Source organism: Spinacia oleracea, chromosome 4, assembly GCF_020520425.1.
Source record: "Spinacia oleracea cultivar Varoflay chromosome 4, BTI_SOV_V1, whole genome shotgun sequence".
Taxonomy (NCBI): Eukaryota; Viridiplantae; Streptophyta; class Magnoliopsida; order Caryophyllales; family Amaranthaceae; genus Spinacia; species Spinacia oleracea.
In genome coordinates this window covers 136248762-136320850 of record NC_079490.1, presented here as the reverse complement: position 1 = coordinate 136320850, position 72089 = coordinate 136248762, and the positions used below count along the sequence as shown (strand labels likewise).

Here is a 72089-nt window from a genome sequence, read left to right as displayed (position 1 = left end):
ACTCAAGATTCCGGCAACGACTTTGACACGTGGCAACCGGAGAGTGCCACTTGTCCATTTAATGATTAAAAAATTAAAAAAAATTGCCCAAAAAAAGTAAAAAAATATTTTGCCTAAAAAAAAAAATTTATCGATTTTTTTTTTTGCCCCAAATCGAATTTCTTTTTTTATGCCCCAATTTTGCGAAGAACCCTAATTTTTTCGACGCAAAATTAGAACAATTGAGGAGGAATTTGAGGGGGAAAAATAGCAAACCTCATTCATGTGGCTATAAATAACAATTCGTGGCAGACAATTTCAGTGACGAACTTTAAGGCAATTGAGATTTTGGAGGGAGAATTGGAGCAAAAAAAAAAATCGATTGGGGCAAAAAAAAAATCGATTTGGGGCACAAAAAAAAATTATCGATTTGGGGCAAAAAAAAAAAAAACCGATTTGGGGCAAAAAAAAATCGATTTTTTTTTTTTATTGGGGGATTTTTTTTTTTTTTAATCATTAAATGGACACGTGGCCTTCTCCGGTTGCCACGTGTCAAAGTTGTTGCCGGAATCTGTCAACTCCAAGAAACCGGTAAAAGGTCCCAATCAACAAAAAATTTTATGTTTTAGGTCCCATTTCACCAATTTCGTCATAAAAGGTCCTTTCTCGCAAAAAAACGTTTATAAAAGGTCCTTTTTTGCAAAAAAACCTTAAATTTATTAACCATATACGAAGTACTTACATTTCACTTATTAGCTGACTTGAAATAAGTGAAAAATAAGGTAATTATGATTTTTTTTTTACAGGAGGTAATTATGACTTAAGAAAACTATCACTCAAAAACAGTTAAAAGGAATCGCACGTACATAATTAGTACTCCGTAATTAGTTAATTAATCACACTTCTTCTATAAGATACATTGATCAAAGATAGGTAAGTACCAAATAGAGATAGCGAAAACTAATACTTCGTATATAATATTGTAGTTATGATAATCATGGCAGCCATGTAGGCTCGCTCGAGCTTTCAACCTTTGAAGTGGTTGAACATAATACTTCCTCCGTTCTTTTTTAAATTATATAATTATTTAGGCATGTTTGTCAATGTATAATTTCAAACATTAATATTTTTAATTATGGATAAGAAAAAATTATAAAAAGTTGATATTTAAAAAGTATTTATTGAGACGAATCTAATAAGACTCCACACGAATATGTTTTCTTATGTATAAAGCACAAAATAAAGTCAATGGAGTTTGTGTGAATAGTGTCAAAAACTCAATTGTGTCATATAAATAAGAACGGAGAAAGTATCATGGTAGAGTACATACATATAGTACTAAATACTTCCTCCGTTCCAGAAATATCGCACCATTTATTTTTTTACACTATTCACACTACGACTTTGACAATTTTTTGTGATACGTCCGTAAGGAAATTTTAGTCATGAAAGGTCATGTTAGATTCACATCGATATATTTTTTCTAAATATTAATTTTTATAATTTTTACTTGCACACAATTTAAGATCTTAAGAGTCAAAGTAATGGTTAGAGAAGTAAAAGTCAATCATGGTGCGATATTTCCGAAACGGAGGAAGTATATATATATTTGCCGTAAAATGACCTCTAAATTAAATCGTCCCCAAAAAGTCAGACAGACCCATGAGCAATTGACCCCTCTATATTTTGTCCATCCTTAAACGGCTCTCTCCTCTTGGAAACATTACTTGTGTATCTATTAGGTTAATTGACCTATCTATTATAGGGATGTTTTCGGCAAGCCTTTTGTGTTAGTTGATACTCCCTCCGTTTCTAAATAAGTGTCACATTTCTATTTTTGGCGTTCCCTTATAAGTGTCATATTTCTATTTTTGAACATGTACTTTTCCCACTTTTTCATACACTTTTCACACTTTTTCATACACTTTTCCCACTTTTCTATAAATCATAATAACTTATTAACTTAAACTTACACATTTTACATTTTCCACTTTTCAATACTCACATACACTTTTATTTGTACTTTATTCAATTAAACAATTATCTATTTTATCCTTTTCCCAAAAAAAACATTCTCAATCATTAACTCTTACACACTTTACAATTTTATTAATTACCGTGCCCGAACCCAAATGTGACACTTATTTAGGAACGAAGGGAGTATTATCTCATGGGTATTTGGATATCATCCTTGTAAATTAGGTTGTTTTTTATTCACTTGATTTACATTTACTTTCATTAGACCTGTTAAACGGGTCGGTCGGGTCGGGTTGTAAAGAAATTATTTTCGGGTTCGGGTTCGGGTTGGATCGGGTCGGTCACTTTCGTGTTCGGGTTTACAAATGCTTGTTCAAGACCCAGAACTTTCGGGTTCGGGTCGACCCAACGGGTTGAGAGATTTTAAAACGCGCATTATATTTTCATTAATTTAGGTGATTAATATACAAAATATGGGCGCAAATTAACAAATTTTCCTAAACAAGTTTTTATTTAGTCAAATTCAACCATAAAATTGTTAGGTTATGATACATATGACAATTCATAAATCATGCGGAAAAACCATAAAGCCAGGAAAACATATTATTTACACATAATCATTTAGCATAGTTTAGATGCATACTCTTTGTTGCGTGCCCTCCCTAGCTGCGCCCGAACCGAACAAGAACAAGTCTTTAGGACTCCAAGTGTCGTCCCTCCGTAGATAGTCCACAGCACGTCCGGATCCGCCTTAAGATTGACCAACTAGAATCGCCCTTAAGGTACTTAGAATTTTCGGCACTTTATAGGCAATTGTATGACTGAATTTTGCTCTCAAAAACTCACTTTGAATACTTGAATGCTCTATGTAAATATGTGACCCTAGGCACCTATTTATAGAGTTATGGAAAAGGATTTGGAATCCTATTAGGATACTAATTTATTTAATTATAATCCTACTAGGACTCTAATTAAATAAACTAAATCTTTTAGGATTAGATTTAATCATATGACAAATCCCGGTAGCTTTAGGATTCGAGTAGCACACAAACACACACGCACGCACAGCAGCCCACGAGGGGCGCCATGCGCGCGCGCGCAGCCCGCGAGCTCGCAGCCCACTGCCGCAAGCCCACACGCTGCCGTAGCCTTGGCGAGCGCTGGGTCTGCCTTGCGGTGGGCCTGGCGCAGCCTTGGCTGGTGCGTTTGTGGCGCGCTGGTTTGCTGGGCGATGGCCCGGCTTCGTGCTGGGCCTTCGTCTGGCAGGCCTCGTCCGATGCTAATTCGTACGATACGCTTCCGATTAATTTCCCGATTCCGGAATTCATTTCCGATACGAACAATATTCAATATTTCCGATTCCGGAATCAATTTCCGTTTCGAACAAATATTTAATATTTCCGTTTCCGGAATTATTTTCCGATTCCGATAATATTTCCGATTCTGACAATATTTCCGTTTCCGGCAATATTTCCGATTCCGGCAATATTTCCATTTCCGATAATATTTTCCGATACGTACCATGTTTCCGTTTCCGGCAACATCTACGACTTGGATAATATTTATATTTCCGATACGATCCATATTTCCGTTTCCGGCAATATCATCGTTTCCGGAGTATTCATTTCTTGCCTGTGACGATCTCAGCTCCCACCGAAACCAAGATCCGTCGATTCCGAATATCCATAGATGGAGTATTTAATGCCATTAAATACTTGATCCGTTTATGTACTATTTGTGTGACCCTACGGGTTCAGTCAAGAGTAAGCTGTGGATTAATATCATTAATTCCACTTGAACTGAAGCGGCCTCTAGCTAGGCATTCAGCTCACTTGATCTCACTGAATTATTAACTTGTTAATTAATACTGAACCGCATTTATTAGACTTAACATTGAATGCATACTTGGACCAAGGGCATTATTTCCTTCAGTCTCCCACTTGTCCTTAGGGACAAGTGTGCATTTCCTAATTCCTTTGTCGCTCGATGCTTGCTCTTGAACATAAGGTAAGAGTTGTCATCCTTATTATGTCCAGAGGTGTTTCTCGATTTCAGAGTTCAACTGATCAAATAAACAGATAATCATAGCCTATGATTCATCCGAGCACGGCCATGCATTTCACAGTTTCTAGCTCTCCGAGTGGCCTTGTACAACTTTTAAGCATCTCATCCCGATTTATGGGAGGACAATCCCAATCTTGCGATCTTGAGATTAGAATTCGTTTGATAGGTGATTACCTGAGCGTTGCCTTTATAGCCTCCTTTTACGGTGCGACGGTTGGTCAACGTCAAAGCAACCAGTTCTCAAACAAGTAATCTCAAATCACTCAGGTATTGAGGATTTAGTGTCTAATAATTTTAATGAAATTTACTTATGACAGATTTTCATCTCTTACAGTAAAGTTTCATAGGTCTTGTCCGATACTAGTCTTCCCAAAGTAAGTATCTATGCAAATGATTATGACATTGCCATGTCCACATAGTTCAAGAAACAGAACTACTAGTCATCTTGCATTCTAATCGTCTAACGTTTTCTATGCGTCCAATTTTATAGAAAACTCCGACTAGGGACCATTTTCAACCTTTGACATTCAAGTTCACTTGATAGACATTTCTTAGTCACAGGACTGGTCCTGACAGTGTATCTTGAATATATCGTCAAATTGAAGGGACTCATCATTTAATACTAAACCAAGATTAAATGGAATATGAAAATACATTTCATATATGATAAATGTTCAACCCCATTGTTTTACAACCATGGGCCTCAAACCCATCTTTAAAACAGTTTATGGAATTCAAAGCTATGCTTGATTTCCAGTGCTACAACGTGAGTGTTGCTTCTCACTTGTTGCATAGGTTTGGTTATCACGCTTTGCCAATCTTAACATCCTTTTCATCGAATGTTCTTCGAGATATGATGATAAGAACTTTTGAGTATGTTTATTTTGTGATCTAGTCTTTCTTGCTACATTAGTGGTTCTACGCATTTTGCAATGAAGGACCATCAAGTTAGCAGACGTTTTTCTTGCTTCAAGAGTGGTTCTGCGCATTTTTCAATGAAGAACCATCAAGTTAGCAGATAGGTGATCTACCCAAGTTCAGTGAAGAACTTTAAACAACTCTGTTTTATTGCTTTTTAGGCAATAATTACTTTTACTTCAACTGTATAGGTTGCTAATGATGCTTTGTTTGGATTTACCTATCCAAGCAGTTCATAGATATGTGGAAGACTCTCCAACTATATCTTAGAACATAGAAATTTTTATTTTAATTTCCCACGCAACAACTCATGGTCTTCAATCCATGTTGCCATTTCAAAACACGATGATCTATAGCTCGTCCTTATCAATGGTTAACTCCAAAGGGTCTTGCTTGATCCTTTGCCAGTGTTTATGCGTGTAGCATCAATATTTAGCATATCTTTATTTCCTTGAATCAAGAACTATTCCTATGTACCTTTTCAAGTACCATAAGTATTCTTGATCTCAATCTAGTTGATCTTCACTTAGATCAATAGAGATTGGTATATGTTCGTCATGCCTAAAGTCATACGATACATTTTTGGCGATCCTCATATTATATCATACATGATAAATTCTTTTGCAGAATAATTCCCAATTGAATTCTATTCATGTAACTTTAGCTTATCTAGTTTCAGTAGATACTAAATTCAGCTAAATTCTTTGACATATAATATAGGTTTAAGAATCTCATTTAGACTCTTTGATGTTTAACTTAGTAAATGCTTATACATAGTTCAAACATCCTTTACTTAGATTTATTCACATGGGTCGAATATCTCCAATGGAGACTTTCGTGTTTGATTTAGTAAATGCCATTTACTTAATCCAAAACAATATCATAAGATCTTTGTAAATAGATCTTAATACCCAGTATGTACTAAGTTTCGCCATGGTCCATCATTGATGAATAATCTCAAATCTAAGTCATTAGCATTTGAATGTTATTTTACAATAGAGAGATATGTGTGTGATACACATAGGACCAATTAAGTTTTACGTACTCCCACTAAACTTCTTATATATCTATAAGAATCATGTATATTTTATGAAACTAAAATGCTTATTAGCTTCACTAAAATACAGTTCCAATTCCCAATTGCTTGCTTAAATCTGTACTTAGATTTCATAAGTTAGCATTCCTTTTCAAGCATTTATTTGGATCCACAAATCCTATGACATGCCATGTACATAGTTTTCTTCCAACATTTGATTGAGGAATACGTTCTGTCATCCAATTGTCATATGTACCAATATGCAATCATTGCTTGAGTTATAGACTTGAGCATTACGATTATGCATGAGGTTTCAACACAATCCATGCCATGAATTTTCTTGTAACCTTTAGCAACTAATCTAGCTTTGTGTGTGAACACAATTCCATGTTTGATGGTTTTTATCCTTAAAACAAACTTGCAACCAATAGGTGTGAAACTATTCTTGCAAATCAACAAAATTTCAATTTTGTCATCAAAACATTGGTTATGTTTTATGGCCTTTAACCATCTAAAACATTTGAGTCTATATATGGCCTCTAACCATTTTAGGGAATCTATATTTCGTCATAGCTTTCTTACAAGTCACAAACTCATTAATTTATATGATAATAGTTTGACTGCAAGTTGTAGGTTTCTTCACTATTTAATAGAAGAATCTCATAGTTTCATTGACCTGATCTCTATGTTTCTTCACTATCTAATAGAAGAATCTCATAGTTTCAGTGACTTGAATTCTATGCCTACTTGGGTATAGAACATCAAACAATAGAATATCAATAGCCACTTGAAAGTCCTTTGAATATTCTGTTCTCCTTGAAGCACTTGTAAAGTCTTCTAAGAGATGTCTATTTTTTAAAGCCACTTGTAAAGTCCTTACAGAATAAGTTCGGATTTTCTGAAGCACTTCGAAAAGCCTCCGGAATGTCCGTTTATGTTTGTTGTTCGCCTCGAAGACTTTCGAGGTCTATTTTCTCCCACTTGTCATTTTGGAAACGAATCTCCAAAAGGACATTATTTCGAGCAAAGAAACATTATGTTCTCAAAAATTCATGGTAGAAACAATACCCTTGTGTCTCATTTGAATAAATCATAATGAAACATATATCTATACTTGGGCCTTAGTTTGTCGAATGACAAACACTAAGCTCCCACTGAGTTTTGCAACTCTCTAGATATATTTTATGAAAGGTTATTTTGAAATTACTTTTCAATAGCTTTGACGAATTTGGTTTAGTTTGGTGGTAGTTGAGCATTTTGTTTTAGAAATTATAGGAAAAGTCTTTATGATTCATCATTGATCGAATCAAGTACTAATTGACTTCGATCATTCCAACGTAGATATGCCATATCTTATGGAGCTAGATTGTGAAATTACAACACACAATTATTGATGATCATATTTGGTCTCAAGTAATCATCAACATGATCTAACCTAGATCTTTATGATTTCTTGCCAAGTGGATTTTATACTTCTGAATCTTTGAACTAGTCAAACATATTCAACTTATATCACATTTGAGAAAATAAACCTATATTCACTGAAATCCATGTGAAATAATAAAGTCATAAAATCTTTCTTTAGCTTTGAAGTCTATTGTCTAGGCGTTCTAACAATAGTTCATATCTTTTGTTACTTTCAACAAGTAAGACTAGTCGTCTTAAATTGATCTAGAAATCAATGAACTTTCAAAAGTCCATCAAAATAGAGCTTTTGAATGTTAACTTGTTGATATGGTCTAAGCAACAATGCCAAAGATTAGTGGAACTCAAATCAAGGGGTTGATTTGAGCCTAGTAAAGTTCTTTAAAGAGTTGTTTGTTTTAATCAAGCATATTGACTCAACCTGTAATTGACCATTTCATTCAAATAAACAAACAAACATTGTTTTTGTTTTTTCTTGAATGTGAGTCTTTCTGTGTTTGAAAACAGAAATTTAGGTATGTTGATTATGGAACAAAATAACCATTAAGTTCCAGCCTTTGAAAGGACTTAAAACAAACTAGATGACCCTACAACTAATGTAGCATTGCCATGCTTCATTTCCCACTTGTAGGTCATTAGTGTATCCTAGCTTCCATTGTTTGAGTTATTACCGAAGTAAGAACCTCAAGCGGTATATGATACCAAGGAAGTTTGATTGCTAGGTCACTTCTCTTTAAACATAAACTTATAGGTAGAAACGGAATCGTAAATTCCTTTCATTTGTTCCTCGTTTTCCTATTCGAATGTCTAGGGACTAGACTCATTCGAGAATTAAATGGACAAAGATATTAGGTTGTTAACCATTGGTAAAGCTGAGTGTATTAAACTCAATGCTTTATGATCTCAAAACTAAAGTGTATTTTGAATTCACAAGCACCAATTGGTTTGCCATTCGACTTTGATGTTCGAAAACAACCATAAAAGTCGCTATAAGAAACGTACATTTTAAATTTCTCACTTTCTCTCATTTCCGTGAATCGTTCTTGGATTCACTACCAATCGAGGAAATTTACTGTTACCTTTCTAAAAGGATTTACTGCAGTGCAAGATATTTAATTATAAACAATAATTAAAACATACATTGAAGCATGCAAAGTCTAAACATTTATCATGAGTAATAACTTGAAAATTAAAGCAATCATGCAATTTCAACAAGTTATTAGCATTTTATTCGAATTTATTGTTCCGGCAGGTGTGAATAAAATGATTCCAAGATCCTAAAATCATTGAAGAACTAAGCACAGTTTGTCGACTTAATCCTAAAACATCTTAGGTAAGCAAAAGCCTTTTGCAAATAGTCTAGAAACTATTCTTGGTTGATAGGTACGTCTAAGAACTTATTAGGTAAACCTATCGATTTTGCCACGACATAAAAGGACTCCTTACTTATATCGTTGAGTTTCACCAAAACTAACATGTACTCACAATTATTTGTGTACCTTGCCCCTTTAGGACCAATAAGTAACACCTCGCTGAGCGAAAACTATTACTAGATTGATGTAAAGGATATCCAAGCAAGTGTATATTTTGGCATGGCACCTTTTAACTCAATTTTTAAGTTTGGAACTTAAGGCTCTTACTATGTTGGTTAGATTTTAAGTGAACTAAAATCCTTAATCATGCAACATAATCAAGCCACAATCTCATGCATAATTAAGACATATTTAAAGCAATAAATAACTTAAAGCATGCATAAGATAAATGTGATCTAGTATGGCCCGACTTCATCTTGAAGCTTTAAGTTCAAAGTCCGTCTTGAAAATCTCCGTGGGAGGCACCATTTTCTTCAAATAGGATAAGCTATAATTAAAACTAATTACAACTATTTGATGGTACGCAGACCATATTTGAATTGAAAAACAACTTTGGTACTTTAGACCAATTACATTCAAATTAATGGTACGCAGACCATATTTTCTATCCTATTTGGGTCATGCTAGTCACTTCATAACCTGCAAAATAGTACATATACAATATATACCATTCACCCATTCATTATCATGAATGGCCCACATAGCTGGTTAGTAAAACACATTATGCATCACATAAACATTTGCAGCAATTAATCAAGGGCACCAATAATCTACAAATTATTCAGTCCTTATTAATTTTAATCAAGTTGTTTTAACCTTAAGGATTTGTAGACCTAATCAAGAGTTTATGACTAAAAAGGGCTCCCACTTAAACCAATAAATTCATATGCTTTACTAATTTTAAACATAAAAATGTATTTCTAGTATAACCGGAAACATACAAATTTAATTAAAATTTAAAGCTCATACAAATTTATAATTGAATCCAAAAGTTTAATTTAATTTCAGTCGTATTTAAATTAATTCATGATTTTAATTTTAGTAAAATAATTAGAATAAATAAAATTTATTATAATTACAATATTCAAAATTAAAATCCAAGAAAATAATTTAAATTATTAATTTTAAAATTAATTAAAATTACGTAAACTGAAAATTTCAAATTAAAATTTCAAAACGATCTAATCGTAACGCAACAACCCCACGCAACGCACGCCCATGGGTCACACGCACACAGCCATCGCTGGCCATGTGCGCGCAGCCCATGTGCTGTTTGCATTGCTGTTGCTCACCATCGCAAGGCATCACGCGAGCTGGTGCTCCCTGCGCGCGCCAGCGCTCGACGCACGAGCATGCTGCCGCAGCCCATCGCTGGGCGCAGCGCTCGTCGCACGTCGCAACAAGCACTCGCACGCCATCGCTGGGCGCAGCCCTCGTCGCACGCACAACAAGCACTCGCACACCATCGCTGGGCGCAGCGCTCGTCGCACGCACAACAAGCACTCGCACGCCATCGCTGGGCGCAGCGCTCGTCGCACGCACAACAAGCACTCGCACGCCATCGCTGGGCGCAGCGCTCGTCGCACGCACAATAGCGCTCGCTGCGCGCGAGCGATCGATGCTTGGCGCAGCACTCGTGGCACGCGAGCTTACGCTCGCTGCGCGCGAGGCTCCGCACGCTTGCGCGAGGCAGTGCGCGCTGTGGCGCAGCTCGCTTGCTTCCCACACGCGACTGCTCGTGCCTTGCTCTCGCCCTCGCCCATTCGCCCATGCACACAGCCCACGACACAAGGCAGGGCTGCTGCCTTGTGCTCGTGCACCATGGCCTTGCTCATTGCATTCGTACCGCGTGGGCGACGAGCTCCCTTGCTCGTCGTCACATGCCCGCACTATACAACACCCCTTAAGGGTAACACGTAGCGTCCATTGCTTTGTGCGTGCAAGTTATATGAGCGAATCGCATAAAAAATTTAAAATTTATATTCAAAATTAATGACAAATTAATAAATAATATTATTTTAATATTTTTGGGCGAAAAATCGAAAATTTATTATTCAATTGATTTCCGATTAACATGGATTCAAGTCTAGGTCATAAAAATTTAAAATTTAACATAAATTTACAATTTTTATGGTGGTTTTTAATCATAGGTATCTAATTAAATTATAATTAATTATGAAAATCAAATTAATTCTAAATTATTCTAATTTTCAACAAATTAATCATAATTACAAATTAGATTGCATAATTAACAAGGCTAGGCATTCAAACTTGTTAAACATATACAGTAGGTCAATCAAAAATTCAAGATTTATGAACAAGAATCGCAAATATTTAATTTAACATCTTAAATTTACGAAATTTTGCATTCGAAAAACTAAAACCTCCGAAAAGTCATAGTTAGGCTTCGAATTTGAGAATTCTGGGTTCGGCAGAAAAATACTTATTTTTGTCAAAATTTTAGAATGCCTTTTACATGCGGAATTGACACAAAAATCACTCGATTTGGATGAGTAACGAAGAAACTGCCGAAAAATTGCGTACGTATAATTAAATAAACGCAATTTGCAATTAATTAACAATTACGAAAATTAATCACCCCTTTTAATTCTTGCAAATTTGTAATATTTAACCATGTTCATGCAATTTTAGATTATGAAAATAATAAGAGGCTCGTGATACCACTGTTAGGTTATGATACATATGACAATTCATAAATCATGCGGAAAAACCATAAAGCCAGGAAAACATATTATTTACACATAATCATTTAGCATAGTTTAGATGCATACTCTTTGTTGCGTGCCCTCCCTAGCTGCGCCCGAACCGAACAAGAACAAGTCTTTAGGACTCCAAGTGTCGTCCCTCCGTAGATAGTCCACAGCACGTCCGGATCCGCCTTAAGATTGACCAACTAGAATCGCCCTTAAGGTACTTAGAATTTTCGGCACTTTATAGGCAATTGTATGACTGAATTTTGCTCTCAAAAACTCACTTTGAATACTTGAATGCTCTATGTAAATATGTGACCCTAGGCACCTATTTATAGAGTTATGGAAAAAGATTTGGAATCCTATTAGGATACTAATTTATTTAATTATAATCCTACTAGGACTCTAATTAAATAAACTAAATCTTTTAGGATTAGATTTAATCATATGACAAATCCCGGTAGCTTTAGGATTCGAGTAGCACACAAACAAACACGCACGCACAGCAGCCCACGAGGGGCGCCATGCGCGCGCGCGCAGCCCGCGAGCTCGCAGCCCACTGCCGCAAGCCCACACGCTGCCGTAGCCTTGGCGCGCGCTGGGCCTGCCTTGCGGTGGGCCTGGCGCAGCCTTGGCTGGTGCGTTTGTGGCGCGCTGGCTTGCTGGGCGATGGCCCGGCTTCGTGCTGGGCCTTCGTCTGGCAGGCCTCGTCCGATGCTAATTCGTACGATACGCTTCCGATTAATTTCCCGATTTCGGAATTCATTTCCGATACGAACAATATTCAATATTTCCGATTCCGGAATCAATTTCCGTTTCGAACAAATATTTAATATTTCCGTTTCCGGAATTATTTTCCGATTCCGATAATATTTCCGATTCTGACAATATTTCCGTTTCCGGCAATATTTCCGATTCCGGCAATATTTCCATTTCCGATAATATTTTCCGATACGTACCATGTTTCCGTTTCCGGCAACATCTACGACTTGGATAATATTTATATTTCCGATACGATCCATATTTCCGTTTCCGGCAATATCATCGTTTCCGGAGTATTCATTTCTTGCCTGTGACGATCTCAGCTCCCACTGAAACCAAGATCCGTCGATTCCGAATATCCATAGATGGAGTATTTAATGCCATTAAATACTTGATCCGTTTACGTACTATTTGTGTGACCCTACGGGTTCAGTCAAGAGTAAGCTGTGGATTAATATCATTAATTCCACTTGAACTGAAGCGGCCTCTAGCTAGGCATTCAGCTCACTTGATCTCACTGAATTATTAACTTGTTAATTAATACTGAACCGCATTTATTAGACTTAACATTGAATGCATACTTGGACTAAGGGCATTATTTCCTTCAAAAATGACGTATAATTCAAATTAAAATCATATTATACACAACAATAGTAAAAAGAACGTGTTTATTATGCTTAAATTTTCTCGTTATCTCATTTATTACTATAAATACAATGATTTCCAATCGGTCGGGTCCAAAACGGGTTCGGTCGAATTTTGACCCATTACTTTTCGGGTAGCTCGGGTTCTGATAAAAACGGGTTACGGGTTACAAAATCTTGTTCAGGACCCAGTATTTTCGGGTCGGGTTCGGGTAGATTTCGGGTCGGGTCGATTTTCATTTTCTAAATAAGTGGAAATAAGATGAGAAAAGGATGACCTTTATGTTATCTAAAATCAATTAAGTTAAAATTAGTGTTCTTCTCTTGAAATAAGATGCTCTAATTTGAATATTATAAATTATTATCTTGTTGGTGTACTAGTCTAATATAGTATGATTTGATCTTATAATTTGACTAAAAATTCAACCGTATTCGTACACTAATTTATACGATAAAGCATTATCAAGAGGTATCTTGATAAATTTGTTTTGATGTGTACTTTCAAAATATATAATTTACACAATTTTTCCAATTATTTTATAAAATGCCCTCGAGATTAAATAAAACGCACGAAATATCCTCCATTTTTCACAAAATACACCAAATATCCTTGAGGTTTGTTAAAAGAATCAAATGTCTTTATTAACTAACGAACGTTAACTCCATTAACCTATTTACTAATTAACTCCCCATCAACCTTAACCCTCAGTTCCTCCTTACTGATCCCCTCCTTCACCAAATTTCTCTATTCTCTATGACATCTCCACCATCTCCACATCCCAATTTTTTTCGTACTCTTCCTCAGCATCATCTTCCTCAACTTTCTCTATCATCAATTTAATTTTCCACAATTTTTTGTCTTAAATTAGTTTTCCTCAAATTTCTCTATCTTCAATTTCATTTTTGTGCAATTTAATATGCAATTACCCCGTTCATTCGAATATCCTCTAAAGCACGGGTACTGTAGTTTCTACAGGTATCCGTACCGCCGTACCGGGTACCTTTTAGGTACGAGTACCTCTAGGAAACGTATCGGATTCATATCCGAAAATCGGGTACGGTCAACTAATATGGGTATGGTCAACGGTTGAGGCGGGTACGTTTTGGCCAAAAATATAAGTACCCATTACAAAAAAGAGGGAAATAAATAGGTCAAGCTCCTTCTCTCTTCTCTCCCTGCCGCCTACCTCGCACACTACTCTACTCCAACAATGTCCAATTTAGCAGTGGAGTTTGCTTGTTGAAGCAGATTTGGAATCAAATTGCTAGCTTGTTGAGGATCAATTAATGCCTTGTTTATTTGCTGCTATATGTTGTTGTTTCTTGTTGTTGAATGATGCTACTGTCTTTGTTGTGGTTTGAATTATTTGTGCAAACATTTTGATAGAGTTATCGTAGCTTATTTTATTTTTATTTTTTGGATATTTTTGTTGTATCCTTTATCGTACCCGTTTCTTTAAATTTTGATTTTGCCGTTTCCCGTCCCCGAAGCCGTCCAGTTATTTGACCTTGTACCCGTTTCCGTGCTACCTAGCTAATATCTATAAGGAAAATGACACAAAAATTCAAATACAGGGGAAAGAGAATAAGGCCCCTCAACATCTCCTCTCTTCCATCACGTACACAATCCACATCTCCTCCAACAAAAACAATATCAAACAAACAACCGATCAAATCCAGAAAATCAGAGAAATAGGGAAATAATTAAACTCATGTCGAGTAAGCTCAATGAAAGAAGAATCTACTATATCGACACAAACAACGATGGAAAAATTACACCTCCCCAACTCAAAATTCTCATGTGTTCTTTAGATAGAAACCCAACTCGATTTCTTCCATCATCCATCGTGGGTTTAGAATTCTCATTTTTTTGGAATTATGATCTATTTTCTTCTTTTTTTCCTCGGTCGCTCCCCCCCCTACCAGTGCCCTCTTCGACATTATCGCCAACGCCATGTCATATTTGTCTCCCAAATTAGACCAAAAGAACACAACAATTGGAATAGAGGATGATTCACCTTAAACCTTAAATCAGATGCAAGCCTCATTCCAATTACTCAACCTCCTTCCAATAGTTCAAATTGCTCAACAAGTTAAGAGAACCAACAAATTATTCAAATAAGAGAACCCGCAAATTAATCAAGATCCAAGGAGCAATTACTCAAGAAGCCATTTGAATACTCGAGTTTTACTCGCCAAATTTGGGCGTTTGGGGGGGGGGGGGTTGAAGAGAGAATATGAATATTTGTGTTACAGAAACGTAGAAGTGGAAATAAAAAAAAACGGTAACTTTGTGTAAGACCGACTTATCAGAAATACCACTTTGATGTCATCCCTGTTGGCGCGCGTGCTGGCGTCAACATTTTTATTTTGATGGCAGCCTTGTTTGGCCGCGTTCTTACGCCAGCATTTTTATTTTGTTTAGCATTTTTTTGTACTAACTAAACTACTGTAAAACATAACTAAAAGTAATAAAATCATAACTAATTGAATAATAAAAGTTATTAACTAAAACTTAGAAAATCATAACTAAAACTCATAAAATTTTAACTAATTGGTACCAATGCTTAACTAATTGGTTCCATTGCTTGACTAATTAGTTCCAGTGATTAACTAATTAATTATAGTGCATAACTAATTGGTTCAAGTGATTCACTAATTGGTTCCAGTGTTTATCTAATTGGTTCCAGTGCTTAACTAATTGGTCACATTGCTTAACTAATTGGTTCCATTGCTTAACTAATTGGTTCTAGTAAAAAACTAATTAATTATATTGCTTAATTAATTGGTTCCGTTGCTTAACTAATTAGTTCCGGTGCTTAAATAATTTGTTTCATTGCTTAACTAATTGGTTCCAGTGCTTAATTAATTGGTTTTATTGTTAACTAATTGAATTTCAAGCTTGACTAATTTAATTTCAGGCTTAACAAATACTTTATTCATATCTGTATACTTATTGATTCCATTGCTTAACTAATTAGTTCCAATGCTTAACTAATAGGTTCCATTGCTTAACTAATTAGTTTCAGTGCTTAACTAATTGATTTATTTGTTTAACTAATTAGTTCCAGTGCTTAACTAATTGGTTTCATTGCTTAACTAATTGGTTCCATTGCTTAACTAATTGGTTTCATTGGTTAACTAATTGAATTTCAGGCTTAACAAATACTTTCTTTCTATTTGTAAAATTATTGGTTTTATTGTTTAACTAATTGATTCTATTTCTTAACTACTTGGTTCCAATGTTTAATAACTAATTTATCACAAAATATTGCTTAAATAATTGGTCTCATTTCTTAACTAATTGGTTTTAGTATTTAACTAATTAATTCAAGTGCTTAACTAATAGAATTTCAAGCTTAACAAATACTTTATTTATATCTGTAAATTAGTTTCAGTACTTAACTAATTAATTTCAGAGCTTAACTAATTGGTTCTATTGCTTAACTGTAACGCCCCGACCTCTAATTCAATAATTTAAAGCATAATTAGCAGCGGAATTAACCTAATTGGTCGGGACATTACCTGCCGTAACTTCCTTTTCGGAAATTACAAGGCAACCATCAATCATAAGCCTTTAAATACTCCAAAACAATATATATAATCTTTTATATGACCAAGATGAAAGTACATAACTTACTAAAGTCTTTAATTAAAACTTATTAAACTATTAGAACCGTAAACATAAACTAGGTGGATAATATTAAAGTGAAACTCCTCGCCACTACTCGTGCCCATCATTCCCCGCAGTACCTAAAACGGAAAACAAAACGGTGAGCCGAAGACTCAGTAACGAACTATTCTAGCAGCGTAAATTCATTTCAATTCATTTTATTTAATAACACAGGGAGAATAGAATAAGTAAAACATTTAATAAAACATCATATTCACTTCATTCATAAACTTTGCAATTTAACATGCTAGTTGTCGGCAAGTACGAACCGTGAAGGAATTCTCCACTGGGCCTGGGCCCATAAGAGCCTGGGCTCATCGTAACATGGGGCCTGGGCCTTGAGCCTGGGCTCATAAACCATGGGAGCCTGGGCTCGTGATCCATGGGTGGACAGGTGTCCGTGGTGCATGCATGACCGGTAGATAGGAAGATGGTAGTTTATATACCGCCAGACAAACCAGGTCTTTCACTTTCATTTATCATGTTTTGTATAATTTTACCAAGCCTTGGCTTGTATTTCAGTTCGAAATAACATAACTCATTTAGCTCATAAAACATCATTTTGATCCTGGGATCAATAAACATATTATTTCTTTCAAAGCATTGCATAAACATAATTTTATGAGAAAACTCAATCAAATCATATTATAATAAACAATTCAAACAAATCATATTTCATCCCACAATCCATAAAACACATCAAAACATTTAATTCATAAATTCAATCATAACGTCATAATTTCATAAATCATATTTATAAGGGGATTGCGGGTACTAGCAATAGCCGTTACCTCACTTCCACGATTTTGCTAAGGATTTTCGTTGGTTCGTTCGTCCTGAGCTCCGAGTCCAATTTCTTTAAAAATAGTAAATAATTGAATTAGTACTAGATCGATAAATAATTATAAAATTTAATATTTTATAAATCATAAATTTTATAAGTAATGAAATAAATAACGAATTTTAATAAAATATAATTTCGACATTTAAAGAAAATATTAATATTAATCGAATTTTGAATTGAATTACATATATATTTTATAAATAAATTTTCATGTAAATAATGTTTAAATTCCATTTTGATAAATAAAACTAGAATCTTTATTCTCATAAAGTTGATAATAAAATCTGAAAAATAATAAACAGTTTTTATTAGTAAATATTTTGTAAAAATTATTAAACCATAAGTATTGACAAATTAAAAATCTGAAAATTCAGATTTAGTCTTACCCAAGGCCCAAATGAAATGTGGCCCAATTTGGAGTTAGGTTTGAAAAACAAATCAAGGCTCCAAAATTTAGAGATTGGCTTTCTCTCTCTCTCCTCTTTTTTTTTTGTTGCTTTCGGTTTCCTGGGTCAAGAACAGGGGGAGGGGGGGCCGAAACAGGGAAGCAACGAAGGGGATGAAGAGCCGCGAGCAGAAGGAGCGACGGACGGCCGGGCGGCGCAACAAGGTCACGCCGGTGCAGGTGGGTGGTGTTTCGCGGCGGTGGTGCAGCGTGAGAGAGGAGGAGGGAGTGCGAAAACGAAGGGGAAGCAGGGGAGTTTTGGAGAAGGGTGTTTCGATTGGTGGTCGTGTAGCTCGCCGGGAAGTGTGGGGGAAATGAGTTGACCAGGCGAGGGGAGTGGGCTGGTGTGGTGGCTACGACGCTGGTGGCGTGCCGAAGGAGGGGAAAGAGGAAGCAGGGGAGAGGGCAGGGGTGCGTGTGGTGGAAGGGAGAGGGTGAGGGAGGTGTGGTGGTCGAAGGTGGTTGCTGTGTTGGTGGTGGTCGAAGGTGGTTATCGATGGTGGTCACGGTGGTGGTAGGCAGACGGTGGTCGTTGGTGGTGGTGGTTTAAATTACAGAAAAGCAGGAAGTGAAATTGAATTGTGTTTAGTTTTGTTGGAATTCAATGAGGTTGAAACTGATTGTTACTCACGATTTTGAGTTTGATTCTTCTCATTTTCTGCCTATTTTGAGAGCTATTTCTAGTGTGAATTGGTGTTCATTGACTCAGTTAAGATTGGTTGGAATGACAAATGTGAAGAAAAACCTGCAATTCTGGTGACTAAGGGAGTTAGGCAAGGATACGTGGATCAATTGTAAGAATGTGTGAGACAAGTGTAAAAGGGAAGTTTGACTTCCATGGCAAAAGCTGCGTGAAGCAGAAGAAGAAAAAAGGAAGGAGACAAACTAACTTTGGCTTATTTAGGAGAATAAGGATATCTTGAAAATTGTGAATTGCTAGAGAAATTTCAGAATTTTTACTCCCTAATTAAGCTTTAAAAGATAATTCGGAAATAATTATAATTTAAAAAAAAAAAACTAATTGAATTATAAAAATCGAAGTATTTTTACGACTGAAATATTAAAATTTCCGAGTTAAGTAAGATTATAAAAAAAAAATAGCGTCTGGAATTAAGATTTAAAACGATTAATAATAGACATTAAATTAAATAGAATTATTAAGCATAGTAAACCGTATTTTAAAAATTCAGGGTATTACATCCTCACCCCCTTAGAAAAAGTTTCGTCCTCGAAACTGGAGCTCAGTTGAACTTGCCATTCTTAGAAATTATACATGTCATACTTAATCATCCTATTTGCTATATAAACTTGGCGGGAATAACATCATAATATTTTAGAATTCATACATCTTATCGTTTCTAAACGAATAATTGGGGATATTTCGATCTCATTTGCACTTCGACTTCCCATGTAGCTTCAGATGTCAAGTGATTGGCCCACAAGACTTTAACCATTGGAATTACTTTGCTTCTAAGTCGTTTCTCTCTTCGTTCTAGGATTTCAATTGGTTTCTCCTCGTAAGTCAAATCATTTCGCAATAACAAGGGTTCATGCGTAATCACATGGCTAGGACCAGAAACATATTTTCTTAACATCGACACGTGGAACACATTATGCACTTTTTCCAAGTCGGTTGGTAAAGCTAGTCGATATGCTACTGTACCTACTCTTTCTAATATCTCATATGGCCCGATGTATCTTGGGCTCAACTTTCCTGTTTGACCAAATCTCATTATTCCTTTTGTTGGCGAAATTTTCAAGAATACGTGATCTCCAACCTCAAACTCTAGTGGTCTTCTTCGTTGGTCGGCATAACTCTTTTGCCTACTTTGTGCTGCCATCATTCTTGATTGGATTAAACGAATCTTGTCAGTAGTTTCTTGAATCAATTCTGGTCCTATAACACGTGCTTCATCGATATCACTCCAACATAATGGTGTACGACATTTCCTTCCATAAAGTGCTTCGTAAGGTGCCATACCAATAGTGGCCTGATAACTGTTGTTGTACGAAAATTCAACCATAGGTAGAAACTTCTCCCAGGTTCCTTGAAAATCCAAAATACATGCTCTCAACATATCCTCGACAATTTGATTGGTACGCTCTGTTTGTCCATCAGTCGTTGGGTGAAATGCGGTACTGAAGTTAAGTTTCGTCCCAAGAGCTTTCTGCAATTCTTTCCAATAGGTTGATTGATACCTCGTATCACGATCAGAAACGATAGAACTAGGCACTCCATGAAATCGCACAATAGTGTTCACATATAGTTCAGCAAGTTGATCCAAACTCGAATTGTTCTTCATGGCTAAGAAATGCGCTGACTTTGTTAATCGATCAACAATGACCCAAATAGCATTCATTCCCTTGGTTGATCTTGGTAATCCTATGATAAAATCCATTGAAACTGAATCCCATTTCCATTCTGGCACATCCAGAGGTTGCAACAAACCTGCTGGTCTTTGATGCTCGATCTTGATTCTCTGACATGTCAAACATTTAGCCACATACTCTGCCACTTCTTGCTTCATGTTGCTCCACCAATACATTTGCCTTAAATCCTTATACATCTTATTTCCTCCAGGGTGAATCGAGTATGGTGAACTATGAGCTTCTTCTAAGATTCTCTTTTTCAACTTCTCATCATTAGGCACACATAATCTTCCCTGAAACCTTAACGTGCCATCCTCTTGAATGACAAAACCAGGTGACTTCCCATTTTCCACTTCACTCCTTATTCTTTCTAATTGCAAGTCCTTACATTGCACTTCCTTAATTTCATCAATCAAAGTTGGCTTCATTACCAACACATTCAAGCAAGCATTTCCTTTGATAAACTCAATTTCCATCTTTTGTAGATCATCTCGGTTGACTCGGGAAAAAGTTAGGATAGAATTTAGGTGAGACTTCCGACTTAATGCATCTGCAACAACGTTAGCCTTTCCGGGATGATATTGAATATCAAGGTCATAATCTTTAAGAAGTTCTAACCACCTACGTTGCCTCATATTGAGTTCTTTTTGGGTGAAAATATACTTAAGACTCTTATGGTCGGTGAAAATTTGACACGAAACTCCATACAAATAATGTCTCCAAATCTTAAGGGCGAAAACAACAGCTGCAAGTTCAAGGTCATGGGTAGGGTAGTTTTGTTCATGGACTTTGAGTTGGCGTGAAGCATAAGCTATGACTTTTCCATTTTGCATTAAGACACATCCTAACCCATTCTTAGAGGCATCACTATAGATTACAAATCCGTCAGTTCCAGATGGAAGGGTAAGAATAGGGGCAGTGGTGAGACGTTTCTTAAGTTCTTGAAATGCACATTCACAATCATCATTCCACACAAATTTGGTATTCTTTCTAACTAATCGGGTTATGGGTAAGGCAATCTTAGAAAAATCTTGAACGAATCTTCGATAGTATCCAGCTAAACCCATAAAACTCCGTACTTCGGGTACATTAGTTGGTCTAGGCCATTCCACAATTGCTTTTATTTTCTCAGGATCAACAGATACACCTTTCTCAGAGATAATATGTCCTAAAAATGATATTTCCTTAAGCCAGAATTCACATTTTGACAACTTAGCATATAACTGGTTTTCGATCAACATATCTAACACTTTTCTCAGATGCTCCTCGTGTTCCTCATTACTCTTAGAATATATCAAAATATCATCAATGAAAACAACTATAAACTTATCAAGGTATGGTTTAAAAATACGGTTCATCAAATCCATAAATACAGCTGGCGCATTGGTTAATCCAAAAGGCATCACAACAAACTCATAGTGACCATATCTGGTTCTAAAGGCTGTCTTTGGAATATCCTCGTGTTTAATTCGAAGTTGATGGTAACCTGACCTCAAATCAATCTTAGAAAACACTTTTGCACCTCGAAGTTGGTCAAACAAATCATCAATACGGGGTAAGGGATACTTATTCTTAATGGTAATCTTGTTTAACTCTCGATAATCTATGCATAGCCTCATAGTTCCGTCCTTTTTCTTCACAAACAAGACAGGGGCTCCCCAAGGTGAAACACTAGGTCGAATATATCCTTTTTCAAGTAACTCATCTAATTGTTTCTTTAATTCTTGTAACTCAGCTGGTGCCATTCTATATGGTGCCTTAGAAATAGGGGTGGATCCCGGAATTAATTCGATGCTGAAATCTAATTCTCTTGGTGGGGGCATACTAGGTATTTCTTCTGGAAAAACATGTGGGTACTCACAAACAACAGGTATGTCGGTAATGGAAGGTCCAGAGGTATTTAAGTCAATAACACTACACAGATAACCAGATAAACCACTCTCAATCATTTTATGTGCTCTCAAAGCATGGACAATTTGAATCGTTGGTTTTCTTACTAGCTTATGGAATGAAACTCTATCTCCATCTGGCGTTATAAGGGTCACACTTTGCCTCGAACAATTAAGGTTAGCTTCATACTTAGTCAACCAATTCATTCCCAAGATTACATCAAATTCAGATAGATCAAAAGCTATTAAGTCTGCTCGAAACTCAACTTTCTTTATTATAATAGGGCAATCCTTATACATGGTTCTACATTTCACAATTTCTCCACTAGGAAGGGAAACACTCATAGCATGAAAGTCACAACATGGTTTCAAATTTAAATACTTTGCAAACAATGGAGAAATAAAGGAATGTGAAGCTCCAGAATCAAAAAGAACATGGGCTACTAAAGAATGGATAGAGAAAGTACCGGTGATAACATTATCATTCTCATCTGCCTCATCCTGTCTCATCACAAAAACTCTTTCAGCTGGCGGTGGTCGGGGTGGGTTGCGGTTTGAACCTCCTGTGTTGTTGTTGTTCCGACCACGATCGTTGTTAGTTGAAACTGGTCCTCTCGTGGTTGGGGTTACCTGCTTCGGACAATCTCTGATGTAATGATCATGGCTCCCACATCGAAAACAAGTGTTCGATCCTACACGACATTCACTCTCAATGTGGCCTCTTCTCCCACATTTGGCACATTCTTGCGCCCTATTATTCTGGTTTCCACGATAACCTTGTCCTTTGTTTCCAACATCGTTCCTCCTTTGGTTTCCCTGATAGCCTTGGTTAGGCTTCTTTGCTCCTCCTTGACTCTGGTTTTCATTTCTCCTTTTATACCCAACATTCTTCGCTTCTCGAAGCAGTACCACTCTCTCTACATTAGCTGCAATATCAACCATATCCTGGTATGAAGTAAACCTCTGAGTGGACAACCTATCCTGGTACTTAAGGTGCAGGCCTCGCTCGAAACGGTTCATCCTGGACTGCTCTGTCGACACCAGGTCTGGTGCAAACCTTGACAACTCCATGAACTTATTTGCGTATTCCAACACGCTCATTGTTCCTTGTTGCAAGTGTAGAAATTCATCTTCTTTTTGTTTCCTCAGGGATGGTGGATAAAACTTGTCTCTCATTAACTTTTGTAGCTCGTTCCAACCAAATCCAGACCCATTCTTTCGTTCCTTGTTAACTTTCCACCATAATCCTGCTTGACCCGTCAAGTAGAACACTGCGAAATCAACTCTCCATTTCTCAGGGCATTGCAGGGTTTCAAACAACTGATCAATGCGACTTATCCAATCCTCGAACTCAACTGGATCAGGCTTGCCATCATAGGATGGTGGGTTAAGCGACGAAAAGTTCTTGAACATCGTTGGGCTCTCGTTCCCACTAACATCTTTCTTTTTCCGAGAATCATGGACTAATTCGGCCAACATTGCACTCACATTTTCCAATCGTTCCATCCTTTCCTCATGGCCATTAACATGGACATACTCCTCGTGAGTAATGTCGTTATCATCGTGAACATGATGCTCGTTGCGAGCTCCGTTGGTAACATCGTTGATAGCATCAATGGTCGACATTCTGCATAACATATCTTATCAGATTGAAGCGAAATAATAATATAAAATAATCCCTTTGATCTCGTTCCTACACTCACACTCATATTCATTTTAACTTAGCAAGATTTTAGAACATTCTTTTTAACTCATTCCTTAAAATTCTTCACTTAAAGCCTAATGAATTCTATTCGTGCCAAAACCCGTAAGGTTTAGCACTTATGGTCCAGAACCTTTGCTCTTGATACCAAACTATAACGCCCCGACCTCTAATTCAATAATTTAAAGCATAATTAGCAGCGGAATTAACCTAATTGGTCGGGACATTACCTGCCGTAACTTCCTTTTCGGAAATTACAAGGCAAACATCAATCATAAGCCTTTAAATACTCCAAAACAATATATATAATCTTTTATATGACCAAGATGAAAGTACATAACTTACTAAAGTCTTTAATTAAAACTTATTAAACTATTAGAACCGTAAACATAAACTAGGTGGATAATATTAAAGTGAAACTCCTCGCCACTACTCGTGCCCATCATTCCCCGCAGTACCTAAAACGGAAAACAAAACGGTGAGCCGAAGACTCAGTAACGAACTATTCTAGCAGCGTAAATTCATTTCAATTCATTTTATTTAATAACACAGGGAGAATAGAATAAGTAAAACATTTAATAAAACATCATATTCACTTAATTCATAAACTTTGCAATTTAACATGCTAGTTGTCGGCAAGTACGAACCGTGAAGGAATTCTCCACTGGGCCTGGGCCCATAAGAGCCTGGGCTCATCGTAACATGGGGCCTGGGCCCTGAGCCTGGGCTCATAAACCATGGGAGCCTGGGCTCGTGATCCATGGGTGGACAGGTGTCCGTGGTGCATGCATGACCGGTAGATAGGAAGATGGTAGTTTATATACCGCCAGACAAACCAGGTCTTTCACTTTCATTTATCATGTTTTGTATAATTTTACCAAGCCTTGGCTTGTATTTCAGTTCGAAATAACATAACTCATTTAGCTCATAAAACATCATTTTGATCCTGGGATCAATAAACATATTATTTCTTTCAAAGCATTGCATAAACATAATTTTATGAGAAAACTCAATCAAATCATATTATAATAAACAATTCAAACAAATCATATTTCATCCCACAATCCATAAAACACATCAAAACATTTAATTCATAAATTCAATCATAACGTCATAATTTCATAAATCATATTTATAAGGGGATTGCGGGTACTAGCAATAGCCGTTACCTCACTTCCACGATTTTGCTAAGGATTTTCGTTGGTTCGTTCGTCCTGAGCTCCGAGTCCAATTTCTTTAAAAATAGTAAATAATTGAATTAGTACTAGATCGATAAATAATTATAAAATTTAATATTTTATAAATCATAAATTTTATAAGTAATGAAATAAATAACGAATTTTAATAAAATATAATTTCGACATTTAAAGAAAATATTATTATTAATCGAATTTTGAATTGAATTACATATATATTTTATAAATAAATTTTCATGTAAATAATGTTTAAATTCCATTTTGATAAATAAAACTAGAATCTTTATTCTCATAAAGTTGATAATAAAATCTGAAAAATAATAAACAGTTTTTATTAGTAAATATTTTGTAAAAATTATTAAACCATAAGTATTGACAAATTAAAAATCTGAAAATTCAGATTTAGTCTTACCCAAGGCCCAAATGAAATGTGGCCCAATTTGGAGTTAGGTTTGAAAAACAAATCAAGGCTCCAAAATTTAGAGATTGGCTTTCTCTCTCTCTCCTCTTTTTTTTTTTGTTGCTTTCGGTTTCCTGGGTCAAGAACAGGGGGAGGGGGGGGCCGAAACAGGGAAGCAACGAAGGGGATGAAGAGCCGCGAGGAGAAGGAGCGACGGACGGCCGGGCGGCGCAACAAGGTCACGCCGGTGCAGGTGGGTGGTGTTTCGCGGCGGTGGTGCAGCGTGAGAGAGGAGGAGGGAGTGCGAAAACGAAGGGGAAGCAGGGGAGTTTTGGAGAAGGGTGTTTCGATTGGTGGTCGTGTAGCTCGCCGAGAAGTGTGGGGGAAATGAGTTGACCAGGCGAGGGGAGTGGGCTGGTGTGGTGGCTGCGACGCTGGTGGCGCGCCGAAGGAGGGGAAAGAGGAAGCAGGGGAGAGGGCAGGGGTGCGTGTGGTGGAAGGGAGAGGGTGAGGGAGGTGTGGTGGTCGAAGGTGGTTGCTGTGTTGGTGGTGGTCGAAGGTGGTTATCGATGGTGGTCACGGTGGTGGTAGGCAGACGGTGGTCGTTGGTGGTGGTGGTTTAAATTACAGAAAAGCAGGAAGTGAAATTGAATTGTGTTTAGTTTTGTTGGAATTCAATGAGGTTGAAACTGATTGTTACTCACGATTTTGAGTTTGATTCTTCTCATTTTCTGCCTATTTTGAGAGCTATTTCTAGTGTGAATTGGTGTTCATTGACTCAGTTAAGATTGGTTGGAATGACAAATGTGAAGAAAAACCTGCAATTCTGGTGACTAAGGGAGTTAGGCAAGGATACGTGGATCAATTGTAAGAATGTGTGAGACAAGTGTAAAAGGGAAGTTTGACTTCCATGGCAAAAGCTGCGTGAAGCAGAAGAAGAAAGAAGGAAGGAGACAAACTAACTTTGGCTTATTTAGGAGAATAAGGATATCTTGAAAATTGTGAATTGCTAGAGAAATTTCAGAATTTTTACTCCCTAATTAAGCTTTAAAAGATAATTCGGAAATAATTATAATTTTTTAAAAAAAAACTAATTGAATTATAAAAATCGAAGTATTTTTACGACTGAAATATTAAAATTTCCGAGTTAAGTAAGATTATAAAAAAAAAATAGCGTCTGGAATTAAGATTTAAAACGATTAATAATAGACATTAAATTAAATAGAATTATTAAGCATAGTAAACCGTATTTTAAAAATTCAGGGTATTACATTAACTAATTGGTTTCATTGCTTAAAATTTTGTATCTTAACTAAAACCCTGAGATTTTTTGTCTAAAACTCAGAAATACGTAACTAAAACTCAATAAATCTTAAATAAAACTTAAAAAAATATTAACTTAAACTAAGAAAATCTTAAATAAAATCCAGATATTCTTAGTTTGAAACTCAGAAATGCGTAATTAAAACTCAAAGCAATCTTAACTAAAACCAAGAAATCTTAAGTAAAACTAAGAAAATATTTACTAAACTAAAAAACCTAGAAAATAATGTTTAACTAAAACAAAATTATTCTCTACTAAAATAAATTTAACCTTAACTAAAACGAAACTATTCTTAAATAAAACAATATTATTCTTAACTAAAACTTCTGAAATTACAAGTAAAACTCAGAAAATAAAAAGTGTAAATAAAATCGTTTCATCTCATCACTAAATATAACAAAAGTATAATTAAAATGAAATTATTCTTAACCATGAAGTAAAACCAATTTAATCATTACTAATGGTAAATAAAATAAAATTATATTGTAGTATCTCAATCGCCATTTAATTCATCGATTTTGCATTACTATTATTGATAGCATGTCGAAGTCCTGTCAAACAATCCATCTGTAGGGTAGACATTAGCTGATGGGGGAGTCTAAAGTTTCCCCAACATGATGCAGACTTCCTGTGTATGTGACTGGTCGTTCAGACAAATCTAATGTAGGATCACTATAACAAAGTGCAGCTCCCTTCCAAGTTCCAACGTTCATGCAGAAGCTGAGAAGCTTCACTTCTACAACAACCATTTAAGGTTGTCAATCGTGGACATAAACTCTAGTACACAGATTGGATGATCCCTGTAACAGAATGATCTACACTGAACACACTTTGCAAACCAATGCCCAAATTCTTATCCCCATCAACCGAGTGGATACTGCTAGTTCTTTCAGATCGATCTCCAGATTTGCAATTGCTGAGACCTCGACTCCTCTGATTGGGAGGTCAATTTTGTTCAATACTCTGTACCATTTCCCAGAAACATCTTGTTGCACATAAATATATCAGGTTATGCATCTAATTGTACTGATTTATAAAGCACAAACTAACGTAAAATATAAATTAGAACGTCAGCAAAGAACTCGACATAGTCAACACAAACCAACATCAAGATCAATAGCCTGGTGTCCATCTAAAGTTGCACAAAATTTTTGTAGTTGTCAAATGACCAACTCAACCAAAAGGTTAAGCTAATGGTTGAAGCCCCAAACATAGTTTTATACTCTATGACGCCCCCACACATGAAAGACCTTTGGGCTTGAAGTGTGGATGCAACATAGACCTCCTCATACCCAACGCGAAATATTCCACTTTGAAATGAGGGGTGGATGAGATTTGAACATGTGACTTTTGCGTCATGTTGGCTCTGATACCATGTCAAAGGACCAACTCAACCAAATGCTTAAGCTAATGGTTGAAGCCCCAAGATTAGTTTTATACTCTATAAGTAGCAACACATCCTTAACCAAGCCAGATCCTCTACAAAGCCTAATTCAGACTTCAGGTATCTTAGTACTAACTTAAACAAGTTTAGTCTTAACTAAAATGAATTTATTCTTAACTAAAAAAAATCATTCTTAACTAAAATGTAATTATTCTTAACTAAAATAATTTAATCTTAACTAAAAATAAAATAATTCTTAACTAAAGAAATATTAATTGTAACTAAATGTCTAAAACAAATTAAATATGTTCTGCAAATTTTGGATCACATATATCCAACTAGAAATTGCAAAATCGAGGAGAAAAATGTAGTAGAAACCCCTAGGAAACACAATTGAGATAAAATTCAAGCTCAACAGACCCACAATCAAATAACAAAGCACAACATCAACCCCAAACATTAAGAAACTTCCGATATTGGCAGAAAATCCAGAAGAAGAAACATAGTTCACGAAGAACAAGCAAAATCACAAGCATAAATAGAAATTTATAAAAAAAGGAACCTCAATCGACATAGCTAGAAACAATATGCGAAATCAAATCGAAACAAAATAACCATTGTAGCCACCTTAATCTCCGTATCCGCCACCACTTTCTCGCGGCCGAAATCAAGAGGGCTTCAACAAGTACACCGGTAAAATTAATCAAAAACCTTAATTGTAAAATAATTAATAATAACCTGAAAAATAAAAAACCTAAAATCAAAATCCAAATTAAAAAACTCCAGCATAAACCTAAGAAATAATGAATTCTGAAAATCAAAACTTGTTCTACGGTGGCAAGGAGGCGACGCCGACGGCTTCGGCTTCAACGATGCTTCCACTGCCGACATCCTCTACCTCTTCTATGACTCCGATTCTCCCCGTGAATGAATCTCCTTCCTTCGCAGCTCAATATTTTGTTTCTGCTGCAGTTGTGGCTGGCCACCGGTTTCCGCCTCGCCTCCATCATCGACGGAATAACCGCCTTCTATTTGTTTCTCAAATAGATCGGCGACAAGGCCGAGAACTTCCTCATACGTTTCTCTCACCTTTAATTTTCTTTCCCTGTCCCAACATGCGCCGCCATCATTCAGGCCCACCGCTCTATTTATTACGTCGATGAAAACCATGAGTGAGCAACAAAACCAGGTTATTTCGCCTCCCTGAGTGTGCTTTAAACCCTAACCACCATCAAATTTATCTCTCCTACAGAAACCGCCGTCGCCACCTCGTCTTCCGTTATAAAAGAATCAACAATTAGGGTTTTGGAAATAAAAATGGAGGGAAATGAAGATTAACGTTGAAAAAAGAAAAAAATGCTAGGGTTTACTTTCGTGAGTTGATAAAACGAGATCGTGCAGAAAAATCTTGCGGTCGGCCATATCTAGAGATTTGAGATCGAAATCAATAGCCCAGATTCGAAGAATTCGAGCGAGAAGAAAGATGAGAGAGAGGGAGGTGAAACCCTAATCTGATGAAAGAGGATAGGAGAGAAAACGGTTCAAATGAAATGAAATAAATCATAAAATAGTATATATATTTCAGAAAAATAAATTTTAAAACTCGGTGACATCAACACCTGTGACAGACTGACAGCTTGGTGACAAGTAGGCGGTAATTCCTGTCAAGAATGTCTTTTATAAAAGTTTGTTAATCAAAAAAGAAGAAAAGGAGAGAGAAAAGAAATGAGGGGAAAAAAGAAAGAAAAGGAAAAAAGAGAGAGAAGAAAGAAGGGAACAAGAAAGATATATTATTACTTACTAGGGGTAATAATGTAAGTTAGTGAGTTTTATTTAGTAAGTTAGTGGGTTTATGGGGAGTTAATCTCTATTCTATAAGGGAACTCTTGAGTTTAATTTAGTAATTTCACTTTTGGTGTCCCCCCTATTGAATAAGATATTATACCCTCACTTACAATTGAATTAATAACAAATCTTGTGCACTTTATAGATTTTAGTTTTTTAATCCCGCAATTATTTTGGCTATAAGATTCCAGTACAATTCACCCGGCCCCCTCTTATAATGTTCCATCCGAATAACAATACTGTAATTTCATCACCATGAAACTAATGATCTGTTTGGATAATATCATTTCATTTAAAACGATGGAATTGACCCAAATACCATGTTTGGCAATTAAAAGGATTTGGATTTGGCCCAAATTTAACCCAAGGAAATTTAAGTCCAATATTTTGCATTTGAAATCCACTCCAAAAGGTCGTCATTTGAAATTCAGATGGTTGGATCTCTAGGTCGTCTTTCCCCTTCATCTCTCCTCTGTTCCCCAACTCTCCATAAATTGTCATTGAAGGACCTTATTCCAACCTCAAATCTTGATTTTCTTTCTCCTCTCAACCTCCATGTATCAATCCTCTCTCCTATTGATTTTCTACCCAACTACCTCTTTCCCTCGCAACCTCTTCACCGCCTCGCAACGTCTTTGTCATCGCCGCTGCGGAGGATCCCTAAATATCCAATAGGTGGAGACGTTTTAAGCAAGCGGCGGAGCACGACGGAGGATCTAGAGGGAGATAATCGCCGCTAAACTTGACGTTGTTTCTGAATTTCAATGGGGATTCCCGACGACGACGCCGTTTTGATTGAGAAAGGGATAAAATATGGTGACCCGTGGATTGTTACTGATAATTGTCCTATTTTATTGTTTTTTATTAAATACATTTTTTTTTCAATTTTAATTCATCAAGTGTACTAATTATTCAATCATCAGAATGATTAAATTGTTGAAATTGGAAATAAAAAAATAAGTTGACATATATATTTAGCTGGAAATATTTATTTGATTGGTTATTAAGAAGTTAGTTTTATTAAAAAAATACATAGTAGTTAAGATGTTAGGATAATTAATTTATAGTTTGGATGAAATAATTAGTGTATTTAACATTTATAGCTACAAAACTTTAATTCTAGAAGTCAATTGGATGTTTTGATTCCAAATCAATGTATTAATTGAATTTCTCATGTTTCCCAAACACAAAATTAGGAATTGAATTCCATAATTTCAGTTCCATAAATTTGAATTCTGTAATTTGAATTGAATTCATGTTTCCAAACACAACCTAAAGGTATTTGGCAATATGAAGTTAGATAACTAGTTATTGGCCTCAGTGATGCCCCAGTCGTTTTAATATGAAAATCGATCTTAATAAAAAATTAAGTAAAACATTTGAGATAAATATTTTAATCAAATTAAATACGTATTATTTATTAGAGTAATTTAATTCATTATTCGAAATAGTGAATTTTTAATTCTTCAACTGTAAGAATATTAGAGCACCCCAATAGTCAATGAAGTTACAATTCGGTATATTTTGTATCTAAATTTTTTGTTTCCTTTCAAAAATAAATTACAAGAGTTTTCGTTACTCCGTATTAAAATTAAGTTTTGTTAGTTTTAGGTAGTGTAAATGCAATTTTTTTACTACGTAAGATATAATTTAGTTTTCGTTAAAAATATACGAGAATATACTCTGTATAATTTGAACATTAAAATTTTAAATTTAGTAAACATAACTTATATTATTTACTTAGAATTACTTTATTAACATAAATTGTGTTGTTGGAGCGGTGATTAAAGTTCTAATATACTAAACTCAAGACTACTGGTGTGTGCAGTGTGTATTTCTCCCTCGTTTGAATCAAAAAACAAAAGACCATGAGTTCAAGCATACAGAGTAGATTTTAGCATTTGTTACTTTTTTTGTAAGAAAACATTTATTACTAAAATTTTTAAAACAGAAACTTTACACATCATATTGTGCGTCCATTTTAATAAATTTGAATCCTGTATTTTTATTTAAATTTAAACAATAAATACAGTTATAAACGTTTTATCCACCCTTCTCACCCCTCTTCCTCTTTGTTATCAATTATATATTATGAAAATACAGATTGAACAATAATAATATGGAGTGATAAAGGGTTATGTACATTTACAGAAAATTATATAATTTCATTTTCTAATTTATGTACTTGTATTTGATACCTCATCGTATTTTAAAAGTATAACTTGTGCATTATATCGGCCAAATACTAGTTTTAAAGGTGAGTTTATACCTAGTCTAGATGGAAGTTTGGAAAGGAGCATAGAGTCGGACTTTAGGATCATGTGGTAAAATAATATAGCAAGTTTGGAGGTGGGTATGAAAATTCAAAACTCACTTAAGATTCCACATTTTTTTTGGACAAATTGTTTTTTACCACCTAAACAATCGAGAAATTATTTTTTACCACCTAAAAAACCAAACCATGTATTTTACCACCTAAAAAAATATATTAAAACTTGTTTTTTTCCACCCGAAAAATGAAAAAATGGATAAAGATGTTATGTAGAGGGGCACAATAACAGTTTTTGATATGTTCTATTCTTCCACAATTTTATGTATTTAACTCTCTTCTCTTCCTCTGCTTCCTTACCTTCCATGAATTTACATAATTTTTCACCACCATTAATTCACAAATTTGACAATATTTAATGTAAGTAAAGAGAGAATGATGAAAGAGTTAAAGAAAAACACATAGAGAGTGTAAAAAATTGGAGGGCAATTGACTTAGGTAGCCATGCATAAAGGTTTCATCTATTTTTTTTTTGTTTTCAGGTGGTAAAAAACAAGTTTAATTTTTTTAGGTGGTAAAATACCAGTTTTAACTTTTTAGGTGGTAAAAAATAATTTTTCGATTTTTGTAGATGGAGAAAAATAATTTGTCGTGTAAAAAACTTCGGAATGTGGAGTATAGTTTTACTTGATTGGGATGCTATACTAGGGAACCCCTAGGGGGTTTATTAGTGACGACTTGCATTCCATGGAGAGTTTTTTTAGCTTGTATGACTTTTTAGGTTTTGCTCAATTTGGTTAATAATATCAAATATTTACCAAAAAATAAATAAAAAATTTGTCGTTTTTTTTCCAACCAACATCCCACATCATCACACTTGATCCTACTTTTTTTAGGAGTTTAGGAGAGTTTAAGGTGAGTTTGTGGATAATGTGTAAACTATGGAGAGTCTTATGTGAGTTTGAATAATGAAAAAATAGGTAAAAGTTTGTGATAAACTAGTGTGGTGGAGTCTGAAATTGAAGTGAAGTCAAAAGGGTTTAGTCAAATCACCTAATTTTTTTTCCTGATGATTATTCTTAAGTCGGGTCAGTTTTTAAATATCCCCAATGGCTATACCCATATATTGGTATACCCCCTCCCCGGCCAAAGAAAATAAAGAAGCTATATAGGCACGTGATTTCTTTAAAATAAATTGCATATAAATTTTTCAAATATCATAAATCTCTCTTATTTGTTTTCTCTCTTCTCAAATTTTCTCTCTCCCGAATTGTTTCTCTCTCCTCAGTTGTACGTGATTCTTTTAATCTCGAGTAACAATGTCAATTGGAGAATCCGTTTCCATTTGTGTTTGCGCGGCCCTTACCCTTCACGACAATGAAGTCGTTGCCACTAGCTGTAAACTTCTTTTCTATTTTCTCCGTTTTGCTTTTTATTTTCTTATATTTTCGTGATTTTTGATTGAATTTATATGTTGATTGGAAGCATGTCTTTGATAACTCAGTAGATTTTTTTCTTTTATATTCTATATTTGTGTGCACATCAATTTTTATGTGATTGAGAAATTTTCTAGTTGAATCTCCATTTTCTCTCTCCATTTTCTTGCAAATCTTAAAAAATCAGATCTAGAAATTTTTTATGTCCAGATCCAGATTTTTCAAAATGTTCATATGCATATATAGTTATGTTCATTTTGTGAGATTCTGATGTTCATATCACTTTATTATGAAGACTAATTCTATGATTGTTTATTAAGTTATGGAACTTTATAATGTTCATATTTAGAGAATAAATGTTCATTTTGGTTGTGTATAATATTTTTATTTTTCTTAAAATTGATTTTGTTAATATGTAATTGATTTAACATAAAATCTGGTTGACATCTCAATTTTCTTGCCAACTGTTTTTACCCAAAAAAGATCTAGAATGTTGTTTATTGTTCAGATTAGATTTTTTTTTTGAGGTTCATATGATCGAATGTATGATTATGTTCGTTTTGTGATATTGAAATGTTTATATGTATTCTTATTTGTTAAGATTAAATTTTTGTTTGTTGATTAAGTTATGAAACTTATTAATGTTCATTTTTTGAGAATAAAATGTTCTTTATCAAAAAAATTTATGTTCAAATTATAAAAAAGTAAGAGGTATGATGTTCATTTTCGAGATTATGATATTCACATCTACTTATTATAAAGTTTAAACTTATGATGGTTAGCTTGATTAAGTTGTGGAACTTAAAATGTTCATTTTCTGATAATAAAATGCTCATTTTGGGATAATAAAATGTTCATTTCTGATAATTAATAAAATGTTCATTTTCAGATAATAAAATATTCATTATCATAAAGTTTATGGTTAAATTATGAAAAAGTAAGAGGTATGATCATAATGTGAATGTGTAGTATGTATAACTTTTTAAGTTCATTTTTTATAAGTTCTCTCTTCATTTTCAAATTTTGTATATTCATTTTGAAGAAGTGTTAAGTTCATTTATAAAATGATTATTATGTTAATTGTGCTTGATTTATATGATAACAGTACAACAGGTTAAAATTCATTTTGAGCATGTACATTTATAAAATGTTGAATATTCGATCAAGTAAAAGCATAATTTTTAAATATTTTTTTAATTCACATTGTTTATTCTTGTATATTATCATTTAAACATTTTGCATGCTTATCATTTTCAAATCAGTGTTCATTTTTAAATTAGTTGTGATCATTTTATCAAATTACTTACTATTTTCATTTTCAACATACAACAATGAGGAAATTTAAACCGTGCAGGTCAAATATTGTATTTAAATCATATTTCATAGATACAATCAAAACTATCATAACTCAAGACTACATCAAAAGAAAGATTCAAGACTGAAGATATATAGAAAAATAAGAGGATGATTTGTACCAGTATCTTGTAATTCAAATACAATTTTACATAGGCAATGGCTAAATGTTCGTTTTTTTTTTGGTAAATATGTTATTTGACATGTTTTCATTGCACCTTATATGTAAATATAATGTTCAATGTAATAACCCAATAATACAATAACTATGTTCATTTTAAATTAGTAAATACTCATTTCACAATCAGTAATGTTCATTTCTAAATTGGTTGACAAAATGAGGATTTCCAAATAATTAGATAAACGTCCATCTTCGAAAGAGTAGATAAATGTTAATTTCCAAATAAATAAATAAATGTAAATTTCCAAAATAGTAAATGTTCATTTTCAAATAAATAAATAAATAAATGTTCATTTCCAGAATAGTAAATGTTCATTTCCAAATAAATAAATTAACTAGCTTTTGAGCCCGTTCGTAACATTGTGGTTTATTTTGTTCATTTCCTCTTTGATGACAACAAAATACGTGATATTTTTGTGTATCAATTGACGTTCATGTCCTTATCCCTATTTGAATAAGAAAATAAAGAAACATTACACTCAATTTGACGTTTGTACTACAGAAGTACATGGGGAAAATCTTTTCTTTGGAGCTTAAATTATCAATACTTTTTTGTGGTGAAGGAGGGTCAAGACCATAAAAGGAACCTAAATAATAAGTCTCTTTTACTTAGTTTCTTGATCAAGCTTCTTTGTAATTGCGTGACGGTTCGGTACTTTTATGCCATATTATTAAAAAAAAATCTAAATTATTTACGCACTCCTATATTTTTTTTTTATTGTCCTTGCCATTGCCATTGTCCTGAACAATTGTATCATCAGGCTTAGGAAGTAAAAAAGCTGTCAAGCCAAGTCCCCAACCAACAATAGTAAACCAATATCGAAGAAGAGACTTAATAGTTGTTCTGAGTTTGAAATGCTCAATGCCAAAAGGAATGCAGATTTGAAATAGCGGTATGTCAGAAAGTATATCCCAGTAAATGGATTTGCTACATAAGTCGTAACATCATCCCCAATAGCCCTACTATATGCCAAAAACGTTGATAAAATATTGCGTGTATACCGTTTGGATCAGGTGCTTTACAAATTGCAAAGGTGCATTTGTTGTAGACTTGTAGGGCCGACTATATCTCGCCTTTGAAAATGGACGTTGAAGCTCAACATTAACTTAAGGGGAAATAACTTTTGTGACATGCTTTAGCACTTCCTGCGAATCATCATGGAACAATAAAGGTAAATAATTGCATATAAATTTTTGTTACAATATCCTCTAATTATCCTCCACTGTTTGCCAATCGTCATCACCATCAAACAACCCTTTAATAGTATTCCAAGCCTTCCTTTGCGAGGTCTTCTGGTGAAATTAACTCGTGTCCATATCTCTATCTCGCACCCCAAAAACTCTAGAGCATAGGGACCAGTACACCTCATATTTTATTTTGAGTTCAAGTCTTTTAAAATGTCGCTAACAGGACATCTATTCTCGAAATTGCACCAATATGCAATTTTAAATTTTCCTTCTTGATTAGATGTAATAGCAAGAGCATACATGTAATACCTCGTATTTTTATAATAATTATAAATATATTTTATTATATTTATAAAGAATTTTATGATTTTTAGAATTTATTTCGCATTTAAATATTATTTAAATGTATTTTAATTAATTAGAATATTTATTATTTTAATTAATTACGAAACGAATTTAATTTTCGAGTCGGGAAATTTAATGGGTCGCAAGTAATTTTAAAAGGTTTGGGTTTTTAAATAAAAGTCCAACTCGTTTTATTAATCGAGCCCAATCAAAAGAATTTGATTCTAAGCTCTAGGCTTGCCCAAACATTTATTTGCTAAGCCCAATGTCAAATTCCCAAGCCTATCCCACAAGGGATTTGATAGCCTATAAATAGGACTCTCCTCATTAAATGATCCCCTTGTTTTTCATTAAAGTCTTTCCTCTTTTCTTGCCCCACACTCTTTCTCTCTCCTCTCCTTATGCCCGACTCACCCTCACCCGCACAGCACACGAGCACTCGTCGTACCTCGCGTGCTGCTGTGCCGTGCCATCGCTGCCCACACTCGCCCTCGCCTTCGCAGCACTCGCCCATCCAGAGTGCCCCTGCTGCTGCTGCGTGCTATTTGCTGTTGCTGTGTGCGCTGCTCGCCCAGCCACACGCAATACCTCTTGCTCGCTCGCTCTCTTTCCCGCGCCCCTCGTCCCTCTCGTGCAGCACTGCTGCGCGCGCGCTGCTGCCCTGCTCTTCGCCCTTGTCCACGCGCGCACACACACGAGTGGTGTGTGTGCGTGTGTGTTCTTGCTCGTTCGTTCAATTCTTTCGCCCAATCACAATTAATTCGTGGTTGTTCCGTGCTATAGGTCGGATTGGTATAATTCTCTTCTTCCTTACCTGTTCTATTTCAATTCCGTATTTTAAATTATATTATTATTATTGTTTTGAATAATTAAAATGCTAGGAATCGGCTGTGAATACCGTATTGTGAGGATTTATATGTTTTAATTCTTGAGGCGTGTTTTAATTATTAAAGTATGAATTTTCAAATTTGTTTATAAAGGCTTGATTTTTAATGGTGTTACATTGATTTTATTGAGAAATTCAAGTTAGGGTTTTAACCTAGACCTAATGGGTCAATTGATTAGCATAATTAGGTGATTAATTTAATTATGATAATCAATTATATTTTCAGATTTATAAATAGGTTTAAAGTGTTGATTTTTATTGATTTTAAGGGTGGAAAAAGTATGTTTTCATACTAGGGATTAGTTTTGCAAATTGAGACGATTATTTTATTAAAGAACGATTGAATTTTTATTATTATCAAGGTTTTATATTTCATAAAGTTGCTGGAAATTTAATGAACATGGAAATAATTAAGGTTTCATTATTTTGATGATAGGAGGTGATTTCTAAGTGAGTGATCGTGTTTGCAAAGTGGCCCCTACGCTTAGATATTCAAGGTACGTACAGGTCTAGGGCGACCACATTATTTGTCAAGGGACATTACATGATTGTTATTGATGTGAATTATATTATGTGAACTTGGTGGATTCATGTTTGATTTGGTGAACGATCATGTGAATGAAGGAAATAATGCCCTTGGTCCAAGTATGCATTCTATGTTAAGTCTAATAAATGCGGTTCAGTATTAATTAACAAGTTAATAATTCAGTGAGATCAAGTGAGCTGAATGCCTAGCTAGAGGCCGCTTCAGTTCAAGTGGAATTAATGATATTAATCCACAGCTTACTCTTGACTGAACCCGTAGGGTCACACAAATAGTACGTAAACGGATCAAGTATTTAATGGCATTAAATACTCCATCTATGAATATTCGGAACCGACGGATCTTGGTTTCAGTGGGAGCTAAGATCGTCACAGGCAAGAAATGAATACTCCGGAAACGATGATATTGCCGGAAACGGAAATATGGATCGTATCGGAAATATAAATATTATCTAAGTCGTAGATGTTGCCAGAAACGGAAACATGGTACGTATCGGAAAATATTATCGGAAATGGAAATATTGCCAGAATCGGAAATATTGCCGGAAACGGAAATATTGTCAGAATCGGAAATATTACCGGAATCGGAAAATAATTCCGGAAACGGAAATATTAAATATTTGTTCGAAACGGAAATTAATTCCGGAATCGGAAATATTAAATATTGTTCGTATCGGAAATGAATTCCGGAATCGGAAAATTTAATCGGAAGCGCATCGTACGAATAAGCATCGGACGAGGCCTGCCGGACGAGGCCCAGCACGAAGCCAGGCCATCGCCCAGCAAGCCAAGCGCGCCGCACAAACAGCCACGCCAGGCCCAGCGCAAGGCCAGGCCCAGCAGGCTGCGCAGCGCGCACAGCGCGCACAGCACGCGCAGCGCGCAGCGCGCGCGGGCGCTGCGTGGGCTGCTGCTCGCGCGCACGCATGGGGGCCCATCGTGGCTGCCGTGCGTGTGTGTGCAAGTGTTTGTGTTCGTGAACGTTTCCTAAAACATGCAGAGTTCGGTTAATGATTAAATTCCTAATTCTATTTGATAAATTAATTAAATTAGAGTTCTTGTAGGATTCTAGGTTTAATTAATTTGTATCTGAATAGGATTTCGATTCCCTTTCCATACCCCTATAAATATGAGGCTAGGGCTCACAATTTATAACAAGTTTCAAAGTATTCAAAAAGTTAGTTTTTTTTTTGAGAGAAAATTAAAACACACATCTTGCTCATAAAAGTGCCGAAATTTTCTAGTACCTTAAGGGCGATTCTAGTTGGTCAATCTTAAGGCGGATCCGGACGTGCTGTGGACTATCTACGGAGGGACGACACTTGGAGTCCTAAAGACTTGTTCTTGTTCGGTTCGGGCGCAGCTAGGGAGGGCACGCAACAAAGAGTATGCATCTAAATTATGCTATATGATTATGTGTAAATAATATGTTGTCCTGGGTTAATGGTTGTTTCCGCATGATCTATGTAATGTCATATGTATCATAACCTAACAGTGAATTATTATTATTGGAATTATTGATTTGTTGATTGAACAAGCATGTTGGGAATATTGTGAGTATGGATTTCATTGTCAATCATGTTGTTCAATATTTATTCATGTATGGTTTGTTTCACATGCAAGGGATGAACTATTTATTGTTATACTATTGTACGGGATGTCTAGCATACTTTTGAGCCAATTATTCGTACCTCGTTGTACTATTTATTTTACCACATGTGAAGGGTTAGCTCACGTAAGTCACCGCACATGTAGGGTTCAGTTGGGAATATTTTATATGAAATGAATTAGGATTTTTCGTGCAAGGGCACAACCCTCATGTTAATAGGCATGATGTGGAATCTCACCTTTTGTGAGAAGGAACTTGGTAGTAATGTCACTACGTCTTGATTTATTGATCACAAGTCCTAAAGGATTAAAATGAGATTGTTTTGGTTGTCGTTTACTAATTGTATGTATGTATGTATTTATGTATGTATGTATGTATGTATGTATGTATGTATGTGTGTTCGAGTCTCGAGTTCACCATTAATAAAATATTAATAAACGTAAAGTGCAACCAGAACAAGCTTCAAAACTCTTGGAACGTATATACCTTGAGTATGAACAATGGGGGGAGACTTGCCGGAAAGCTTGATCTCCTACTAATGATACAAGACGTTGTTTCATTTAATTTATGCGCTAGAATTTCGTCGGTATGGCCTGACACTCGGTATGGTCCGATATTCATTATATCATTTATTATGGTGTTTGGTGGGCTCCCAACACCCTTCCTTTATGGAATATTCTTTTGGCCCGTTCGAAGTTTATTCTAATTAAATTGTGAGGCAAGAGTCGAGTCTTGTATTCATGATTTGTTTGTTAATTAGTAAATGGCTTTTGCATTTTGATTAGTACTTTAGTGAGTGATGCATGTTTATAGTTTTATTTCACTCTAGCCTTATAAGTACTCAGCTTTTGCTGACTACGTGCTTTGTGTCTTTTGGTCATGGTCTTCGCCTTAATAACCCTATGATGATCCATCATTGCACTTGCATTGTTGGGGAGTAGATTAATTTAGTAGGTTGGTAGATCAAAGTACGATCGAAATCATGTAGCTTGGGATGGTTGAGAGACTTGCATTCTTCTGTGCTTTGAAACTATTTTAAATTATATTTTAATCATGTTTTGGGTTTGTTGGATTTTTAATACTTTGGTTTTTGGGCCGTTATGGTTCCAACTTGTAGGAGGCCTCAATAATTATTATTTATGATGGTTTGAAAGTTAGTTAACATTCATTTTCGCTGCGTAATTCTGGTACTAGCCTTAACCGTTATCACGATGGCGGTAATACTTTAGTAATTCCTTTATTTTAACTTGGAAAATGGTTTAATAAAAGCAAGGAATTATTAGGGTGTTACAATATATTTCTACAAACTCAATAAACAAAGAAGAGAAATGAGGTCATATTTCCGAGGGGCTTCACAAATCCAACACACCTAAGGACCTATATCTCAAAATAAATAATTTTAAAAAGTAAAGAAAAAAAAAACAGAGAGTAAATTATCCATGAAAAAAAGGAAAAAGAAATTCACTATGAGATTCATAAAAGAAAAGATGAAGACACAATGTATTAGCAAAGTTGTTGAAATAATATCACAATTAGACATGCATTTGAATTAATTCACCTTATCAAATACATTAAGTGGTAGTAGAAATCCACATTCTTCAACCAATTATTATTGCAGAAGCTGCCAAAATTGCTTAAACTTCAACCAACATAAAAATCTCAAAATTGCAGAAATCACTTTTGTAAGAAATCGAAAATCGGCAAATATATGAAGAAGAAACCCTGATAATTGGTTGATGGAAGAATGAGTAACTGATGAAATGATTAAAGAAGGTATTAAACTTTTTTTGAGGAATTTAATTAGCAAACTAAATAGGGGTTGAATGAAACGTTTAGTGTGACAATTTAATACAGTGCTTGGAAGTTGGAACGTTGTATTGAACTTTATGAAATTGGAGGAATTAAAGAAATTATGGAGTATGAATCAGTAATGGGAAGATGAAGCGATATTAAAGAAAACAGGGGAGATGAAAGTTTGCTAGGTTTTCATGTTTTTTTTATAATAATTAAAGGGGAGAGTATTAGAGTAAGACATGTGAAACTTGTGGAGTTGTGGTTATGTGTCAATTATGGAGTTGTGGTTATACTTTTTAAATACTAGTTATAGATTTTGTGTCATTCCCTTTACCCTTTCTTACCGTCAAACTTCCTCCCCACACCCGTTTCTTCTTTTCCTCTACTCTAAGGCCACCTTGATCACGTCACCTCACATTATTCCACCACCTCTCGATCCAACGACCACATCCACCAGAATCATCTACCTTCCTAACCCTCCACCTCCAACCACCAAGATAGATATCTTACCCAACTATCACGAATTTTACACCATCAACAAAAATATCCTAACCAACCCAACTGCAATCAAAATCCCCACCATTCGGCGACAAAAATCTCACTCTGATCCACCAACAACCGAATGAGCTACACTCTTAATAACCCACACAATCACCCGTAAAAATTTCCCAGCTACCACGAAACCAACAACTATAATCCTCTCACATGTATCTCTTAATAATATCTTCTTCAAATGACTGATGAAGTAATTTTACCTTGCTCTTTATTTTTTTCTCTCTCCTGCAATATTACATCTTTTTGCAAGGGGGTATTATGTATACTTTTTTTTGATAGTCGAAAGGATTGTATGTTTATTCTACTTTTAATAATAAATTATAAAATGTATGGTTTAATCATTTAACTAAGTACCTACTTATTTATTAAATTGATTAAATATACTTTAAATGAATACTTAAAAAAAAAATGGTGTTCTATGTATTAGATTGATTAGAATTATTTTTCAATTATTTCATAATATTTAATAATTTGCGTCGAAATAGTAAGTCATTATATTTATGTTATTCAAATTTCCTTTCAAAAGATAAACAACCTGATTTCCCCCCTTATTTATTGGTGTGTATATTCCATTCATTTATTGGTAGTTTGAATTCTCACTCCGATCCACCAACGTCCGAATGAGCTATACACTCTTAATAACCCACACAATTACCCGCAAAATCTCCCAGGTATCACGAAGCCAACAACCATCATCCTCGCACATGTATCTCATAATAATATCTTCTTCAAATGACTGATGAAGGGGAGCTGATTCTTCCATGGAAGAAAAAGTATTCTGCCAAGGAAATTGTGAATTTACTTATTTGTCCCCTTTTAATTCGAGTCACGCGCTGAAGGGAGCTTCACCCAAAGCTTCTTTGTCTTATTTTTTTTTATAGAAAGCAAATATAATATTTATTATTCTATTTTTTTTTAGCAACATCATTATTCTATTTATTCGGAGTAGTTCCTATAATCATTACTCCACAAGAGTTTGATTGGCATTACTCTAAAAGCCTACAACTGTGTATTTACAAGGTTTAGATTTTATAACACCATGCATAAGAACTATGGAGTACGTTGTACGCTATATTTAGTTTGAGTGCCTAAAGTTTGATTTCTTCAGGTAGTGAGTACTTTTTCTTTTTTGCGCGATGAGCAACAAGGGCAATACAAATTATAAAAGAGAACGAGGATTTAAATCTGAGACCTATCCTGTATAAAGTCTCAATTTTAACCACTAAGTCAAAATATCATTGATAAATATACGGAGAAATTAAAGTAGTACTTCAGACATTTTAATGTCAGGTTTGTTTAACTAATATACAACCTTTTTCTATAGGCAAAAATATCTGTCGACAATCGAATATCGTAATTTATATATCAAAGTTATGGCACAATTATTCTTTGTTGATACTTATCGTTGTATATTTCTTCCAACTTGAAAGGAAATCAAATTAAAATTTCTATAAAATAATTAAAACATACTACAATACTTATTGTTCATATCTAATACGAAACATAAAATTATTAAACATGAGTTGGATGATTGGAAAAATCAAAAGAACAAAGCATAAGGACACCATCAATATCATACAAGCTACGTTCGTAGTCTCAACAGTCTTGTTGCTTCTATTGTATGTCTATATGTCCCGGTGAGTTTTCTCATATCGATCACCTGTACAAAAAAAAAAGGGCATGTGTAAAGGGAATGTTAGAACATATATTATAAAAAAAACTAGAAATAAAAAGTATACGGAGAACTACAAGTATTGTACGGATATTATAAAAATCCAACTTACATTAACACTTCCGTCTAGTCAAGAGATGGAGCTTGAAAAACTGGTATGCTCAAATCAACTTCATTCACAGATGCTTCTCCGACATTTTGGGTATTTTGGCTTTTCCAAATTGCTTCAACTATTTCGAACTGGGAAGAATCTCTTCTAGTTGAACTTGAACCCTTTCCTTTCTTTGATTTTGTCGTTCTACTCCTTTTGCGAGTTTGTAAAACCGGCTCGCTAATTAATGGCTCTTCCATATTTAGTAACTGATATATTTTCTTCTTTACTTCCGCCTTTTGAAAAGTAGGTCATTGTTGATATGTCACGTACAACTTATCAAGTAACTCTTTCATTTCATCTTCAATATCACATGTATTATCTTCATTGATTTCAGTAAAGAATTGTGTATCAATCCTCCATTGATTATTTATAAGGTGTAAAGGCAAAGTACCTTCCTTCCAATCATTCATCATATGTGCACAAGGTAGTCCCATTGTTGCTACAAAACTACCCGTACAAAATGGTTTCAAAGTTCCCAAGCTAGCCATCTCATATTGTTTGTATACCTTCTTCAAAGCAAATATGGACACATGAGTCATAAGATCCTTGAAATAAGGAACATTATACTTGTGGGGAACTCGAAGTCTTTCACTTTCCAATTGTGTTTTAATCTTTTGAAACTCATTGTCTATTGCAAGACATATTTTGTTCTTTACTTGTCGAACATTTTCGGTTGAGACATACAAGTATTTTTTGAGTTTTGAATGGGCACCTTCAGCCCTTGAAGAAGCACGATTCCCAAAGTGCAAATATTGTTCTGTCCAAACACTCACAAATTTATGTTTCACAGGAATCCATGTGCTAGCTATATATTTTATGATGTCATTATTTTCTTTGTATAAAAGTTGCAAAAACAACCAGCTTTCTTCAAATTGTTCTTCAGTTTCTGCATATACCATTGCATTCCACATAGACATAAACACATCCCAATCTTCTGTTTCCTTGAAATATCCTTTGCATTTGACAACTATATTTTTTTGGATGTGCCAAACACATAATAGATGAGTGGTTTCGGGAAATACAATATTTATAGCATTTATTAACGCCAATTCCCGATCAGTAACAATGACTTGTGGTTGACAATTTAATCCTAACATACTACTAAAATTTTTCAAAGCCCAAACATAGTCTTCTTCTTTCTCACTTCGTAAAAAAACAAAGGCAGCATAAAATGACTTGTTCAAACTTGTCATTCCAATAATGTCAAGTAATGGCATGCCGTACTTATTAGTCTTATAAGTGCAATCCATCACAAATACAGTGGAATATCTTTTAGCTAGCATGATTGATCTTGGGTGAGCGAAAAACACATGGGTTAAATGACCTCTATCGTCTTTCACATAAGTAAATGTGAAATCTCCTTGTTCAAGTTCTTCAAAGAGAGCTTGAATTAGAGAACGATTGCCCAAACTCTCTTTCTGAATTTTGGATTTCAAATTGTATATCGTTCGAGCTACAGCTTGAAGATTAGGGTTCTTTTGTCGCAATGAGGAAATAATTTGGCGTGGTTGAATTCCGGCCAATGACATTTTTTCAATGTCTTTTATTTCTTCCTTGGTCAGACAACGAGATGAAGGATGACCAGACATGTCTTCTGAAGGGTCATGATTATGATTATTATTTTTTATCTCTAATCTCCAAAAATTTCTCCTCCAACCAGTTTCCCTTGAAGTTCAAAGGGACAATTTATAAGTCGGGTACAAGTTATCTTTTTTCTATTGTCTATGGAAATTTTTCCCCTATTGCGATACTTACCACCTATATCACAACAAAGCACAACATATTTATCCTTCTTAGAGTCTCTGATAGATAATCCATACCCTTTTGCCGCATAAAATTGTCTTGCTTTTTGAATAAGTTCTTCACGATTGTGAAACTTCTCATGAAATAATGTTTCTACTTCATCCATCTTGACCCTATACGTCAAATAAAATCATTTAAATAAATTGTGCCGATAACGCTACACTTACACCAACATTAAAACATAATTTAATATAATTTCTAATATTAATTCTGATGAATCATATCAAATATAAAAATAATTTAATTTGGTTTAGTTTTAAAATAATATCAATTGGTTATATTCTCCCAAATGCATTCATCATGTACAAACTAATTAAAAGGGTGTTTATAAAGTGCATGTATTCAATTTTATGCATTAAAAAAACAGAAAGAAACAAAGATGCTGTAAAATAATTGATCGAATGAATATAGTGCGACGGTAACAGACAATCATACCTTGTTAATTGCAAGTCCGGAGATCTATGTTTATGCGCACTAACTTTGCTGTGATAAATATTGTGCTAGTAGCTTTTAGGGTTGAAAAAGATAAAAGTTAACAGTCTACATCCTTTCATGTGGACTCCTTAATATATATGGGAACTATAAAATAGAATAATAAATATTATATTTGCTTTCTATAAAAAAAATAAGACAAAGAAGCTTTGGGTGAAGCTCCCTTCAGCGCGTGACTCGAATTAAAAGGGGACAAATAAGTAAATTCACAATTTCCTTGGCAGAATACTTTTTCTTCCGTGGAAAAATCAGCTCCCCTGATGAAGTAATTTTACCTTGCTCCTTATTTTTTACGCTCTCCTAAAATATTACATCTTTTTCCAGAGGGTGTTATGTTTACTTTTTTTTGATAGTCGAAAGGATTGTATGTTTATTTTATTTTTTAATAATAAATTATAAAATGTATGGTTTAATCATTTGACTGAAGTATCTACTTTTTTTTAAAAAAATTGATTAATTATACGTTAAATGAATAATTAAAAAAAATGACGTTATATGTGTTAGATTGATTGAAATTATTTTTCAATTATTTCATAATAATTAATAATTTGTGTCGAAATAGTAAGTTATTATATTTATGTTATTCAAATTTCTTTTCAAAAGATAAACAACCTGATTTTTTTTATTTTTCTTTTATTTTTCCTTATTTATTGGTACTCCGTATATATATATATATATATATATATATATATATATATATATATATATATATATATATATATATATATATATATATATCATTTAATACAATATTTTTTATTTCTTTTTTTGTCAATGGTTATTTTCTTATTATGGGTAGATTGAATTCTCCTCTTTTTTCCCCTTTTTTTCCCCTTATTTATTGCTTAATTGATGCATGATTGAAGTTGTGATTGATTGGTTTCCTTTTGATGGAGTATGACGTGACAATTGACGTGGCATATGTGAAAAGAGAGGATTTAGTGTTTGGAGGCCTCACATTCTGCTTTAATAATATAGATATTTGTTTCCAAAATAGTAAATGTTTATTTTTATACCCGTATATTAATGTTCATTTTAAACAATACGAAACGGCATTGTTTTGAATAGGGTATAGACAGCTCTGGCTGTAAATAGGTACAACCACACATTACTCAGTTTTTAATATCTTTTTGAAAATAGCGGCATAGCGGCATAGCGCAGCAGTGAGGCCCAGACTGAAATGGGTAATACAAAATCAACCAAGCCCATATTCCAATTACTACCCGCCTTGCAAACATCTGACATCATCAGACTAGTCAACTATCAGTCTACCACTACCCCCTCTTAAAAATCTCGGTTAGGGTTTTAGTATTGGTTTGGCCTCTCTCCAGTTCTGCGAAAGAGACAACAATGGCGAAGAACAGAAACAAAAAGAAGAATGCCGATAAAGCTCCAATGGATACCACCGAAACAACCGTCACCGATTTACCTCAAGGTACATCTTTCATCCAAAATTATTTCAAATTTTCGAAATTGAGCTTAATTTTGCATAATATTTTAGGGTTTTTCATTTTCTGAAGTATAATATTGCGAATTTTAATCATTTGGCAGCTATGGATACATCGGAATCAGCAGCTAGGGTGTCCAATTCTCTTACCAGGTTCAATTCTCACAAATTTAACTTTATCCCGTTAATTTTTCTGCTTGCAAAGTCACTTGTTTATGTGAACACTGAACTACCATGTTAAAATTGTGAGATTAGGGGCGTTTAAATTGGATTAGTATCAATTGTCGCGTTCAAGTGATCATGCCTGTAAATTGGATTGGTAGCTAATTTGCACGTTCCACTGAACAGCCTTGTAAATTGAATTAGTAGCAATTATTTCGTTAAAATGAACAAGCATATAAATTGGATTAGTAGCAATTAATTTCTAGTTCTTCACCGTAATAATCTGGTTTGTGGAACAATTGCGGGAAGTCTAATTGACTCTCCCCAGCGCATCAAATGTAACTTTCAAGTTTTTAGCTTGATTTTATCATGATTTCCTGGTGTCCCTTTGTTAGCTAAATAATGAATTGGAACGACTTAGCTGGATAATGCGTATGTACGAACTGAACCAATTGTCGTGCCGTGGCCGGACCACTGCTCTAAAAGACAATTCCGCGCTACCTCCGATGCAGTAGAACGCTTGCGGTTGCCCTCTAGGGTTTATATGACACCAAGGATTGTGTGCACTCACAAGCCTCGGTTGGAGACCAGAATATTTGCCCAGGAAATACAAGAACAGTGTTTAGAATTGAGAGAGAATAATAGAGAATGTTTTCTGATCGTGTGTTTATGGAAAAACCGAAATGAGGTATTTATAGAGAAGCTGCAACAGCCATAAACGGCTAGTAGTGGAGTAGTGGGAGGTTACACGATTTACTGAGAGATTAATGGGTAGTTAAAACGGTCATTAAGAGGGGTTAATGGGGCAGTTACGGGATTAGTGGTTTGATTAATTCTCTGCCCGTTGGAATTAATTAAACCCTTCACTGACCAAAAAGAAAGACCCGGACCACGAAACCCACCCCACGCCCGCGAACCACATTCGCCAAGGCCCAAGGCCCAAGGCCCATGGCCCACGGCCCGGCCCGCGCGCGCGTGTGTGTGTTGTGTGTCCACCCCTGCCACTCACATGCTTTCTTAAACAAATGATTCCCTCAAGTCCCTAAATATAAACATTGAATATGGTTTGTGTTTTTCCTATGTGGGACTTTTCATATTCCCACATTTTCCCACTTCCCACTCATTTTCTTTTGTATTTCTCACAAGGATTTCTAACAATCCCCCATAGGTCCGAAGATGAGAAGAAAGAGAAAGATATAAAAGTATTGAATTTCTCGGCAAAACAAACAATTGAATAGGTGTCAATGTCTTGCGACTTGAATTAACACTTAGTGACATTCAAGTTAGAATCTCTTTCCTACCAAGTGACTTTCGCTTTGAACTTAATAGGAGGTTAGAAACTCATTACTCAAAGCACATAATTGAACATGTATGATATTCTGAATCTCCGCCAATAAATGTGACGCATTATACTGGCCATACGTCCATAACCTGGATGCTCATAGGTGCTCTAGAGAATAGCCCATGCAATTCTCATAGGAAGCGGCCTCACTTCCACACCTAAGTAGGTGAATCCCATCAAGTGTGAGCTACATCACACCACCAAAAATATGGATATGAGTTCATTAAGAGCCGTATGCTCAACCTCGTTCAATAATAGCAAGCACATCATAAACATCTAAGGGATGGACAAAAAATAAAATTTGTGCTTCTGAATTATTATATGATGTTCCCCTTTGAACTCATGGTGAGTAGGAGTTTATTACCTTACAGTTCATCCAATGGGCCTCAAGCCCATCCCCTCCGACGTTTCCAAAACTAGTTTCTTACATAGGCCTTTCGTTAACGGATCCGCGATGTTCTTTTCGGACCTGACATAGTCCAGTGATATCACTCCACTTGACAGCAATTCTTTGACAGCCTTGTGCCTCAAACAAATGTGTCTTTTCTTCCCATTGTAGGCTTGGTTGTTTGCCACGGCAATAGCAGATTGCGAATCACAATGAAGTGCAACCGAGGGAGCTGGCTTCCCCCACAGTGGAATATCTGCAAGCACGTTCCTCAACCATTCTGCCTCATGACCTGCCAATTCAAGAGCAATAAACTCAGATTCCATAGTAGACATAGCAATACAAGATTGCTTACAGGATTTCCAAGAAACAGCTCCACCCCCTAGGGTGAAGACATAACCACTAGTGGAGTTGACTTCATCATTTCCGGATACCCAGTTGGCATCACAATAGCCCTCCAATGCTCCTGGAAACTTGGAGTAGTGCAATCCCCAATCCATGGTGCCCCTTAGGTACCTAAGCAATCGCCTTAAAGCACCCCAATGCTCATTGCTTGGGTTATGAGTGTACCTGCTCAATCTACTTACAGAATAGGCAATGTCAGGTCTAGTATAGTTCATGAGAAACATAACACTACCAATAATTTTAGCATACTCAGATTGACAAACAGGATCACCTTTGTTTTTCTTTAAATGAATGCTTATATCATAAGGGGTCTTGATTGGACCGACATCAAATGAATCAAACTTTTTAAGAAGCTTTTCTACATAGTGAGCTTGGCTGAGACAGATGCCATTTGGAGTTCTAATAATTTTCACTCCCAAAATCACATCTGCCTCACCCATATCTTTCATTTCAAATTTTGAACTCAAAAATTCTTTTGTTTCATTCACTCGATCCAAATCAGTACCACAAATTAGCATATCATCCACATAAAGACAAATAATCACACAACCAGAAGAATCATGTTTATAATAAACGCAAGAATCACCTTCATTTACATGATAGCTATTACTAGTCATTGTCTTGTCAAACTTGTCATGCCATTGCTTAGGCGCTTGCTTAAGCCCATACAATGACTTGACCAGTTTACAAACTTTGTTTTCTTCACCTGGAACAACAAAACCTTCAGGCTGAACCATATAAATCTCTTCATCTAAATTACCATTCAAAAATGCAGTTTTCACATCCATTTGATGCACAACAAGATCATGAATGCATGCAAGAGCAATTAAGGTTCTAATGGTTGCAATTTTAGTTACAGGAGAGTATGTATCAAAATAATCAATGCCATGTTTTTGAGTAAAACCCCTTACCACAATCCTGACCTTATACTTGTCAATGGATCCACATGATTTCAACTTTTTCCTAAAAATCCACTTACAGGTGATGGGTTTACAACCTCTAGGCAGATCAACCAATTCCCAAGTATTATTACTTAGGATTGACTGAAGCTCGCTATCAATGGCCCCTTTCCAGAAAACTGCATCAACCGACCTCATTGCCTCTTCATAGGTTCTAGGGTCGTCTTCTAGAATAAATACATACACAAAATCATCAGTAATCAAGAAAGCTTCAGTTAGGAAAGCAGTAACAAAATCATTACCATAACTTGTTTCCTTTCTTGCCCTTTTGCTTCTCCTTGGTTCTAAATCAGACTCATTATTATTAGTGGAACAAGGAGCAATGGGTAAAGCATTAGAAGTGGTAGAGGATGGTACGTCATTACTGATGCAAGAGATCTTTAAAGGAAAAGTGTTTTCAAAATTTTTTCAGCATCTCTTGCTTCAATAATGTTACCACTTGCATAAGAGTTGTTAGCACCCTTAACTAAAAAACGATAAGCAGAACTTTGATAAGCATAACCAATAAAGATAGAATCAACCGTTTTGGGACCAATCTTGTCCCTTTTGAAACTAGGTAAGGCAACCTTTGCTAAACACCCCCACACTTTTAAGTATTTCAGGCTTGGAGTTCGACCTTTCCATAGCTCATATGGGGTCTTGTCCAGCTTCTTGTGAGGCACCCTGTTCAAAACATGACAAGCAGAGAGAATAGCTTCCCCCCACATATTATCAGGAAGCCCAGAACTAATAAGCATTGAATTCTTCATATTTTTTAAAGGTCTATTTTTCCTCTCAGCAATCCTGTTTTGTTCGGGTGTGTAAGGAGCTGTTGTTTCGTGAACTATACCATTCTGTTCACAAAACGCCTTAAGAGTGTTAGGGTCATACTCACCCCCCCTATCACTCCTAAGTCTCTTGATTTTCCTGTCTAGCTGGTTTTCAATTTCAGCCTTGTACTTGAGGAACATCTCCTCGGCCTCATCCTTAGACCTGAGAAGATAAACCATGGTGAATCTAGAGCAGTCATCAACAAAAGTAATGTAATATCTTTTACCACCCCTGCTTTCATAGTTTTTAAAATCCCCCGAGTCACTATGAACAAGTTCTAGTACTTCTGTCTGTCTATCTATTGATTTAAAGGGTTTCTTTGCAAATTTTGCTTCAACACATACTTCACATTTTGCAAAATCAGTTTTAGAAAAGCTTGGAATCATGTTCATTTGTTTAAGTCTTTTAATTGAAGTAATATTAACATGACCTAATCTAGCATGCCATAAATCAATAGACTCAGCAATATAAGCAGAAGAAGTACTAGCTTTCTTATTCATAATTTCAATGGAAACATCAAGAGTAAACAACCCCCATTACAAAAACCCTTTCCCACAAATTCCCCATTGTGAGTGATAACTAGTCTATCAGAATCAAAGGACAATTTCAAACGAGCTTTCATAAGTAAACTATCAGAAATTAAGTTCCTACGCATTTCTGGAACATGCAAAACATTAGTTAAAGTGAGTGTTTTTCCAGAAGTGAGAGTGAGAATGATCTTCCCTTTGCCTTGAACAGTTGCAGAAGCAGAGTTACCCATGAATACATTTTCACCATCAGTCTTCTCGTAGGAAGTGAACATTTCTTTGTCGGTGCAGATGTGTCTGGTTGCTCCTGTATCAACTATCCATTCAGCAACATCACCTGCCAGATTAGCTTCTGAAACAACAGCAATAAAATTGTTAGGATCAACAACTGCTTCAACAAGTTGAGCTTGATTCTGATCTGGCTTCTTCTTGACCCTTCAATCCCTGGACTTGTGACCAGCCTTCCCACATTCAAAACAGTTACCCTTAAACTTATACTTCTGGATTTTCCCTTGAGGCTTGAACTAACTGCCCTTCCCCTTAAACTTATCAGAATAGAAGTTGCCCTTAGGTTCAACCAGATTAGCTTTAGCAGAACCAGAAAATACAGATTGGCCTTTATCCTTAATACGGTTCTCCTCCTCAATTTTTAGGTGACCTACGAGTTCCTCTAGGGTGAGGTCTTTCTTCTTATGCATTAACTGGTTTCTAAAACCTTTCCATGAGGGTGGCAGTTTCTCAATTAAAACAATGGCAAGAGTTATATCACAAATACTCAATCCCTCGGCAGCCATAGCAATACAGATATTTTCATTAGCATGAATTTGATCAATAATGGGTTTATCATCCTCAACTTGAAAGCCTAACCACTTACTAACACAGTAACGTTTAGTACCAGCACCATTAGTTCCATACTTTTTCTCTAAACCATCCCAAATTTCCCTAGCATGATTATAGCCCATATAAATATCAAGCAAAGCATTCGACATATGATGCAACAACAATCCCTTACAGGTTCTATCATCCTTAGCAAACTTAACCTCAAAATCATGCAATTCATCATCATTATCAGGTTTCACAACATCAGAAATAACATACGCAACATCAATTTGCTCCAAATAAAATCTCATCCTAACAGCCCAACGTTTATAATTTTTCCCATCAAGAGGTTCCAATTTCGACATATCAGGAATAAGAAATTTCGACATATTCATAGCCATAACAGAATAATTGTCTTTTAGATTGTTAGCTAAATAATGAATTGGAACGACTTAGCTGGATAATGCGTATGTACGAACTGAACCAATTGTCGTGCCGTGACCGGACCACTGCTCTAAAAGACAATTCCGCGCTACCTCCGATGCAGTAGAACGCTTGCGGTTGCCCTCCAGGGTTTACACGACACCAAGGATTGTGTGCACTCACAAGCCTCGGTTGGAGACCAGAATATTTTCCCAGAAAATACAAGAACAGTGTTTAGAATTGAGAGAGAATAATAGAGAATGCTTTCTGATTGTGTGTTTATGGAAAAACCGAAATGAGGTATTTATAGAGAAGCTGCAACAGCCATAAACGGCTAGTAGTGGAGTAGTGGGAGGTTACACGATTTACTGGGAGATTAATGGGTAGTTAAAACGGTCATTAAGAGGGGTTAATGGGGCAGTTACGGGATTAGTGGTTTGATTAATTCTCTGCCAGTGGGAATTAATTAAACCCTTCACTGACCAAAAAGAAAGACCCGGACCACAAAACCCACCCCACGCCCGCGAACCGCATTTGCCAAGGCCCATGGCCCATGGCCCACGGCCCGGCCCCCGCGCGCGCGTGTGTGTTATGTGGCATGGGCCGGCCCGCGCGCGCGCGCGTGTGTGTTGTGTGTCCACCCATGCCACTCACATGCTTTCTTAAACAAATGATTCCCTCAAGTCCCCAAATATAAACATTGAATATGGTTTGTGTTTTTCCCATGTGGGAATTTTCATATTCCCACATTTTCCCACTTCCCACTCATTTTCTTTTGTATTTCTCTCAAGGATTTCCAACACCCTTGTGGTAGTTGGTGTCATTCCCGAGCTATCTACTTTACTTGATGTAAGCGAGGTACTTCTGGGAACTCGGAACCTAATGTTTTGCTATATTAGGATTTAGGAAGGTATTAGCTTTTGTTGAACATCCCAAAATAGTGTATGTGGCGATTGATTTTATGGCACAAATATATTCTGTATTCATCATTGAATATGTGTGGAAGTGCTAGCTAGGAAGGGTTTTCTAGGTTTGACTATTAGTACCTTGTATCGTGCATTGGTGTGCATAAAATAGTGTCAAGATCAGAGTTTTCGTAACTGCTAGCTAGTAGTAATTTGGTTTTTGTTGGATACCGTAGCGAGGCTAGTTATCCCAGTTGAGGTGTTATGAGGTTATTAGAGTTTGGTTTGCTGGATAGTGTATCTGTTGCAGATTGTTTTGGTTATAACTTATAAGTGATCACTCCTTTCCTTACTAGCTTAGCAAATATACTGTCTTTTAATGTCTGGCTACTACTGTCACTTTGTTAGTATTTTCTTCATTCAATAGATCTGGATTTTTATTAAGGATGCATCATTTAATGCACTATATTCATTGATCAGATGATCACATTACTAGTCACATATTGTATTCTAATTTCAAATAATTCCAATGTAAGTTTCATCATATGGGTGTTTAAGAATAGAAAGTTTGCCATCTGTTTTGAACAGTATAGTCTGGCACTATTTTCCTCTTTGGGGTTTTAGAATAAGCTATTGATGGAGCCGTGTGGTTTTAAACTCCATAGATTCTTTAGCGGTGGATCTAAATTAGGCATTAAAAGTGTTGGAAGTGTTATTTGACATGATCGGTAATTCAGTATGCTTGTGACTACTGATTGGTGGACTTTGGTTGCAACTTTAAATTGTGAGTAGTAATAAGAAGCTGGAGTTCGGACTAAGGTACAGCTATATAGGCTTAAATTTTTTAATTCAATTGTTAAATGTTCAAGAGACATGGCCAGTTGATGTCTGTTAGTCTGAAGTAGTATGGTTGTAAACTTGTAATTAACTTGAATGCAATCATTCTTTCATTTTTGCCGGCCTGCTGGTTGTGAAGCTTCAACTGTTGATCAAGTATGATCGCAAAATTTGAGAATTCCTTGTTGGAAATTTCAGTGTTGCTCATTTACCTGCTGAAGCGTTTACCAATCAATGTATAATTCCGATATATTCCTGACAAATTAAAAAAATAATACTCCGTAATAAAAAGTTAAGATTGCTCTATAACGAACCTGGTAATTGTTTCTTGATTTACGGTTATATCTGTTACTCTGTCAGCACTCAAGCAACTTATTCTTAACATATTTTAATCCTTGATATCATCATTGCAGGAAGGTAAAGGGGATTCAAATGAAGAGTTCAAAGAATGTGAGAAAGAAGAAAGCTATTGAAAAAGCGATTGCAAAGGATGAGAAGCATTTGGAAAAAGCTACGAAGCTTGAAACAAAGAGAATGAGAGTTCATTCTGCAAAGTCCCTGTATGACTGACTTGCTAGATATTATACATGGACGTCTTACAAAAAACATGAGCTCGAAATACACAATGTCATCTCATTTCGCCATTTGCACTGGCCAAATTATATGCGCTACAATTTTGGGCGAAGTCGGGTATACATTGATATAGGAACCTAGATTTTTGTCCGAATCCAAGGGATCCGATTTACTGTATAGTAATCGTTATAGCATGAACTTGTTGCAAAGTTTCATCGCTGTTTAGAGCAAGTTTGATTCCTTTTAACGAGGGGTAATGTTGCATTTTTTTTTACTATACGATCTAGATATACTTCTCTTTGACTATTTCATGGAACATGTCTGTATTTTCAATTTTAGGTGCAATTGTTTCTACGTTCAGTGTACTTGATTATCAGCAAAGATCAATTACTTAAATAGTTAAATGTTACTTCATAGTTATTAGGGTAGGGGAAGGGAAAAGGAAATAGAATAAGAAGGGGAATCAAGGAGAATGGAATGAGAGTCCTTTGTTTAAGAATGGTGTTTGGTTTTTCCATTATTCGCCCCAGTAATTTAACTGAAATAATAAATAAAATATTAAATAATATTTAATAAATAATGAATAAATGAATAATGAAACTCTCTTCAGTTCTTGTTTATTAGTCCCTTTTTCGTATTGAGATTTTTATTAGTCTTTTTTAGAATTTTTCCTTATTTATTCAACAATTTTTTTTTCCTTTTACCCTTATAATACAATTGTAATTCTCTTTTATCCCAAATAAATGAGAGGGGTTCCTTCATTTTCTAATTTAACAACACTAAACACTCCAACAAACCCGTATTTTCTTAATTTTTTCTCTCTCATAGTCACATGGGTGAGATTTTTTAGATATTTACATGCAAGGTATCCTTTTAGTGGATTGTTCAATATTTAATAGGCAAATTTGCCAAAAACAACCTTTTATAACCATTTTATTTGCTAAAAACAACATTTTATAATTTATTTTTGCAAAAACAGACCTAAAAGTAAAAATAATTTGCAAAAGACAACTTTTTCCCATTTTCAGGCGTTGACCTCAAATTTTCCGGCTTGACTCTCATGTGCAGGGCACGTGCCTTCGATTTTCATTAAGTGCACCATTTTCCCTCCGTTTTCCTGACATATAAAGGGGAAGACTTAAAACCTTAAAAAAAAAAAATCTGAGAAAACCTTTCAATATCTCTGTCGCCATTAATGTAGCTCCACCATCAATGAAGCTTCATTGAATGCGGTAAGTCATCCTCATTCAAACGTCACCTCACTCAACTACTTAAATTGAAGTGTTTTTTTTTTTTTTTTTTTTTTCATTTTTGGGTTAAATTTTCTGACTTTTCTCTCACAGTCATTTTCTGTTTTTGGCTCTGTTCTTTGCTGCTCTTTTGTACTCTAATGGCGGCCAATAAAGGAAAGAAGAAGACATCAACATCAAGGAAAAGGAAGAGGAAAACGACAGAGTTGATCAATTTTGGGAATTACAGACTCATACAGAAACCTAGGTAATTTTCAATATTTTAACCCTAAAATTTCGATTTTAATTAAATACTTAGGGATTTCTGATTAATTAAGTAGGATTATTGAATTATTTAGTGCATAATCGAATTGTGAAACCAATGTGTTAGTGTGTTTACCTTAAAACAGTAAATTGGAATTTGTGATGGTGACTGTTGGATTTTGTGTTGTTGAATGTGGTTATGTTTAGATTAAAATGAAGTAATTGAATGAGTAGTTTGTTTTTGTGTGTGTCATCAGGTTTAACGGTAGGATAAACGTAAATTACACTTGGTATATATTGATGGAGCCTGTCACAATTAGGTTGTTTCACGGGGGTCAATTTGTAACGAACAATAATAAAACAACTTATGAAAGGGGTGATAATCCTAAGGCGGGGATGGCATTGCATACAAATGTTGAGGAAGTGTGCTATTTTGAGTTTTGTGATTGGATTAAGAGGGAATTGGGGTACGATGAAGTGGGTCAAATATGGTTTAGGAGGCGTGGTTGTAGCTTAAATGAGAATGGTAGGAAAGAAATTAAGAGTGATGCTGAGATTCCTGAGTTTTTGAGCGCACTCGAAAAAGACAGCTCGTACCAATTATATGTGGTACATGTTGAGAAGGGGGTTGATTTGAGGAGTAAGTTTCCTTCACATGTGAGGTGGTATAGTGAGAGTGAGTCTGAGACTGATGAGGGCAATGGAGGAGGGACTAATTCCTTTAGTGGTGACTCAACAAGGGGGGCCCATAAGTTGTCCAAATAAGCAGTACAGTCAGCAGTCTAGTCACCAAAAGCAGTCAAAACCCTAATTCTAGTCAACACTCACAACACTTGAGCAACTTGCCTCCCACCACAAATCTGTCAAATACACTCCCTGCATCAATTCTTTCCAGAAAAAACCCACCCCTCTGTAGACGCCTACTTTTGTCCCCATTCCCGAAAGGGAAGGTTCGATGATGAGAACATAAATCTCCACTTGGCAACGCATCTCCTATAAAATAACGAATCTCAATCACCCTTTCATTTCAGCCAAAGCTGCTATTTATAGAAACCTGCTAAGAATAGTAACTGCCGTAAAAGGTAGTTGTTAAAAGTGGAAAAATCATAAAAGATAGAAACCTGTCAGAATTAGGTGTTGCACTCCAACATAAATCCTAAAAGAGATAGAATTTACAAAGGAATTCTATTCCTGGTATAATTCTATTCCTGGTATAATTCGAAAATAAGAGTTACGTATTAATTAAATTCCTAACGAACCTAGAGTTCGTAACGGGCCCAGACGCATTCCGTCATAAGTTAATACGCACTAAAAGACTCGGATAAATCTCCCAAAAGCTCCATGTTCTAAGAGTCCAAATCTGACAAGAACTCGGCCCAGATCCCATTTTCAACGCCTGGATCTGGGCGCCGAAATCTTCGGCGCCCAGCCCTGGGCGCTGAAAGTGCCTGGGGCCGTTTTATCTTCGGATTCTTTTTGGATTCGTATCTTAAAATCTATCTTTCCACACACTCTTTTCCTATAAATACAGCCTAAAACCAACGTGAAAATAACACACAATTCCATAATCTGAGTATTGACTCTAGCCTTAAGTCTAAGCCTCACGCTGCGAAATTGATCCGGCGTTCTGTCGCAATCGACCCAAAAGTCGAACAGAATGCATCCTGCCCCTTGTAGCTTGATGAATTAAGCCTAAATACTGGAACATTGCTTGGAAACCCGAGATTCGCTAAATAAAAGGAGAAATAGCAAAGCCAAGTGGTTAGTTTTCTGAGAACCACAACGCACCTCTCAAGGGTGCGTTGTAATGTGTCCCTCATATGATTTAATCGCTTTCATCACCCTTTTATAAAATTGTCAAACTATTAATTTGATTGATCTATCATGCCTAATAAGATAATACCCTGGACAATTGAATTATCATGCTAGGTACCTTAAATCAATCTAAATAAGATAATCATGATCAATTTAGTATTATGTGTTGCATATTGCTACAATCAATTCAGAATAGTTTAATAGTTTAACGCATGTCCCTTCAATTATTTATGCTGAGCTAGTAAGGATAACCTGCCTCTGGAGGATTATCGATGAGCACTCCTCTCGGTAGTTACAGTCCCCTGAACTCTCAATCTTTGCCATGCGGGTGTACGTTAAGCGATCCCCACACCAGGGATCACAAGGGAACCTATGGCCGTCGTGGTCGAACATAATGGCACTCCCTTTATGTCACGATAACCGGGTTTTGTCAGTTTTTCTCATTGTCGTTAAAAACTGAATGACGACTCCTATATTACTAGTCGATTGGGTGTAAACTCACAGGAAATCCGATTACACGTGATCTGACAACGTCACGCCCACGAGGGACGAGGTCACGCATTAGCCTCGTGCTTTTTCGACCCCCTCACAGTGGCGACTTCACTGGGGACGTTAATGAAATACTCGTGCTCGTAAGTAATCAAAATAGCCGAAGGGTGAAACGATCCTACCCCGCGTTTATTTCCCTATCAAGTTGGGACGACCTGAAAATCAGCATATTAATGTGAACGGACAGAACCGCATAACGAATCTTGGCTCCCTTGGCATGTTTCATCTCGCGAGTTGGGAATAAGGATACCCATCGCCACACGGGGGGTGCATACGCTTCGAATGTTGTCCACTCGACACTTTCTGTAGTAGTACACCTATCCCAAACCAAATCGCTCGCCCACTAGGTCCCTCTCGTTGGTGCGTGCCCCCTTGGCTTACATCGTGATTGGCCTCTTGGGACGAAATTCGCTCGTGAATGCACTTCCCCGACCGGGGCATGTGTTGGACCGACGATAGAGGAGGTACCAAGCCGACACAAATATTACCCATAGAAGCCTATCATAAACTACGTGACATATTATTTTGCTTCATGTTGTAATGTTAGTTATGTTAGGTTATGATACATATGACAATTCATAAATCATGCGGAAAAACCATAAAGCCAGGAAAACATATTATTTACACATAATCATTTAGCATAGTTTAGATGCATACTCTTTGTTGCGTGCCTTCCCTAGCTGCGCCCGAACCGAACAAGAACAAGTCTTTAGGACTCCAAGTGTCATCCCTCCGTAGATAGTCCACAGCATGTCCGGATCCGCCTTAAGATTGACCAACTAGAATCGCCCTTAAGGTTCTACTTATTTTCGGCTAAATGGGCAAGAGATATGGCTGATTTTTCTGCTTAAAAATCCTAGCTTTGAATACTTGAAAACTTATGTATAAACAATGACCCTAGGCCCTTATTTATAGAGGTATGGAAAAGGAATTGGAATCCTATTAGGATACTTATTTATTTAATTAGAATCCTGCTAGGACTCTATTTAAATAAACTTTATCTAATAGGTTTAGGATTTAATCTTTTATTGAATCCCGATAGCTTTAGGATTCGCACACGAGCATCGCACGAGCACCGTACACCCGCGCAGGCCTTGCGGCCCACGCTGAGCGCACAGCGCTCGGCCCATGCTTCTGTCCGCGCGCGCCCATGGCTTCGGCTGGGCCTGGCTTGCGCTGGGCCTGGTTGAGGCTTTGTCGTGTGTTGGTGATGCGTGTGGCTTGCTGGGCGATGGCCTGGCTTCGTGCTGGGCCTTCGTCTAGCGAGCCTCGTCCGATGCTAATTCGCACGATACACTTTCGATTAAATTCCCGATTCCGGAATTTATTTCCGATACGAACAATATTTAATATTTCCGATTTCGGAATTAATTTCCGTTTCGAACAAATATTTAATATTTCCGTTTCCGGAATTATTTTCCGATTCCGATAATATTTCCGTTTCAGACAATATTTCCGTTTCCGGCAATATTTCCGATTCCGACAATATTTCCATTTCCGATAATATTTTCCGATACGTACCATGTTTCCGTTTCCGGCAACATCTACGACTTGGATAATATTTATATTTCCGATACGATCCATATTTCCGTTTCCGGTAATATCATCGTTTCCGGAGTATTCATTTCTTGCCTGTGACGATCTGAGCTCCCACTGAAACCAAGATCCGTCAATTCCGAATATCCATAGATGGAGTATTTAATGCCATTAAATACTTGATCCGTTTACGTACTATTTGTGTGACCCTACGGGTTCAGTCAAGAGTAAGCTGTGGATTAATATCATTAATTCCACTTGAACTGAAGCGGCCTCTAGCTAGGCATTCAGCTCACTTGATCTCACTGAATTATTAACTTGTTAATTAATACTGAACCGCATTTATTAGACTTAACATTGAATGCATACTTGGACCAAGGGCATTATTTCCTTCAGTCTCCCACTTGTCCTTAGGGACAAGTGTGCATTTCCTAATTCCTTTGTCGCTCGATGCTTGCTCTTGAACATAAGGTAAGAGTTGTCATCCTTATTATGTCCAGAGGTGTTCCTCGGTGAGTTGAAGAACATGTTCCAAGATCTGGCTCGAGTCGAAAGATTCGAGACTCATAGGCAAATTCTTGAGACCAAGCTTAAGAAAGGCGAGCCCGTAAGTCCACATGTTCTCAAAATGATTGGACTCATTGAGAATATGAGTCGGCTGGATCAGCAATTTTCTCAGGAAATGGCTATAGACACCATCCTCCATTCTCTTCATAGCGGGTATGATCAGTTCAAACTGAACTACAGTATGAACAGTCTGGACAAAACGCTCACTGAGCTTCACGGTATGCTGAAGACCGCTGAAAAGACGCTCAAAAGTGATAAGCAGGATGTGCTTATGGTGCGTGGGGGCAAGTTCAAGAAATCTGGAAAGAAGAGGAATGCTAAGAAAGGTGGCAACAAGGCCAGCCCAACTAAGAAAACTGGCGCCAAATCTGTAAAGAGGAAGGTCAGTCAACCCACTTCTGAATCCGAATGCTTCTACTGCAAAAAGAAGGGGCATTGGAAGAGAGATTGCTTGAAGCTAAAGGAAGATCAGAAGAACGGAACAGTCGTTCCATCTTCAGGTATTTTCGTTATAGACTGTATACTTGCTAATTCAACTTCTTGGGTATTAGATACAGGTTGTGGCTCACACTTATGTTCCAATCCACAGGGACTAAGAAGAAGTAGAAAGTTAAGCAAGGGTGAAGTCGACCTACGAGTGGGAAATGGAGCACGGATTGCTGCATTAGCTGTAGGAACTTACTATTTGTCGTTGCCCTCCGGGCTAGTTTTGGAACTGGAAGAATGTTTCCATGTTCCAAGTCTTACTAAAAACATCATTTCAGTTTCTTGCTTAGATGCTAAGGGATTTTCCTTTTTAATAAAAGACAATAGTTGTTCGTTTTATTTTAAAGAGATGTTTTATGGATCTGCTAGATTAGTCAATGGACTTTATTTATTAGATCACGACAAACAAGTATATAACATAAATACCAAAAAGGCCAAAAAGAATGATTCAGATCTCACCTATCTGTGGCATTGTCGATTAGGCCATATAAACTTGAAACGCTTAGAAAGACTTCAAAAGGAAGGAATTCTAGAACCATTTGACTTAGAGGATTATGGTAAATGCGAATCATGCTTACTTGGCAAAATGACAAAGCAACCTTTCTCTAAAGTTGGAGAAAGAGCAAATGAACTATTGGGTTTAATCCATACAGATGTATGTGGACCAATGAGTACAAATGCCAGAGGTGGTTTCAGCTACTTTATTACTTTCACTGATGACTTCAGCAGGTATGGTTATGTCTACCTAATGAAGCATAAGTCTGAATCCTTTGACAAATTCAAGGAATTTCAGAGTGAAGTAGAGAATCAATTAGGCAAGAAGATTAAGGCACTGCGGTCTGATAGAGGCGGTGAATATCTGAGCTATGAATTTGATGACCATCTGAAAGAATGTGGAATTCTATCAGAGTTGACTCCTCCTGGAACACCACAATGGAACGGTGTGTCGGAACGGAGGAACAGAACCTTGCTAGACATGGTCAGGTCAATGATGGGTCAGGCCGAACTTCCATTAGAATTTTGGGGACATGCACTAAATACAGCTGCACTCACTATAAATAGAGCTCCGTCTAAAGCTGTCGAAAAGACTCCATACGAATTATGGTTTGGAAAGCCTCCAAATGTGTCTTTTCTTAAGATTTGGGGATGTGAAGTATACGTCAAACGATTAATTTCAGACAAACTTCATCCAAAATCTGACAAATGTATCCTTGTGGGCTATCCAAAGGAAACAAAGGGGTATTACTTCTACAATACATCTGAGAACAAGGTGTTTGTTGCTCGAGATGGTGTCTTTTTGGAGAAGGATCACATTTCCAAAATGACAAGTGGGAGAAAAGTAGACCTCGAAGAAATTCGAGTCGAACAACAAACTCTAGAGAATGCTCAAGATGACATTCAGGATGAAACTCAGAGATCTTTAGAAGAATCTGGTGAGAATCATGGTCAATCTAGAAATGTTACCCCGCGTAGATCGCAAAGATATAGATCTCAACCGGAAAGGTACTTAGGTATTTTGACGAACGAGAGCTATGACGTTCTATTACTTGAAAGTGATGAACCTGCGACTTACAAACAAGCTATGACGAGCCCTAGCTCCAAGCAATGGCAAGAAGCCATGCAATCTGAATTAGACTCCATGTCTGAAAACCAAGTATGGGATTTGGTCGATTTGCCAGATGGCTACCAAGCCATTGGAAGCAAATGGGTTTTCAAACTGAAAAAGGACAAGGATGGGAAACTTGAAGTTTTCAAAGCTAGATTGGTTGCAAAAGGTTACAGGCAAGTCCACGGTGTGGATTACGATGAAACCTTTTCACCAGTTGCAATGCTAAAGTCTATTCGGATAATGTTAGCAATCGCTGCATATTACGATTACGAAATATGGCAGATGGATGTCAAAACTGCTTTCTTAAACCGCGTTTTAACAGAAACTGTGTTTATGACACAGCCTGAAGGTTTTGAGGATCCAAAGAATGCTAAAAAGGTATGCAAGCTAAAGAAGTCAATCTACGGATTGAAGCAGGCATCCAGGAGCTGGAATATACGTTTTGATGAAGCAGTCAGTGACTTTGGTTTCATCAAGAACGCAGACGAATCTTGTGTATACAAGAAGGTCAGTGGGAGCAAAATTTCTTTCCTAGTATTATATGTCGACGACATATTACTTATCAGAAATGACATTCCTATGTTGAAGTCTGTCAAGATTTGGCTTGGGAAATGTTTTTCGATGAAAGATCTAGGAGAAGCACAGTACATATTGGGCATCAAGATTTACAGAGATAGGTCTAAAAGGATGATTGGACTTAGTCAAAGCACTTATATCAATAAGGTGCTTGATAGGTTCAAGATGGCGGACTCCAAGCGAGGCTACCTACCCATGTCTCATGGAATGACTCTAAGCAAGACTCAGTGCCCAAAAACACTTGATGAGCGTAGACGAATGAATGGGATTCCATATGCATCATTGATTGGTTCAATAATGTATGCTATGATATGTACACGCCCGGATGTTGCGTACGCACTCAGTGCTACGAGCAGATACCAGTCAGACCCAGGAGAGGCGCATTGGACTGCTGCCAAGAACATTCTGAAGTACCTGAAAAGGCACAAAGATGACTTCCTGGTCTATGGTGGAGATGATGAATTAATTGTTAAAGGCTATACGGACGCAAGTTTCCAAACCGACAAAGATGATTTCAGATCACAGTCTGGGTTTGTCTTCTGCCTCAACGGAGGAGCAGTAAGCTGGAAAAGTGCTAAGCAAAGCACCATTGCGGATTCTACAACTGAAGCGGAGTACATTGCTGCACATGAAGCAGCAAAGGAAGCTATATGGCTAAGGAAGTTCATAGGTGAACTTGGTGTAGTCCCCTCCATTAAAGGACCAATAGCCCTGTATTGTGACAATAACGGAGCTATTGCACAGGCAAAAGAGCCTAGACACCACCAGAGAGTCAAGCATGTACTTCGTAGATTTCACCTTCTACGAGAGTTCGTTGAAAGAAAAGAAGTCGAGATAAGCAAGATTGGAACTGATGACAACATATCAGATCCATTAACTAAACCTCTGCCGCAAGCGAAGCACAACTCGCACACTGCAGCTATGGGAATCAGGCATATTGGAGAATGGCTTTGATGTCTCTGTTTAATGTTTTAAAGTTTTAGAGTTTAAATCTTTGTAAAACATTATTGGTTAATCATTCACAATAAATGAAAAGAATTCATTTTTCCATTTAGTTTGTGGTTTATTAAATGATGAGTCCCTTCAATTTGATGATATATTCAAGATAGACTGTCAGGACCAGTCCTGTGACTAAGAAATGTCTATCAAGTGAACTTGAATGTCAAAGGTTGAAAATGGTCCCTAATCGGAGTTTTCTATAAAATTGGACGCATAGAAAACGTTAGACGATTAGAATGCAAGATGACTAGTAGTTCTGTTTCTTGAACTATGTGGACATGGCAATGTCATAATCATTTGCATAGATACTTACTTTGGGAAGATTAGTATCGGACAAGACCTATGAAACTTTACTGTAAGAGATGAAAATCTGTCATAAGTAAATGTCATTAAAATTATTAGACACTAAATCCTCAATACCTGAGTGATTTGAGATTACTTGTTTGAGAACTGGTTGCTTTGACGTTGACCAACCGTCGCACCGTAAAAGGAGGCTATAAAGGCAACGCTCAGGTAATCACCTATCAAACGAAGTCTAATCTCAAGATCGCAAGATTGGGATTGTCCTCCCATAAATCGGGATGAGATGCTTAAAAGTTGTACAAGGCCACTCGGAGAGCTAGAAACTGTGAAATGCATGGCCGTGCTCGGATGAATCATAGGCTATGATTATCTGTTTATTTGATCAGTTGAACTCTGAAACCGAGGAACACCTCTGGATATAATAAGGATGACAACTCTTACCTTATGTTCAAGAGCAAGCATCGAGCGACAAAGGAATTAGGAAATGCACACTTGTCCCTAAGGACAAGTGGGAGACTGAAGGAAATAATGCCCTTGGTCCAAGTATGCATTCTATGATAAGTCTAATAAATGCGGTTCAGTATTAATTAACAAGTTAATAATTCAGTGAGATCAAGTGAGCTGAATGCCTAGCTAGAGGCCGCTTCAGTTCAAGTGGAATTAATGATATTAATCCACAGCTTACTCTTGACTGAACCCGTAGGGTCACACAAATAGTACGTAAACGGATCAAGTATCTAATGGCATTAGATACTCTATCTATGGATATTCGGAATCGACGGATCTTGGTTTCAGTGGGAGCTGAGATCGTCACAGGCAAGAAATGAATACTCCGGAAACGATGATATTACCGGAAACGGAAATATGGATCGTATCGGAAATATAAATATTATCCAAGTCGTAGATGTTGCCGGAAACGGAAACATGGTACGTATCGGAAAATATTATCGGAAATGGATATATTGCCAGAATCGGAAATATTGCCGGAAACGGAAATATTGTCAGAATCGGAAATATTATCGGAATCGGAAAATAATTCCGGAAACGGAAATATTAAATATTTGTTCGAAACGGAAATTAATTCCGGAATCGGAAATATTAAATATTGTTCGTATCGGAAATGAATTTCGGAATCGGAAATTTAATCGGAAGCGTATCGTACGAATAAGCATCGGACGAGGCCTGCCGGACGAGGGCCCAGCACGAAGCCAGGCCATCGCCCAGCAAGCCAAGCGCGCCACACGAACAGCCAAGGCCACGCCAGGCCCAACGCAAGGCCAGGCCCAGCAGGCCGAGGCAGCGCGCACAGCGCGCGCAGGAGCTACGTGGGCTTGTAGCTCGCGTAGGCCTCGCTGCGTGGGCTGCTGCTCGCACGCACGCGCATGGGCGGCCCATCGTGGCTTCCGTGTGTGTGTGCGTGAGTGTTTGTGTTCATGCACGATTCCTAAAACATGCAGAGTTCGGTTAATGATTAAATTCCTAATTCTATTAGATAAATTAATTAATTAGAGTTCTTGTAGGATTCTAGGTTTAATTAATTTGTATCTGAATAGGATTCCAATTCCCTTTCCATACCCCTATAAATATGTGGCATGGGTTCACAATTTATAACGAGTTTCAAAGTATTCAAAGTGAGTTTTTGAGAGAAAAATTCAATTACACATCTTGCTCAAAAGTGCCGAAAATTCTAGTACCTTAAGGGCGATTCTAGTTGGTCAATCTTAAGGCGGATCCGGACGTGCTGTGGACTATCTACGGAGGGACGACACTTGGAGTCCTAAAGACTTGTTCTTGTTCGGTTCGGGCGCAGCTAGGGAGGGCACGCAACAAAGAGTATGCATCTAAATTATGCTATATGATTATGTGTAAATAATATGTATTCCTGGGTTAATGGTTGTTTCCGCATGATTTATGTAATATCATATGTATCATAACCTAACACAACTCACTGATGATTGTGAAAGCATCTGAGTTGATGAACGTTTTCTGCAGATCTGCACTCATGGTGGCGAGCATTAGACATTTCACATCCTTGTTGGCATCAATCCAACGATTGAGGGCTGCCTGAGTGCCCCTGTCGCCTGCGGCTTCGGGCATCGCCTCTTCTAGGACATACTCCTTTTCTTCCTGCATAAGAACTATTTGCAAGTTCCTTTGCCAGTCAAGGAAGTTTTTCCCGTTCAACTTCTCCTTTTCGAGAATTGATCGAATGTTGAATGAATTGTTGTTTGCCATATTTAAAACTACAATTGAAAAGAATAAACAAATAAATAACCATTCACAGTTTCTCTTAATAAACTTAAATTCTAGCATACATGCATAATTCAATGTTTATTAAGCATTTTATTCAAGTTATGTGTTCCGGCAGGTGTGAATAAAATGATTCCAAGATCCTAAAATCATTGAAGAACTAAGCACAGTTTGTCGACTTAATCCTAAAACATCTTAGGTAAGCAAAAGCCTTTTGCTAATAGTCTAGAAACTATTCTTGGTTGATAGGTACGTCTAAGAACTTATTAGGTAAACCTATCGATTTTGCCACGACATAAAAGGACTCCTTACTTATATCGTTGAGTTTCACCAAAACTAACATGTACTCACAATTATTTGTGTACCTTGCCCCTTTAGGACCAATAAGTAACACCTCGCTGAGCGAAAACTATTACTAGATTGATGTAAAGGATATCCAAGCAAGTGTATATTTTGGCATGGCACCTTTTAACTCAATTTTTAAGTTTGGAACTTAAGGCTCTTACTATGTTGGTTAGATTTTAAGTGAACTAAAATCCTTAATCATGCAACATAATCAAGCTTTTGATCTCATGCATTTTAAGACATATTTAAAAGCAATAAATAACTTAAAACATGCATAAGATAAATGTGATCTAGTATGGCCCGACTTCATCTTGAAGCTTTAACTTCAAAGTCCGTCTTGAAAATCTCCGTGGGAGGCACCATTTTCTTCAAATAGAATAAGCTATAATTAAAACTAATTACAACTATTTGATGGTACGCAGACCATATTTGAATTGAAAAACAACTTTAGTACTTTAGACCAATTACATTCAAATTAATGGTACGCAGACCATATTTTCTATCCTATTTGGGCCATACTAGTCACTTCATAACCTGCAAAACAGTACATATACAATATATACCATTCACCCATTCATTATCATGAATGACCCACATAGCTGGTTAGTTAAACACACTATGCATCACATAAACATTTGCATCAATTAATCAAGGGCACCAATAATCTACCAATTATTCAGTCCTTATTAATTCTAATCAAGTTGTTTTAACCTTAAGGATTTGTAGACCTAATCAAGAGTTTATGACTAAAAAGGGCTCCCACTTAAACCAATAAATTCATATGCTTTACTAATTTTAAACATAAAAATGTATTTCTAGTCTAACCGGAAACATACAAATTTAATTAAAATTTAAAGCTCATATAAATTTATAATTGAATCCACCAAGTTTAATTTAATTTCAGTCGTATTTAAATTAATTCATGATTTTAATTTTAGTAAAATAATTAGAATAAATAAAATTTATTATAATTACAATATTCAAAATTAAAATCCAAGAAAATAATTTAAATTATTAATTTTAAAATTAATTAAAATTACGTAAACTGAAAATTTCGAATTAAAATTTCAAAACGATCTAATCGCAACGAAACAACCTCACGCATCGCACGCCCATGGGCCACACGCACACAGCCATCGCTGGCCATGTGCGCACAGCCCATGCGCTGCCTTGCATCGCTGCTGCTCACCATCGCAAGGCATCACGCATGGTGCTCGCTGCGCGCGCCAGCGCTCGACGCACGAGCATGCTGCCGCAGCCCATCGCTGGGCGCAGCGCTCGTCGCACGTCGCAACACGCACCCGCATGCCATCGCTGGGCGCAGCGCTCGTCGCACGCACAACAAGCACTCGCACGCCATTGCTGGGCGCAGCGCTCGTCGCACGCACAATAGCGCTCGCACGCCATCGCTGGGCGCAGCGCTCGTCGCACGCACAATAGCGCTCGCTGCGCGCGAGCGATCGATGCTTGGCGCAGCACTCGTGGCACGCGAGCTTACGCTCGCTGCGCGCGAGGCTCCGCACGCGTGCGCGAGGCAGTGCGCGCTGTGGCGCAGCTCGCTTGCTGCCCACACGCGACTGCTCGTGCCTTGCCCTCGCCCTCGCCCATTCGCCCATCGCACACAGCCCACGACACAAGGCAGGGCTGCTGCCTTGTGCTCGTGCACCATGGCCTTGCTCATTGCTTTCGTACCGCATGGGCGACGAGCTCCCTTGCTCGTCGTCACATGCCCGCACTATACAACACCCCTTAAGGGTAACACGTAGCGTCCATTGCTTTGTGCGTGCAAGTTATATGAGCGAATCGCATAAAAATTTAAAATTTATATTCAAAATTAATGACAAATTAATAAATAATATTAATTTCATAATTTTAGGGCGAAAAATCGAAAATTTATTATTCAATTGATTTCCGATTAACATGGATTCAAGTCTAGGTCATAAAAATTTAAAATTTAACATAAATTTACAATTTTTATGGTGGTTTTTAATCATAGGTATCTAATTAAATTATAATTAATTATGAAAATCAAATTAATTCTAAATTATTCCAATTTTCAACAAATTAATCATAATTACAAATTAGATTGTATAATTAACAAGGCTAGGCATTCAAACTTGTTAAACATATACAGTAGGTCAATTAAAAATTCAAGATTTATCAACAAGAATCGCAAATATTTAATTTAACATCTTAAATTTACGAAATTTTGCATTCGAAAAACTAAAACCTCCGAAAAGTCATAGTTAGGCTTCGAATTTGAGAATTCTGGGTTCGGCCGAAAAGTACTATTTTTGTCAAAATTTTAGAATGCCTTTTACATGCGGAATTGACACAAAAATCACTCGATTTGGATGAGTAACGAAGAAACTGCCGAAAAACTGCGTACGTATAATTAAATAAACGCAATTTGCAATTAATTAACAATTACGAAAATTAATCACCCCTTTTAATTCTTGCAAATTTGTAATATTTAACCATGTTCATGCAATTTAGATTATGAAAATAATAAGAGGCTCGTGATACCACTGTTAGGTTATGATACATATGACAATTCATAAATCATGCGGAAAAACCATAAAGCCAGGAAAACATATTATTTACACATAATCATTTAGCATAGTTTAGATGCATACTCTTTGTTGCGTACCTTCCCTAGCTGCGCCCGAACCGAACAAGAACAAGTCTTTAGGACTCCAAGTGTCGTCCCTCCGTAGATAGTCCACAGCACGTCCGGATCCGCCTTAAGATTGACCAACTAGAATCGCCCTTAAGGTTCTACTTATTTTCGGCTAAATGGGCAAGAGATATGGCTGATTTTTCTGCTTAAAAATCCTAGCTTTGAATACTTGAAAACTTATGTATAAACAATGACCCTAGGCCCTTATTTATAGAGGTATGGAAAAGGAATTGGAATCCTATTAGGATACTTATTTATTTAATTAGAATCCTTCTAGGACTCTATTTAAATAAACTTTATCTAATAGGTTTAGGATTTAATCTTTTATTGAATCCCGATAGCTTTAGGATTCGCACACGAGCATCGCACGAGCACCGTACACCCGCGCAGGCCTTGCGGCCCACGCTGAGCGCACAGCGCTCGGCCCATGCTTCTGTCCGCGCGCGCCCATGGCTTCGGCTGGGCCTGGCTTGCGCTGGGCCTGGTCGAGGCTTTGGCGTGTGTTGGTGATGCGTGTGGCTTGCTGGGCGATGGCCTGGCTTCGTGCTGGGCCTTCGTCTAGCGAGCCTCGTCCGATGCTAATTCGTACGATACGCTTTCGATTAAATTCCCGATTCCGGAATTTATTTCCGATACGAACAATATTTAATATTTCCGATTCCGGAATTAATTTCCGTTTCGAACAAATATTTAATATTTCCGTTTCCGGAATTATTTTCCGATTCCGATAATATTTCCGTTTCTGACAATATTTCCGTTTCCGGCAATATTTCCGATTCCGGCAATATTTCCATTTCCGATAATATTTTCCGATACGTACCATGTTTCCGTTTCCGGCAACATCTACGACTTGGATAGTATTTATATTTCCGATACGATCCATATTTCCGTTTCCGGCAATATCATCGTTTCCGGAGTATTCATTTCTTGCCTGTGACGATCTCAGCTCCCATTGAAACCAAGATCCGTCGATTCCGAATATCCATAGATGCAGTATTTAATGCCATTAAATACTTGATCCGTTTACGTACTATTTGTGTGAC

At 36.4% G+C, this 72089-nt stretch overlaps 2 protein-coding genes across 2 annotated transcripts; one reads left to right on the top strand and one right to left on the bottom strand.

Annotated features, from left to right (window-relative positions):
- Nucleotides 1-44194: 44194 nt before the first annotated feature.
- On the bottom strand, nt 44195-45535 carry LOC110779048 (protein FAR1-RELATED SEQUENCE 5-like). Its single transcript, XM_021983579.2, has one exon. The coding sequence runs from the start codon at nt 45533-45535 to the stop codon at nt 44195-44197; it is 1341 nt and encodes a 446-aa protein (XP_021839271.2).
- A 1970-nt stretch (nt 45536-47505) lies between these two features.
- LOC110779047 (uncharacterized) lies at nt 47506-56192 on the top strand. Its single transcript, XM_021983578.2, has 3 exons — nt 47506-47676; nt 47793-47841; nt 55679-56192. The coding sequence occupies exons 1-3, from the start codon at nt 47592-47594 to the stop codon at nt 55833-55835; spliced, it is 291 nt and encodes a 96-aa protein (XP_021839270.1). The 5' UTR covers nt 47506-47591; the 3' UTR covers nt 55836-56192.
- Nucleotides 56193-72089: the final 15897 nt, after the last annotated feature.

Bases quoted from the DNA above. Each gene is read 5' to 3' on its own strand.
- LOC110779048 (XM_021983579.2), bottom strand. From the start codon at position 45,535: ATGTCTGGTCATCCTTCATCTCGTTGTCTGACCAAGGAAGAAATAAAA.
- LOC110779047 (XM_021983578.2), top strand. From the start codon at position 47,592: ATGGCGAAGAACAGAAACAAAAAGAAGAATGCCGATAAAGCTCCAATG. The intron at 47,677-47,792 runs GTACATCTTTCA...ATCATTTGGCAG, and splicing joins CGTCACCGATTTACCTCAAG to CTATGGATACATCGGAATCA. The intron at 47,842-55,678 runs GTTCAATTCTCA...TCATCATTGCAG, and splicing joins GTGTCCAATTCTCTTACCAG to GAAGGTAAAGGGGATTCAAA.